Here is a 72,089-nt window from a genome sequence, read left to right on the forward strand (position 1 = left end):
GCAATTTATTACCACTCTGAAATACTGATTTATTCAGATGACAGTAAGTTAATCTGATCTTGTGTATAACTGACAGCATCTTCCACACCAAACACAGTTTTTCAGGTGGCGAAAATGCAACATTATTTTATTCATTTTTGCAAACTTTCACTGGCGACAAAACCACACTGACCAAACACAGCTGCCTCTGTTTTTAAATGACCATGTCCTTTTTCAGCTTTCACATAATAAACTGTTAGACTGTAGTGAGACCTGACAGAGCAGTAAAGCTCAGAAACACATTTAGATCATCCTGAATTACAGTATAAACAAAGAAGCCAGATAAGAACCGAGACAAGCAGCAGGTCAGACCATCACTGACAGTTGTTTGACTGAAAAAATTCACTCATTAACCCGGTATAGTTTCACAGGAAAAAAGAGCAGTGCAGCAGTGATGCTCTAAAGCAGTGGTCACCAACCCTGGTCCTGTCCAGTCTAGTTCTGACCATAATCTGACACACCTGCTCCAGCTAATTAACTTCTTCCGCTTACTGTAATGAATCACTCACAACCGACCTCAGATGAACGGTGTGTCTCACTTAAAGAGCTGCTGCTAGGTAGAGCGTGTCCTGTGTATCGTCCTCAGCAGTTGTGGTCTGTGGAGGATCCTCCTCTGATTCTACAGCGCCAAACGATGCGACCTACTGAAGATTCAGAACTGCAGCAGCGCCAGAACTCCTGACCCCAGATCAGCTGTGAGGCTGAGTTTGAGGGGTTTGAACAGTGAGCGAGAAGAGAGGAAGGCAGCCTTCAAGATGCACATAAGGAGAGCTGAAACTAAACGAGTGAAACAGGACTCATCCCTCTCCACAGCCCGCAGTGCTGTCGGCTGTGTGACTGAACGTTAGTTCAGGTTCAGGTTTAGCTGTGGCTGGTAGCGTCAGCTGCTTTGGCCTGTTGTATTTTAATGAAGAGCTCCGTTTTGGGTCCAGCTGTAACTTCACCTCCCTCGCTGTTCGTCGTCTAAGCTAAAATATTAACTCTTTACCTTCCAGACTTTAATTAATGCGAGCAAAACTGTTTACTGACAACTTCACACATCAGTACTGAAATATAGCTGGTCGTCCACAGAACGACAGGATGCTCGTTAATAACATCCTTTACAGACATTTCTGTGGTAAACTCGTTCTGTTTTTTAACAAATGTGGACAATTTACATTAAAAAAAAAAATCTCCCCGTCCCTCCCAGCGGGCATTTCAACGTTTATTCACGGTTGAATCAACGTCGTAGATCAAGGTTGAAACAATGTTGGATTATGTTTCGATTTTAAAAGATGAATCCCAGATAGCAAAAATCAGTTCGGCCACTTCCGGCCCAAATGCCGCATACCAAGCATGAATCTCATCGGCACAGCCTCGGTTTGAATCTAGGCCCAATTCTGGCCCAAATGCTCATCTTACATCCGGGCCGAGTACCGCGAGCTGGTATTTATTTGATCGGCCCATGTCCGGCCCGAATGACTGGCCCACGTCCAGGCCGTGTACTGCGTGCTGTGACACTCGGCACAGCCTCGGTTTGAATCTAGGTCTGACTCTGGTCCAACTGTTCAGCTCACATCCGGGCTAAATACCATATGCTGTGATATTCAACAATCCCCTGGAGAACCACTGCTCTGCACATTTGAATGATGTCCTGCTCTAACTCACCCACTTCAACAGAGGAAAGGTTTGTTAACGAGATGACTACAGGAGTGTAGAGAGCAGGGAAAACACGAAGGGAGCAGGGGAGGCTCCAGGACCAGGGGAGGCTCCAGGACCAGGGGAGGCTCCAGGACCAGGGGAGGGAATCCCTGAAAACCTCATCATATACGACAGTGAAACCGCGCTGCTGCTGATCGCTGACAGACGCCGCTTTGCTTCCTGCTTTTCTGGCGCTAAACCACACTGTTTAAATCACCATGGTAACAGCGATGTCTCTCATTGGTGGGGCTCTCTCTAGGGCGTATGGGTAATGTATTTGTTTACGAGAAATAAGGGACTAAAACGCGATTTTTCGGAAACGAAGCTGAAACCGGACTGATTGGTGGCTTTAATTGGAGCACATAACCAGCATCTCACAATCTCGTAGCTCAAAGTCTACATTGATAAAATCTAATTCCCTGTGGTGATGAATGGGATTTTTGTTTCCAGAACCAGACTGTTCTCAGCTCTATAGCTTAATGTTTCAACAGTAACAGTGAGTAAAACATTATGTGTACATATTATTTAATATTACTCATTACCTTTTCTGAACCTGTTTCCCAGGCGAAAACGAGGATAAGAGGATCTTTCTCTCCTGGGCTGGTGCTAGCTGCTTTAGGGTAATGCCCAGTCACTCTAGCCTGCTCTTTTACCGCATCGAGTCACACTGAAGCAAGTATAAGTTCTAAAGCACGTCGGCATTTATTTTCGGTTCATGCACTCAAGCTAAACTTAAGGTACAGTAAAGTAAACAGAGGGAAGAAGAGCTGTGTGGTATGTAAAGCTAGCATCACAGAACGTAGCAGAGAGAATTAACAGTCAGCTAGTCCCCTCTAGTTCTGTCGGTTATTTTTCCAACATGGCGACGATTATCTTTTACGCATAGTCCTATTGCCCTATAGATAAACACACACACACACACACACACAATACATGGCTCACCTTACCCCACTGCGTTTTCAGGCTAGTTCATCATCTGTGGACACAGAAAGTATTCAAATGTCTAGCAGTTCTTTTTCAACATTTTACAATCCAATAGATTAAGTACTTTTTTTATAACCCAAGACAAGTCAAGTGACCTGCCCTGTGATGCGTGGAGTTATTAGTCTTTTCATTTTCTAGCCGACTTAGCTAGGAACAGCTAACAGCTAATTAGCTCTAAAATTTGTGTTACAGGAATTAATCTGTCAGTAAGAAAATATTTATGAACATTAGCAAATATTTAATAGAAGGAAGGCTGAAGTAGCTAGCTAATGAACTGTATCGTATCGTAAGGTATAACTTCATGTTGCTCTTAGCTAGCTTAAGTAGCTAGGTACCTAGCTAGCTAACATTAACTTCACTGTAAAAGGCCTGGAAATACAAAATGGATTTCTGCATTTTTGCGCCATTATGGTAACGTTAGCTAGCGAATCTCGATGTGATAACCCTTATAAATAAATTAGAAACCTTTAAAACTAAGTATTTACAGAAATCATGCTGCAATGTGTGTGGATAATGCCAACTAGCGTTAGCTAACGCAACTAAGTTATATGCTATTCAAAGGATTTAGTAAGTTAACCTTTTAATACAAAGCTTTTAATTAGTTTTTGCTAATATTATATCCCTTATTAGAAACTGTTTACAGTAATCTAAAGTCATTTTAACTTATGACATAACCATAATTAAACTTACTGAAAATTATGAAGCAGCCTCTCTTGAAAGGGGGAATTCCAATGAAGGTGGGGTCTTATCTGCGTTTTCGCGCCAATGAGGCATCATCAGTGCTATTTTTTGTATAAGCAGTGATTAAATAACCTTTTCAAACAGAAATCCTTATTATTTTACCAAATTTTATTAGAATAAAATACAACATTGCAGTATTTGTTTCTTAATAATTCGGTGAGGACTTATAATATTACTGCGATTGCAGACAGGCTGAATCTCAAATGGCTCCTTACTCCCTGTATAGTGCACTATATCGGTTAAGAAATTTTGACTTCTTCAACTAAATAATGCAACTATATGTCCAGTAGGGAACGGTGCACACCTGCCTGAATCCCAACTGGCTCTTTGCAAGACATATTATGCACTGTTTGGTTTCAGGAGCCGTTATTTCAAGACCTACATAGTGCACTATGCAGGCACCAGGAAGCCATTTGAGATTTATCCATAATCGGCACGAACCTATAGTGCATGTTTGGGCCGGATGAGCACGTATGGTAATCGGCCCGAGCTCCTTTTGCCAACTGCCGAATGTAACCCACAACTGGCCCGAGCCTATGAATGCACTACTGGGCCGCGTCAATACATACGGGAATCGGCCCGAGCCCCTTTTGCAAGCTCTTCGGTTGCTGAGCGTCACCCACACTCGGCCCAATTCAAGCTGGCCGATGACGAGTCTCAGCCGATGCTGCCACAGATCAGCCGAGCTCGGGCCGAGTCTTCATGCTATCTGGGATCAGCGTCTTACCTTTCAACGCTGAGTCTCCCAGATAGCAAAAATCAGTTGGGCCACATCCCGGCCGAACACCGCACACTGAGCTTGAACCTCATTGGCCGAGACTTTGGCTTGAATCTCGGCCCAATTCTGGCCTAAATGCTCGGCTCACATCCGGATACGTCGTGATATTAACACTCCCAGCTAGCAGAATATACTCACTTAATTTACTTCCATATAGTTTCTGCGTAAATCTCTGTTTATTAACTACATGTACCTCAATCAAAAGCACAGCATTTGCTCAGATGTAGATTAACATTCACTTTTATTCTGAAATAGCGTAACAGAATCCAGACAACAATAAAAAGAAAACCAACTGACCCAAATCCCCAATGAACACAGTACAGCACAGGTGATCACAGCTGAACAATCAATAGTCTGAATCATCATCTATTAAGCTAGTATGTACTGTATCATGCCATGTAAAGTAACACATTCTTAAAGCTCACCTGTTTTCACCTGTATGCATGCGTGAATTTCAATGACAACACTAGAAATCATTTGGAAACAATTTCTTTAATTGTCTTACATAAATATACAGTACTTGCCTACAACACAGACGAAATGGAAGTCAGTACATAGGTAAATAAACCGTTACCATAAACAGGTGTGAAAGAAAAACACACACGAAACTGAAATGTGCAGAACACCACTGTGCTTCGTTTTATATACATAAACACACACAGCCACCATCATTTACAGCTACCTTGTATTTACTCATTTTCCATTTAATCAGGTCCACCTATATGGGAGTACTTTGTAGATCTACAATTACAGACTGTAGTCCATCCGTTTCTCTGCATATTTTGTTAGCCCACTTTCACCCTGTTCTTCAATGGTCAGGGCCCCCCAGGACCACCACAGAGCAGGTACTATTTGAGTGATGGGTCATTCTCAGTACTGCAGTAACACTGATGTGGTGGTGGTGTGTTAGTGTGTGTTGCGCTGGTCTGAGCGGATCAGACACAGCAGTGCTACTGGAGTTTTTAAACACCTCAGTGTCACTGCTGGACTGAGAATAGTCCACAAACCAAAAACATCCAGCCAACAGCGTCCTGTGGGCAGCGTCCTGTGACCACTGTTTAGTTTGTAGTTTAGACTATATTACAAGAAAAAAATTACAACATATGTTGATCCTTATGTTTTCAAGAGAAGCGTTTTTTCCCAACTGAATTGAAAGACTTCCCTGCTATTGAGGCAGCAGATATAAGCAACTTGTTTGTTCACCCATCTTTTGTTTAACTGTTAACCCTGATTTTAGTGTAGCTGGTGTTGCTTGTACCTTTTAAATCTATCACCTGTGTACACCCACAGATGAATTGTGCAAAATATATTTTTGCTGGTGTTTTTGGTCAATTTCTTGCATTTTTCCGCCCAATAAACAACAAGCTTTGGTACCTGATAAAAGCTCCTTGTAGTTTCTCAGTTAGAACTAATTTAGCAACAATACACAACATAAACCACTGGCATTTTGAGAACTTGTGACAGTGCCTGCTATGAAAATCCCTTCCTGCCCTCCAGTATGTGCCACAGCAACGCAGTGATGTGATGTAATTTGCAAACAGGATTAAGTAAGGTGTACATAAAGTGGTCAGTGAATGTATATACAGGTGCATCTCAATAAATTAGAATATCATTGAGAAGTTAATTTATTTCAGTAATTCAATTCAAAAAGTGAGACTTACTATATAGATTCATTACACAGAGTGATCTATTTCAAGCGTTTATTTCTTTTAATGTTGATGATTATGGCCCACAGCCAATGAAAACCCAAAAGTCAGTATCTCAGAAAATTTGAATATTGTGAAAAAGTTCTATATTGTAGACTCATGGTGTCACACTCTAATCAGCTAATCAACACAAAACACCTGCAAAGGTTTCCTAAGCCTTTAAATGGTCCCTCAGTCTGGTTCAGTAGGCTACACAATCATCCAAGCATATAAATGGAAAGTTGAGTGGAAGGAAAAAGTGTGGTAGAAAAAAGTGCACAAGCAACAGGGACAACCGCAGCCTTGAAAGGATTGTCAAGAAAGGGCGATTCAAGAATCTGGGGGAGATTTACAAGGAGCGGACTGCTGCTGGAGTTAGTGCTTCAAGAGCCACCACACACAGACGTATCCAGGACATGGGCTACAACTGTCACATTCCTTGTGTCAAGCCACTCATGACCCAGAGACAACGTCAGAAGCGTCTTACCTGGGCTAAGGAGAAAAAGGACTGCTCTGTTGCTCAGTGGTCCAAAGTCCTGTTTTCAGATGAAAGTAAATTTTTGCATTTCATTTGGAAATCAAGGTCCCAGAGTCTGGAGGAAGAGTGGAGAGGCACACAATCCAAGGTGCTTGAGGTCTAGTGTGAAGTTTCCACAATCAGTGATGGTTTGGGGAGCCATGCCATCTGCTGGTGTTGGTCCACTGTGTTATATCATGTCCAAAGTAAGTGTAGGCGTCTACCAGGACAATTTAGAGCACTACATGCTTCCCTCTGCTGACAAGCTTTATGGAGATGCGGATTTCATTTTCCAGCAGGACTTGGCACCTGCCTACACTGCCAAAAGTACCAAAACCTAGTTTAATAACCACAGTATCACTGTGCTTGACTGGCCAGCAAACTCACCTGACCTAAGCCCCATAGAGAATCTATGGGGTATTGTCAAGAGGAAGATGAGAGACACCAGACCCAACAATGCAGACGAGCTGAAGGCCGCTATCAAAGCAACCTGGGCTTCCATAACACCTCAACAGTGCCACAGGCTGATCGTCTCCATGCCACGCCGCATTGATGCAGTAATTCATGCAAAAGGAGCCCCGACCAAGTATTAAGTGCATATACTGTACATACTTTTCAGTATGCCAACATTTACGTATTAAAAATCATTTTTTAAATCGGGCTTATATAATATTCTCATTTTCTGAGATACTGACTTTTGGGTTTTCATTGGCTGTGGGCCATAATCATCAACATTAAAAGAAAGAAACACTTGAAATAGATCACTCTGTGTGTAATGAATCTATATATGAGTCTCACTTTTTGAATTGAATTATTGAAATAAATTAACTTTTCAATGATATTCTTATTTATTGAGATGCACCTGCACAGAGCATGTGTGGAAGAGAGAGAGAGGCAGACAAAGAATGAACATCTGAACCCTACCCAATAATGTTAAATGTACTCGGCAGATGTGGAGGTTTCAAGTCGATTTCTTTGTCACCTGCAGTGTGATGGTTACTGTGGATTCTTCATGGCCGCATCTAAAATAAAGAAAAAACTAAGCAAAATGAGTAAAACCCTCACCAGATATCAGACAGCAGGCATTGTGAGAAATAAAATCTACAAAGAAACAAGAAAAAAGGCATTGTGGATGCAATAGCATACAAGAAGGAGAGTGTTACTGTGAATAACAAATTTGTCAATGTTTTTATACAATAGCAATACGTAACGAAACATGTACTAACATTACAAAGAGCTACACTATAACATTACTATAAATAAAAGTACCCGGGACAAGCTGTAAGTCCTTAACAGTCGAGAACTAGAAGCAGCAGATGGATGGCTGTAGGAGGGACACATTTAATCAAAGTTTAAAATACTATCAGAAGTGAAGGAACTGTAAGTTGTTTTAGAAGTTCTATAATTCTGATCAGTACTTTCCAATAAAAACTCCTGCGTGGCTACAGACATGAACAGTTAACTCTAATGCCTGCAGCCACACACAGGCTTCCTTACCAGAAAGTATTCATTAAAACAGAACTGCAGTAATTCAGTACTTTTACGATAATTTGATGAAATACATTTGAAGTCACTTTGAAATCAAAATGGAACTTCACCCTTTGTTAGTTCATGTTTACTTTATTAGTCACCATGGTCAGATTAATTCATCACATAACAAAATTCTTACTTTACCATCATCTTCCATAGAAGTGTACTTACTTTAGCAAAAATGAAATGAATATATAGTGCATTATGATTTCCAATTCACAACTTAAAAACAACTACTTCTGTACTTTAACTCAAGTACAAATAGAAAACTTGTACTTTAAGAATTTCTACTTTTACTCAAGTTCAGAAGTTCTGTACTTTGTTCACTCCTGGCGAGAACAGCTTCCATAGCTTAAAATATGGAGGGTTAAATAGGGAGCGTAGAAATAAAAGAGGAAAAAAAGACACTGAAACAGGACTTAAAAAAAAATTAAAACTGGGATTGTATAAAATTCTCACAAAACTGTTTTTTCCCAATTGTTATTACAGTCAGTCAATAGTCAACCATGAGAAAGGGAAAGATATACTTGTGTTGACGCATGATTAAGATATAAAATAGTCAAACGCAGACAGACATACTTATTCTGGGTGATTACAGGACAGAAAATGAGTGAAATCAAACCAGTAACCCAGCAGAAAAAGAAAGGTAAATAAAGGTTGCTTCCATACCTGAAAGATGCTGTTGGTATATGAAGGACATGCAGGTGACTGCAACAAGAAAACAAGGAGATTTCAGAAACCTTATTCTGACTAACCTCTAGTGAGTGACACAGCGATTTCTTGTACTTGGTTTTATTCCACTTACCATGCATAAATTAATATTCTCATAAAGTGGATGCTCAAACTTCAGTTTATACAACAGATACTGAATTTCCAAAAGCTGAACACTGACCTAACGTTAATTGTTTTAGATATTCAAATTCAAGCAAGTAAAACCATCAGACAGAAAGTAACCAAGTTACAGCTCAGCTCAGTTAGGATAACAAACAAAGTACCAATTCCTGAATAACTCAGTCCAGTGAGATGTAAACATGTGGCTGCAGAGTCATTCAGAGTGGTCTGATATAAAAGGGTTCACTGTAAATAAATGTACCAACTCAGGTTTCGTTACAGTGGTGGGGGTACAGGAATCAGGGGCCACCATGACTACAACACAAATATAGCCATTTTATTTACTATCTGAAACCACCAGTGAACCTACATGTGTTTTTTGTGTAATGATGATGGTGGAAAAATAATCATAAATCTGGAAAAAAAACTGTTTTCTTTGGAGACTATATTGCCCTGCATGAACCCCTCCGCCATAAATGAATTAAAATAAATGGATTAAAAAACATTCAGTTAAAATTTTAACACAAAACTACCATAAAACAAAGGTTCAGTCATCACACAGTAACTTATATATCTAACCATTTCATATAATCACTTTCTGAGCTTTCAGAGGCACTGAATCCTTCAGACGGCTGGTTCCACTTTGAACATCTCCTCAATCGTAGGTTTCACTACAGCAGGGCATTTCACGCCAAACCACTGTGAATGACTGTAAACAACCATTTAATTATGCAGAATTTTTGAAAATCGGTGGAGTTCCCCTTTAAGTTTTAACTCCGGCTCCAGTCACTCGACGCGTCTCTCCCTCTAAAGATTTCTGCTTCATCTCGTCTGAGTGGAGAATCAGACCCGGTCCGGGCTGTGAAGAATCAGACCAGGTCCGGACTGTGAAGCCGTTACCTGCTAGCTAGCAAACTAACAGCCCCACACACCACAAACCCTGATTAGATTCTGCTTATCGGACACTCCAGCACCGTTCACTCGACTAAACGCTCAAATCTGAGTCATTCTTCTTGAAAATCGTCACAGTTTAGCCCAAGTTATCCGGAACCGAACCGAACCGGTCCTCCAGCAGAGCTGTTAGCCAGCCTGCTAACGTCAGCTAAACCTGAGCTAACTTAGACAGCAACTCAGTTTATTAGCTGGATTTAGAGCATGAATCCGAAACGTGGTTCCCATTTAAAATAGTAATAAAAACCTTTTAACTTAATAATTTCTTACATTGTGAGAGAAATCAGAGTCGAGGTGACGAACCCAGCTAGCCCACCATAGCAGACCACCGGCTAACTTAGCAAGTGACGCTAATTTTCGATTTATTGTGTAAAAGTTAAACATTATCGGATTATATGATCAGTAAATGTCCGATTAAAACTGTTGGTCCGTCAAATAAACCAAGTCTTACTCACCAAACGCGCTTTGAGGCCTCCGAAGTTTCCAGAAGCCGCTCCAAGATGAACAAAAGGAGAGCTGGTTAAAAACAAGCTGAAGCTAAATGAGTGAAACAGGACTCATCCGTCTCCACAGCCCGCAGGGTTTCTGCACCTGTGAGCGGATTTAACACCAAGTCTTACAAGTTTCTCCGTGTTTTCTCTGATCCTGACTTCAAAATCACAACTGAAGCTGAACTATCAGATTAGTACGGAGCCCTGCTGGTGACTTCCCATATAAACAAAAATAATGCTGGCCTCGCCTTATTAACGCGTGGAAACGAGATCCTAATGCGTGGCAATGACTTAGGCATTAGAATGAGATAATCAAGCCATAGCCATGATTTAGTAAGGTGTGGGATCATGCATGACACAGAAAAACTAATGCGGTGTTATGATTAATACAACTCTTACTGCAGAAATAAGGTATTTTACATTACATGTCAGCTATTATTCTTCTAAAAACTCTAAATTGTGGTGGATATTCTGCAAATAATGAAATCTCACAAATGTTCAGTGTGATCTCTGGGCCAAATGAGTTTATTAAAGCTTTAAAGTCCAGGAAAGACTCACTCCCAAAACAGATTAGAGGAAGAGGGGATTTTACACATCAGAACAGCTCAGTATCGTCTATATATGGCTTTATCTTTATTAAAGTTCATATTTGATTATACATCAGAGTCTATTCATCTTTGCCTTTGGAATGACTGTAGTGAAGCTGATGGAGCAGCTGAGTTCCAGCTAAAATAACTTTTTCACAAATGCTAAAATCATCAGAATCTCTGAAAACATACAGTCAGAAGAAATGGCTTCATCTTAGAATTGATAATCTAGATTATATTTTAAATCGATTGGAGCTGCACCACTTAACTTTAAACATAGATGAAGCTACAGACACAAAAACATATATCAGACCATTCAGCAGACCCGGCCCAAACAAGCTACTGTGACGTCATCGAGCTATGATGTCAGCATCAGTGAGTAATTTGGCTCAGAAAAATCATCCAAAATCCTGATATTATTGCTCTGCTCTGCTTCATATTCCAACAAAGGGTTAAAACAGCGACATGATTCACAGATCAGATCAGTCTCAGACTCTGCTTCACCATCCAGAGTGGTTTCATCCACCTGTGACCATCCAGCCAAACATCCAGCTCCAAAATCACCCACAACCCACTCGCTACTGTTATATTACATCTCTGCTTTTAGCCTTCATACTGTAAACAAAGGGTTAAAATAGCGATGATTCACACACCAGATCACTCAGAGGAACCAGCCATCACTAACCAGAGTGAGAGAAACCAGCTCTAACATCACACAACCCAGAAATACAGCTCAAACACAGCCAGACCACTGTAAAACCTGCTGTTAGCTCTCTGCTTTAGCCTTCATTTGGCAACTAAAGGGTTAAAACAGCGACACAATTCTCACATCACGCTGACCATCAGGACTGACCCTGTGTCCAGATTACTCTGTGGAGATTTCAGCTAGTAATCCAGTCATTAATCCAGTTCAGAAAACCACCGTCCAGATCCTGCGTTTATGTCCTGCATGTGTACCAACCTAGAACTTCCCCTCGTGTCTCAAACAGAGTCTGATTAAAGACTCTGAGTTTAGTGCTGATAATCAGAAATTCACAGCTATGTACACATAAAAAATGCTAAATGCAGTCACACTTATAAAACTGAGGCTAAACGCTAGATGTGCAGAGCTGAGAGAGTGGGGGAGGGGTGGAAAAACACAAACAGGCCCTAAAACACATAAATTTCCACCTTTTCGCCATGCAAAGAACCCTTTAATCATGTAAAGGGTTCTTTGAGTGTCCATGGTTCTATACAGTACCATTTTCTTTACTAAAGAACCCTTGAAGAACCCTCTTTTTGAAGAGTGTACCCCAAAATTTACTTCTGCCTCCGTCACTGGGGTGACTGCTTTGTGCATCACTAAAAAGTAACACATGTAGTTGTGAAGAGCAAAAGGATAGCCAATGAAACGCAGGTGAACAAGCCTCAGATGTGCATTTGAATGTTGGAAACTTCATATTGAATCTTCATATTGAATGACTGGCCTCCCGCTATGCCCCCCTCTCCCTCCAGCTGTAGGTGTAGCACCCCCTCAAAATGTTTCAGCACCCCTGTAAACAAAGCTCTGGTGCCGCCCCTGCCTTTATCTCTAAGACAAGCAGAGATGTACACAGGGATCATTTGATATGACTGATCTGGGCAAAGCTACTGTAATAAACACACTGTCTGTAAATTAAACTGGGCCACACTGTGGAGTTTATCCTGAGCAACATAAGTGGTTTCAGACACGTCAGATATGTTAATCACCAACATGAAGTGAAAGCAATGTGTAGATACACAACACCAACCTTCTCTCTCATCTGTTCCCACAGCTTTACCCACAGCTACACTGACTGTAGAGCCCAAAAGGAGTCCTGTGTTCACTGGAGAGTCAGTCACTCTGAAGTGTGAGATAGAGTCTCACAGTAACTGGAGTTATCAATGGTATAAAGGCAACAGTAGCACTGCAGTAAATCAGTCTCAGACAAACACCTTCACCATCAGATCAGCAGCAGATCAGGATCCGTACTGGTGTAGAGGAGAGAGAGATAACAGACCCTCATCATCACAACTCAGCAATCCTGTTACTCTCACAGTGAAAGGTAAGATTTATAGTAATATGTCATCACTGCAAAGTGTGTTTATTAAAATTATTTCATGTGTGTAAAATTAAATTACTGGTAACACCCCAGCAAATGTAGAATACGTTACATTAATGCTATCTTTGGGAACATAAATACAGAGGCCCTGAAGGGTAACATGAGTAAAAAAAAATGAGTTTAAGTTCCACATTTTTTTTTTTACTGCCTGAATAACAAACTAAAAACAGCCAAATGTTTTTCTAAGATCACTTTCAGCCATCAAAGCCTAAAAAAATCAGAACTGTATTAAAAAATAAAGACTAACACATAGCATGTTATATCAGCTTTGGCCAGCAGGGGGTGGGGGGTGGATTTGACTTTAGATGGTCTGAGGTGGTGGTCGACAGGGCAATTCCCAACATTTTTTGAAATTCTATATTATTCCATACTTATTTTCCAAACTCACATGCATCTTTTGACAGAATGTCAATGTTACACACGTAGTTTATTCAGAAGACAGTAAATTAATTCAAGCTTGTGTATAACTGACAGCATCTTCCACACCAAACCCGGTTTTGCGGGCGGCAGAAGTATTTTATTCACCCTCTATTCACTTTTGTGAACTTTCACTGTTGACAAAACCTCACTGACCAAACGCGGTCATCTCTGCTTTTGGAATGACTGTAGTGAAGCTGATGGAGCAGCTGAGTTCCAGCTAAAATAGCTTTTTCACAAACGCTAAAATCATCAGAATCTCTGAAAACATACAGTCAGAAGAAATGGCTTCACCTTAGAATTGATAATCTAGATTATATTTTAAATCGATTGGAGCTGCACCACTTAACTTTAAACATAGATGAAGCTGCAGACATGAAACATATCAGACCATTCAGCAGACCCGGCCCAAACTAGCTAGCGTGACGTCATCGAGCTATGATGTCAGCATCAGTGAGTAATTTGGCTCAGAAAATCACCCAAAATCCTGATATTATTGCTCTGCTCTGCTTCATATTCCAACAAAGGGTTAAAACAGCAACGCAATTCTCACATCACGCTGACCATCAGGACTGACCCTGTGTGTCCAGAGAGACTCTGTGGAGATTTCAGATAGTAATCCAGTTCAGAAACCCACCGTCCAGATCCTGCGTTTATGTCCTGCATGTGTACCAATCTAGAACTTTCCCTCATGTCTCAAACAGAGTCTGATTAAAGACTCTCAGTTTAGTGCTGATAATCAGAAATTCACAGCTATGTACACATAAAAAATGCTAAATGCAGTCACACTTATAAAACTGAGGCTAAGCGCTAGATGTGCAGAGAGCTGAGAGAGTGGGGGAGGGGTGGAAAAACACAAACAGGCCCTAAAACACATTTCAGATAAATAATAAAAAGATAATAAATGTGAAAAATATTATTTAGAAATTAATAATATTCAGCTCTGTCTTTCAGTTTCCATTGATTTTGAGTATTAAAAATATCTGATATTAAATGTGCAACTTAATTTGTCGTTAAAAATAAAGCCTGTCTTGCTGTGTATCAGAGTTTTAGCACTCAGCATGAATCCCAGAGGATCAATAAAAAACATGGCCGCCTTTTTTACTCATAATAACCAACAGAATGAATCACCATCTAAATTCAGTTTTAAATCAAATAAACCTGGAGTATTTCATATAGTTTTATATAGTTTATATAAAACTATATAAAATTCCTTCTTTGTCACTGTTTGGTTAATGATGAAATAATTGGTGAATACTAGGGGTGGGAACTATTTATATATTTTGATATAGTTTTACTCTGAGAGCAAGAGAGAGTTTAAATTTAATCTCTAAACAAAATTTAAATCAGTGTTTAAAGTAATGAAGCAACAGGATTAAATGTAAACTAGGTTTACTTTAAAAATAATCCAGAATAAAAATGAAGGTTTAAATGTAACTTATAATTTTTTAACTAGGTTTAAAGTTTATGTAAATGAATTTACAGATAAACCAGTAACACTTTACAATAAGGGTCCATGAAATAGCATTGTTTAATGTGTGAGTAATCATTCATTCATACATGTAATACATCATGAGTCATCATGAATATTTATTTGTGAATCAAAATCAAACGAATAAATAAAAGTTGGAAATATATTTTTGCAGCTTATTTATTGTCTTAGCTTAACAAACACAGCACCAGATAGTTGAACTGTTTTCTTCTAGTTTCTAGTGACAGAGACGAGCAATCTGTTCTGAATAAACAGAAAAACATGATTTCAATCTAATCAAACATGGTTCTTTGGTAGTTAAAACTTGAGAGGACTGTATACGTGTATCATAAGAGATCATCATAAAGGCGTTTAACTCTACACAGTTAAATAACATTTAACATTTTCAGTCTTCATTAGGAAAACAAGAACCATAATTAGTGTATCTTTATTAGTTTATTAGTGTTTTATTTAACACTAAACAATTTAAAACTAACTTTAATTGGAAAACTATCCAAATTAATCTAAATTACTCACCTAAACTGCTAGCCATGAGCTTATGTTAGCCACAAGCTAACCCGCCAACAATGAGCTAACGCACTAGCTGCAAGGTAATATGTCAGCTACAAGCAAACACACTAGAGTACACATAAGCTACACTTACAAGGAGTGTGCTTTAGCACTTATATTCAATTCTGAGGTAAAGAAAGGGTTTTTTTTTTGAGGTAAAGAAAAGTAAAGATTTTTAGGGAAGGCTCTGTCTGACCTCACTCTGCCTTTTTAACACCTCATGCATTATATTCTAAGAATGTATATTCATTCATGCATTATATGCATAAAACATCGATTATCTACATATATAATTTATAACGTAATGTTGACGGAACGCAATAGGCGGAACGTGGACGTGCGGAAATGCAGCGCCCGGACACTCTGTGGCGGCACATAACAAAAACACACATGGATGAGCGAGAAATCCGACCGGCACCCTCTGCATTAAAGCCAGGTTAGGTCAGGAGTCACAACCCAAATGATTAGAAGAGACATTTTGTCCATTCAAAAAAAATCAAACCACCTTAGAAGCCACAACATTAAATGTCCAGGATGTCTCAGTATGTGTTAATGTCCTAGTATAGGCTAAACAATATAAATGAAAGCACACACTTACTTGCTGTGTCTTAAGCTTTAGCTATAGCTGCTTTCCTCCCGTCGCCGCCAGAAAACTTTTCCTCAAAAGTAGAGCAGCTTGTTGTAAAATGTCTCTCAACATTCAACTGTTTTCCAAGGCTGAAGTCGCTTCTTATTCTCCAGCTTCTTGTTCGAATTTTCCCGTTCTACCTTAAATTCTGCCTGAAGTAAATGCGGCATCATTTAAGGTGGACCGGAAAATTTGAAAGAAGCGCTTTATCTTCGCATCTTTTTAGTGTTTGACAGTCTCTCATTGCAGATTTAACGTTCCAGGAAACCAACTGCAGTGCTTATAAATGCAAATAAGCCCATTCGTCTCCAAATGTTTGTCTTAAATCTTTTTGCCCTTTTGTTCGCTACTAGCGAGGTGAGACTTCGCTGCTATGTGACCTACAGTCTGCACACCAGTTCTCAGTCTTTGAGAACCAGGGCTTTCGCGCTATGTCGCACACTTTGGAGCCGAGATACAGCGCCCCGTCTCGAAAATATTTTACTGACACAGCGATCCCCCCCACACTCTACGTCAAGACCAAAACCGAAGTTACAAAATAAAAAAATATATATAAATGAAAACAGGTAGGACGGCTGTAACATGCTGCGTGGACACCCTTTGCCACTGGATCTTACATCACCGTAACAGCGCATTTTATCGCAGATGAGTGGCTTCACCGTCTCATGTGCTCTAAACAAGAGCAGTGAATGAGAGCCTTCCAGGTCACTTTCCACATCACTTCCATTTGATTTATTAATAAACGATATTGGAAGTAAATTCATTATGGATCATTACAAATAATTTGCTTTAAAAGTACTAAGTCCTCACACAGTGAGAAAATAGAAATCCTGTATAGAAAAAAAGTTTTAATCGTTTTATAATCGCATCGCAGCCCCCAGAATCGTAATCTAACCGAATCGTGAGGTGTCTAGAGATTCCCACCCCTAGTATTCACCAATTATTTCATCATTAACCAAACAGTGATAAAGAAGGAATAATTCACCACTTTGAGGTCTACAAAAATAATGAAGTACTTTTTAATGCTCTGCTTCAAATTGTTCACACTGTGCATATATATAGGAAGCAGTGAAGGTCTTTAAAATCCTTTTAAAAAAAAGTGACTTACAAGCCTTAATCATATCAATATGTTATTACATAAACACTGAGCACATGAGCTAAAAACAGTGATGACAGTGTAAAGATTTTAACACAAATCCCAAAATGAATCATCACTCTTAACCAGGACCACAGATTATCTACAACACGTTCACCTGTAGATTGTTTTCCACATCAGAAAAGAACAAATACATTGTTATGATGAAAAGCATGGGGGATGATGAGGTGTAAGATTAGTACCTTATGAGATCTCTATATGATTTATAACCATGATAAAAAGTATTTGCATAGTGAGTTACTGTAATGTATGAACTTATAGCCTATAAGTCTTTGTAAAAAGTGAAGAGGAGAACAGATTTTGTAAGGGATCAGTCAATGCTGCTACACCTGGGCCTCTGGGGGGTGGGGGGTGCAGTAGTAACGCTTCGGGCTGCTAAAAAGTACAAAAGGGGTTCAGTCCTTGTTTGGGCCGATGCTACACCAGCATTATATGCAGCCTCATCAGCAGCCATCAAATAATAATATCATTTATATTCAAATAATCTATATATAATAATGTACCTTTCATATATTCTTAGTTCATTTAACCCAATTTTCCAGTCTGCTGCCTCACCGTCCCTTGAAAGTTTAAAATTTCATGTCATTTAGAAACAGAAAATGAGTCATTTGACTCTACTTACATTGTTAAGAGGAAGCAGCTCAAAAGTAAATCCCAAACCAGCAGTGATGGTGGAGCGTCAGAGACACATCTACAGTGGAGAGAGAGAGAGAGAGAGAGAGAGAGTTACTCTGAGCTGTGAGTTCTATGGCGTGGGGCTAATTTTCAGTGTCACACACAGGAGCAGACGGTTAACCAGCCTAGAGCAATCCTGCAAATGAATCAATATCCAAACTATAATGATAAATCACTTAATAATGAGCATATAACAATAATATCTAACAGCAAAATACTGATAATGAATAAACCCGTTATAAATAGAAGTTCTAATCTAGTTCTCAGAAGCGAACAACCATGTGAATAAAACATAAATTGCCTTCTTGTGTGCTACAGAAACAGCGAAGCCTTTAGTCCAGGGGTGTCCAATCACATCCACAAAGGGCTGGTGTGGCTGCAGGTTTTCACTCCAAACAAGGTGAAGCACACTTGATTCTACTTGTTTAATCAGCTGGTCTTAGTCTTCAAACAGTTCATCAGGTGACCTCCTGCTTTGTTGGAGTGAAAACCTGCAGCCACACCGGCCCTCTGTGAATAAGACTGGACACCCCTGCTTTAGACAGTTAGGGCCTGTTTACACTCTGCATTAACATGCGTTTGTGGTGATCGGATCATGCTCAGATTTCACTTCAACACATGAAAAGCCAGGTATAAACATGTCCAGGCTTACAGGACCACATTCAGAGTTGGTCAGAGACGGATCTTGACAACATTTACGTGACAACATTCACAGGACTAAATATTTAAGCTGCTAATCAAATAAATAAATAAATAAATAAATAAATAAGCACTAAAAGATGGTTCTGCAAGAGCTCTTTAGCAAAGACAATAGTTCTATATAGAACCATAAACCAAGGTGAAATCGTTTATTGTTCTGTACAGAACTATGAACCATGATGAAATAGTTCTTCAGACTGATTTAGAATGTGTTGTATGATTCTATAAAAGAACCCTTTTGAAAATGGTTCTGTACAGTACAAAAACGGTTCTTCAACTGTCATGAGGTCAAGCTTGTAACAAAAAAAAAACTATTTTTGGTGCTACATAGAACCATTTCAAAAAGGTTTATTAACAGAACCATATACAACACATTTTCCAAACTGAAGAACCATTTCACCATGCAAAGAAACGTTTAAGCATTAAATTCAGTTTGTGTTCATGGTTCTATGCAGAACCTCTGTTAACCATCTTTTTTTAGAGTAGCATCAAGTAAACTGAACAATGAAATAAAACATTTTCTGTTTGAACTTAATTCATGAAAATAAATAAAACCAAGGCTGCAAACTGTGCAAACGACATTTGTTCTGTATTACATTTTCCGTTTAAGCTCAGTGATTCTGTTCATTACAAAGAACTTTACAAACAACCAATCCTGGTCTTTCAGTGCAGCAGGTTCAGCTTTTATACAGGCCTCACAAATGTTTTTCCTGGCACTGTGCAAGTTTTGATAAACCTGTTTAGATGTTTTTCAACTGCTTTCACTTCACCAGTCTCCCATTTCTTTCTCTTAACCATCTTTACACCTGAATAAATGCTGAACATTATTAGTCAAAACATACAATGTCTTTCATAGTCATAAAAGCTTACCATCATGTTTATTTATCAGATAATATCTTTGGGAACTGATGTGTTACTGGTTGGTTCTATGGCTTGCTCAGCTGAGGATTCCTGGGCTTGCGTTGTAGATGGTTCTAAGTCTGGTTCTGCTCCAAAATCCACATAAACACAAACCAAACACACTCTTTTTGAAAACATTTTAAGTGACTAAGGACATCCCAAATTAATAATAATAATAATAATAATAATAATAATAATGACTACAAAAGCATGACTGCAGAGACAAGTCTTAGGTGGTAGATTGTTGCTATGTGGTTGCTATGGAGCTGATGTGTTGCTAGGTGGTTGCAAACTATCACCTATATTGGGCAGCAGCAATGTAGGACTTGTCAAAGGTCGATGATCACACAGGTAACAATGGCAATGACATCAATTCAACTGTGTGGAAGAAGGCAATGGTAAACCACTTCAGTACTCTACCAAGAGAATCACATGGATAGGAACAACAGAATGTTTGTTGGTATAGCGCCACAAGATGGGATCCTCAGGTCGAAAGGCACTCAACCTGTCACTGAGGAAGAGCTGAGGATTCAGAGCTAAGTCAAAGCTTTTTAAACAAATAGTTGCTTTAGATGATGAGCGAGAAAAGATAATTCAAAGCTGCAAAACAATCAGAACTTGGAATATTTGAAGTATGAATCATGGCAAGCTGGGAAAGACACACTGTCTACTACTCAGGTCATGAACAACAAAGAAGAAATGGAGTGGCTTTTATGGTCAACAAGGATGTCAATGAGACCGTTATTGGATGCAATTCTGTGAATGATTGACTGATGTCAATCCGATTTCATGCACAATTATTCAACATTATATTGATCCCGGTTTACTACCCAACAACAGACACCAATGAAGAAGAAATCGAAAAAAGTTTTATGATGGAGCTCAGGCTAAAATTGACAAGACCTTTAAATAAGATATCCTGCTGGTGATCGGAGACTGGAATGCCAAAGTCAGAAATCAGGATGAGGGAAATACAGTGGGATAACAAAATGTTGGAAACAGGAACAAAGCCAAAGAACAACTAATCAGCTTTTGCAAGTACAATGACTTTTTCATTAATAGCACATTCTTCAACCAACCAAAACAACATCTTTACACCTGGACACCACCAGACGGCATCCAAGAGATGAAAAGTGACCATTTTAGGTGTAAAGACACAGCCTGGAGCTGATTGTGGAACAGGCAGCGAACTTCTAATGTGCAAGCTCCAAATGAAGCTGAGAAAAAAAATCAGTCAAATCATCAGACTTCCAAAATATGACCAGGAGAACATTCTACCTGTCAGAAACCGATTTCAGATAATATACATTACTGACAGAGAAGCAGAGGAGCTATAGATGGAACTCCAAGAGGTCATCAAAGACAAATTAGAGAAAAACTTCGGAAGAATGAAAAGGAGAAAGGAATCAAAGTGGATGACAACTAATTCAGCTGAGTTTGCAAAGAAGGAGAAAAGAGGCCAAAATCACGAAGGATAAAGATCTTTTAAGGGATTAAACCGTGAATCCCAGGAAGGACAAGGACTAATACTACAACAACATCTGTAAAACTATTGAAGATGAAAACAAACATGGAGAAACAAGGACTGTTTTCTAGAATATACGTGAGCTCAGAATTAAACTTCAACCTTGACTTGGTATGGTAAAGGAAGTTCAATGGACAGGTCATAACTGATGAAGCAAAGATCAAACATCATCTTTGCTCATGTACGCTAGATTATGGAAAAAGCCAAGGATATCAACTTGTACTTTTTTGACTGCAGCAAAGCCTTCAACTGTGTTGACCACACAAAAGTATGGAATGTCCTTAGGAAGATGTGAATACAAGAACATCTCATCATTCTATTGAGGAACCTTTACACTGATCAACAAAGGAGTTAGACAAGGCTACATTCTGTCACCATACCTGTTCAACCTGTATGTTGAACATATAATGAGAGAAGCAGAACTAGAGGAAAATGATCAAGGATTCAAGACTGGTGGAAGACACATCAATAACCTTCGATATGCGGATGACACGACACTCATAGCAGAAAATCAGGAATAAGGAAGGTTAAAGAACAGAGTGAAAAGATGGGACTTCAGCTCAGTATAAAGAATGCGGTTGAAACAATAAGAAAAATCACTAACTTTACCACTGATGAAGAGGATTTCGAAGTAATGGACAGCTTTTGCCCAATGTAATCGACTTTTTGATTGACTTCCATCTTGCTTTACACTTCTTGTCACTGAAAACAACCCTAAGTCAAAATGAAGCCCAAAAGTGTAAGTGTTGTAGCAACTAAAGCCGGGCCGAAAAGCATAAACGTGTAGAAAGTAAAAAATGATCCTAAACAAAAATAAACATAAAGATGCTGTTTATTTACAGCATTTTGTGTAAGGCTTTTTAAATCGTGGGGGAGGGGCACCACTTCATGTATCGATTAAAATGAATCTTTTGCCAAAACTGGTAGACTATACTGTACATTGTGGGGACTTAACAATTACCATGTTAAAAATATATGAAAATGAGCAGTTTCATACCTGACTGGAGAAAGTAGACTCGTGCTGTGAATGCTGGGTGCAGTGGTGATCATCTCTAGAGGCACCTTCTGACTCCAGATGATGGCCGTTTCCTTCCATTCCACTTTTTTTTCACCTGAAATGGACAAAACAACAACCAATAAGCCCAAAGGTTAAAGCATGTTGACATAATGCAACTAAGCTAATAATTGCCAAGTTGTAGAAAGTATTTTTAGGCTAAACACACCAAGCAAACAAGATATTTCTAGATTAAAATGATAATATTTTAAAGTAGGTGAGTTGTGAGGACTTGGTGTAAAGCATTTATTTTAAAAGATGTGTGGGGATTCAGTGGGGGAGGGGCACCACTGACTGATATTAATCTTTTGCCAATACTGGTAGACTACACTGTACACTGTGGGGACTTGACATTTACCATGTAAAAATGTGAGAAAATAAGCAGTTTCATACCTGACTGCAGAAAGTAGATTTGTGCTGTGAATGCTGAGTGCAAAGGTGATCATCACTAGAGGCACCTTCTGACTCCAGACGATTACCGTCTCCTTCCACTCCACTGTTTGTCACCTGAAATGGACACAACAGTCACTAATAACCCCACTAAACTAATCATTACCAAGTTGTAGAAAGTATTTTAGGCTAAACACACCAAGCAAACAATTTCTAGATTAAAATGATAATATTTTAAAGTATACTGTAATACAAGAAAAGGTTGCAGAAGATAAAAAAGGCACAAAACTCTGATAACTTTAGCTTGATGGCTTCTGCTTTACTCCAAATAAACAACCCCCCCCCATTGACTTAAATGTTGAGCTTTCCAGGATCCTGGATCCAGCTAAAGAGGAGGTTGTTATAAGTTACAAGCCTGTTTGTTAAAGGTGGAATTACAGTGCTGCTAATGAGGGTTGTGAGACTGAAAACACAAAGATGGCTTAGGGTGGACAGTGAATGCACTTTTACAAAACACTGCATGGCAGCTTTACAGAATTTAGGTCTAAAGCCAATAACTCAGCAGGCCAAGAGCAGTAAACTGACAGCAGTGAAAGAGCTTGCTGCTGTAGACGCTGGTCCTAAAAAGGAGGAATTTACAGAAAGGATTTCTAATATTGGCATGATACTAAATGAAATGGAGCTGTGGAAAAGCAACAGTGACACAGAAAAAGCAAGAGGAAAGAACCTCAGTGCAGCAGTGTTAAGGAAAGAGTTGGAGGAAATGAGATTAGTGTTAGTAGACTCAGAGCACAGTGAAGGTGCAGCGTTACAGCTGAGGAGTGATATGAGTGATATGAGATGGCATGCAGGAGCATCACAGACACCTTAGAATGGAAGGAACTGGAGTAAAAAAACAGTAATAGTAAAACATGGAGTGTAGCTGATGCACATGATTGCTTGGTACTGTCCTCTAAGGGGCAAGATGAGACGTTCCTCAGAACCATTAATGAGACACTACAAAAGAAGTAGATAGAGTAAATTCAGTCATGATAAGTAACCGTACAATGTATCTGAGGCGCAGCATCACATTGGTATCATTGCTGAGTTGTTAGACAAGAGGGCATTTTATAGCACTGCTGAGGGGGATCTGAAAAATACAAAAAAGTTACAGTGCAGAAAACCAGGAATATGACATGAACAGCACAAACAAGGCACCGTATTGCAGTAATGCAGTGGAGAGAAGGCATCTTGTAACAGTACTGAGATAACCCTGGTAAAGGAATAAATGAAGTTAGGTTTAGAAAATGAACAGCAAACGGTGCAGCATCATGAGACGGATGGGTCTGCATGAGAAAAGCTCAACAGGTTAGCAAAGGCACAGTCTGACCAAGGAACAGCATCTCAGAGTGTCATAGTTGAAGGAGATGAGGCAGATGTGCAGAGTCCACCTGAAAAAAAGCAGAAGGAAAGAATACATGCAAAGCAGGTTTAAGGAGCAGCACTGCATAAAAGTCATAACTGTGGTAAATGAACAGACATCACTCCTTTGCCTACACTGGCTGACTACACTGTATATTGTGTAGACTCAGCATTAACCGTGTGAAACATGCATGAATTAAAGCAGTTTGCTTACCTGGATGCCAAAAGCAGATTTGTGCTGTGAATGCTGGGTGCAATGCTGATCATCGCCAGAGGCACCACCTGACTCCAGATGATTGTTGTCTGCTTCCATTCCACTTTTTGTCACCGAAAACAGCAAAACAGTCACTATTAAACATAAAAGTAGAAGGGTAATCCTGTGAGCAGTGAGCAGTACCATACATACCATACCATACATACCGCACTGTTCTGATCATCCCTAGATAGTCTACATAAACTGAGAATAACAGTCTTCTTTAATCTCAAGCTTTCTTTTACACGGATATGATGTCATAAAAATACACTCACTATTTGGAATCTAATTAACCACCACTGGTACAAGAAGTGACATTCTTACCTCACTCCTCCAGGGACAATCACCATCTCCACAATCATACGTAATCTCCTCTCCAGGTGTTACGTCTCTTAAAGCAAAAAGACACAAATGTGGCCTTCCCTCCACGACGAGTCTCTTCATTTTACAGTTGGGGTTAATGTGGTCGTCATTAACCAGTGGTCCAAGAGTGCCGTCATCCATTGCAGCATCAATACTGAATTTCACCAAACAGAAGACAGTTATTTAGTGACGAAAGGTAACAGTTTAGTTTTATAGTTGTAGAATTAAAAAGTCTAATAAAAGCAAACATTACATTATTTGCAGTTATTTTATTCCATAACAGTGTCACTGTCATTTTGCTTATATTATCATTATTAGACTAAGATTATTCACAGTTTCCTTCTACCTCTTAAGTACTGACAGGAAGAATGACTACAAAGCACAATATGTATCATTTTAGGGTCATTCTACAGAAACGTTCACTTTTCTATCTATCCATAGGTGTCACTGGTGTCCAGTCCTCGTTGGTGTTACACATAAGAAAGGTAACACCAGAGACATTTTTAATGAAAAATGCATTTTACAAAATGGCTGCTACAGAGCATCAAAACACATGTTGTCAATCATGGAATATCCACTAAAATATGTTATGTAATCCATTTGTATTCTTTTTTTTTTACACTTACCTAAGAATAAAGTAGGTCACACCAGTGACGTAAACTGAAAGCTTCATATGAAATCATGAGCTAAATGAGAAAATCTCTGATAACTGAAAAGACACAGTGGACTTGTGAACATGTGATTTTTTCATAGATCCTCAGAAAATAAGATTTTTGTTATGTGGTAACCCCAGTGACACGACTCCTGGGGACAATAACTTTCATTATATATTTTATAATATTTATGTAGCATTTGTTTTCTTTGTCATTTAATTTATATATGCCATAGTCATGTATAGATTATTGTAATTAAAATTGCAGAAAAATGTTTTTCTTCAAAATATTTCCTCACCCTTTACACATGACTGTGGGGACAAGCACTTCTGTGGTGCTTGGAATTCTAGATAATTGATTTAAAAACCAATATTGCTAAATTGATGGATCAAGAAGGTATATTGTTATAATAACTTATTGTTTTATTTGAAAATGTAAAAAAAAATGTAACTCTAACATGTTTTATAAGTGTAATATATCTGTAACCGCTAGGGACACGAAAATGGACGTTTCTGTAGAATGACCCATAAATGTCAAACATAAAACAGACAGAAAATGTGGAATATAGAGCTGGATAATGGAAATGCTACTAATTTAAAGATGATGCGAACTAAATCCACCTGTGGTTCAGGATCAGGAGAGTCAGGAGGTCATAATTTGAATAACTTCAGAAGTAGACTGGCACCTTGGGCGGTTCTGATGCGGTAGCCCTTCAAAATCACGTCAGACAAAAGCTGAAAAAGACTCAACACGACTGAATAAGGCGCGTTATAAAAGCCAGCCAAGTCGTTTTTCTGATAAAAACATCGTTATCATTAGACCCGATTAAGAAAGAGGATCTCAGAGTAAACGGCGAGCGATGATATGGGATGAAGAGAGGGATGAAGGGATGAAGAGAGAGATGAAGGAAGAGAGAGATGAAGGGATGAAGAGAGATGAGGGGATAAAGAGAGAGAGGAAGGGATGAAGAGAGAGATGAAGGGATGAAGAAAGGGATGAAGGGGTGAAGAGAGGGATGAAGGGGTGAAGAGAGAGATGAAGGGGTGAAGAGAGGGATGAAGGGATGAAGAGAGAGATGAAGGGAAGTCTGTACTCAGATCCGGGGTTTTCCTGCCAGATGAAGTCGATCATGAATCCTTTCATGGCGCTGTGATAAACTCGTCTTCTTCGACTTTCCTCCGCACTGATCGGGTCTCCTCTGTACTTCAGCACGAGCTCTCCTCTCGCGGAGTCCGACACGGCAAACACCCCCCGCCTTATTTAGGAACGACAAACCGCGCTACCCCGACTTTCTCTGTGAGGTTCAGTCCAGGCTGGTTTATCTGCTCTGCTCACCTTTAAATGAATCAGTGTAGCTACTTTACATCGAGCCCCGCTTTGTCACGTGGTAATGTGAAGAACAGCGTCGTTTGTTGGGCTCTTCTTCCTCATTTTAGAGACCAAACCTTCACCTTTATTAAACACTTCACCGCTTCAACGAGTCTGAAGACGTCTCTGTGGAAGACGCGTTAAACGTTCATAGGCAGCGCAGCGTCAGCTATCAAAACAAACGGACTGACACAGGGAGGCAGTCTAACCGCCTCAGGGCTGAGAGATAACGAGGTCCAATAACCAGTTAACCAGCTGATGAAGGAGAACCGGCACTGCTGAGACTGTCTGACATTTACAGGACGGGTTTATATTAGAACAGGTCATTAATTAAACACTTAGTGGTTGAAAACTACGGAGCCCCAGTGGTGACATCCTGTATAAACAAAAATAATGTGTGCCGTCTAATCGGTGGCCCCGTCATCAGGAGAGCGCGAGTTAGATCCCTGGTGACTCCGTGGCCGGGAGTCCAGGAGAGCACAACTGGCCTCGCTCTCTCTGGGTGGGTAGGATGGCCCCCCCTTCTCCCCCATCACTCAACGCGGTGCTAGTCAGCGCAGGCGTCGTTAGCTGACGTAACAGATCTGGCGGTTGGCGCTTCATTTCCTCCGCGCGCGTTCAGCTGACCAGTGACGTTGCGGCAGTTCGAAAAGATGCGGCGCTTCTCAGGTCTCGGAGGAAGCCTGTGTCACCTTCACCCTCCTAGCGCTGATAGCATCGTGTGATTGGGGGAGTCCTAACTAGCGGGTGGAGTTGGAGAGACTGAATTGGGGAGAAAATTGGGTAAAAATTAAAATGAATAAATAAAATAATGCGTGGCCACGACTTAGTAAGGCATGGGAATGAGATGATTAAGTCTTAATAGTAAAGCGTGGGAACGAGATCCTGATGCGGGGCCACGACTTAGTAAGTCATGATCTCGTTCCCACGCCTTACTAAGTAATGGCCACAACTTAATCATGTCATTCCCACACCTTACTAAGTCGTGGCCACGCATTAGGATCTCGTTCCCACACATAAGGCGTGGCCATGCATTAATTGTATTTATACAGGATGTCATCATCAGGGCTCTGTAGAAAACATTTCGTCTCATGGTGAAAGTTAAACTCACAGAGATCAAAGACTTTGACGCTGTCCCAGTTCGTCAAACTCCACTTCTGACTGGTAAACTGGAGCACTGGTTAAGGCGACACCTCATTGGCTCACAGTTCCAGCCATTGCTTCCCGTTTCAACCAGTCGGAGTTCAGCATTGTTGTACCACGTGATCAAACGTGCGTCCGCAATTGTTTTTACAGTCTTTGGCCACAGGGGGCGCGCACACACTGTGAGCAGTTCCCCCTGTACACTCGCACACTGTTTTCCGAGATTGTGTCTATGAAGAGAGTCTGATTGATGATCTGATGTGGATCTAATATTTTTCAAATGTAGATCTTAGTGTGAGCTGCACCATCAAGGATTAAACAGAGTTTGAAGCTGATCTAGAATTTATTGATCTAGATTTTATTTTAAATCGAGTTCTGTTGCCCCACTTAATTTTATTCATAGATTAATCTGTGATTAAAGTCTTAATCTGTGATTAAACCTTGACCTGCCATTCATTCTGATTGCCCACCATGATGGATTCAGCAGTATAAATAAACAGCAACTACATTTCTCTCCACACTGATCACTATCTCTACTTTTTTCTTCCCTTCTGAGTGAAAACCAGCATAGAGCTACATCAAAACCAGCTCTCACAATCAGAGAGGGAATACAGACATTTAATAAACAGTCCATTATTAGACCCACAGCCTCAGAGTCCGGAGGAGCTGTTTAGTCAGCCCTGCTGAGAAGACTAACTTGTAATGTTACACAAAACCTGTTGGTATTCAAATCAAATATTTTCCATATAAACTCTCTGTTTGTTACTCTCTAAGCTGCAGTTGTACAGTTAATGTTCCATAAATATCAAATCTAAAACATAACACTGAATATTGATAGAGCAGCTTGTTAGCCTGTTAGCTAATTTAAATTAAACTTAAATCAGTGTTTAAAGTAATGAAGAAACAGGATTAAATGTAAACTAGGTTTACTGTAAAACTAATCCAGGATTAAAATGACGGTTTAAGTTTAACTTATTATTTTTAACTATAACAGAGAGTCCTGTGTTCAGTGGAGAATCAGTCACTCTGAAGTGTGAGATTAACACTTATGATGGATGGACATAGCAGTGGTATAAACAGTATACATGGCATAGATGGACTGCAGTGTCTCAGTCTGTGTATTACACTGTAAACAGAGACACTCTCACCATCAGAGAAGTTGCTGTGATTAATGAAGATCAGTATCAGTGTAGAGGAGAGAGATCGTTACAGACCAACATCATCACAGTACAGTACCTCTGTTACACTCACTGTAAAGGGTGAGTCCATTAACATTTATATATTATGTCTTTTCATGTTGGCCACATTTAAATACTTCAGCTAATCAGTATGTTGGAGACTTTAATTATTCTTCTTTTACGGTGATACTTTCAGTGGTTTAGAACAGTGGTCACCAAAACCTGGTTGTGGAGACCCTTTTGCTCTGAACACTTTAGCAGGGACATGTTAAAAAATTATTTTTAAATTGTAAATGAGCTTATCGGTGACCAATCAGATTGTTGATTTGTGTTGCAGTAACTGATTGTGTCTCCCAGTCACAGTGAGATTTAACACTGAAACACTCACATAGTGGGAGATATAATGCTTAATAAAACTTCATTATTACATTAGATGATTATTTATAGGTTTAAAAACAATATTCAGCTGCTTTGGGACTCAGAACTGATCTATAACTCTGCACAGAGATTTTCTGTTTGTACCACCGTACGCTGCTCTATTCATCCAAAGACAGAAAACTATGTTTTGGTGGCTTTATAGTGAAGGTGCTGTTGGTCAGTGAAGTGCTGGCTGTGTTTGTGTGAATCCTGTATTCTGTTTGATTACTATTGTTTTGTATCACTGTAGGGTGGAAGTGTTGGATTAGGTAGATGATGACTGCACTGCTGTTAGCAATAGGCTGTAGACTGTTGTTATGACAGCACGTTTGGAAATTGTATCTACAACGTGGGCCTACACTCATAGCAACAAGGGTTTTATATTGTAGCAAAAAAGGGTTCTTTGGATTGTAACAATAATGGAAACCTTTTTGGTGCTATATAGAACCCTTTTCAAAACAGTTCTGTGTAGAACCATCTACAGCACATTCACTATCAATCTGAAGAAACTTTTCACCATGTGAAGAACCCTTTAATCATGCAAAGGGTTCTTTGAGTATTCATGGTTCTATACAGTACAATTTTCTTTACTAAAGAACCCTTGAAGAACCCTCTTTTTAAAGAGTGTACCCAAACATGTATTTCTGCCTCCATCACTGGTGTAACCACTTTGTGCGTCACTAAAAAGTAACACATGCAGTTGTGAAGGACATGCAGAGTTGAAGACTAGTCGATAAAATGTCAGTGAACAAACCTCAGATATGCATTTGAATATTGGAAACTTCGGTAACACTTTACATCAAGGGTACATGACCCGCCAGCAATTAAGGCATTTACTTATTATTAATTAATCAGAAAGTAATGAGTCATTAATCAGGAACAAATCAATAAATCATATATTAACAATCACAAGATTAAATTACTAACACATGTACTAATGAATGAAGATTAAGGTAATGAAGGCTTTATTCAGCATCTGAATTTATCAGGAATTCATGTGTTAATGAGGCATACAAAAAGAATGTTAGTACACATTGGCGAACTGCTAGAAGCTCTGTTAGTTTCATCCTATTCATGCAATTTATGATTACCTATGTCATACTGCAATGTCATACTGTTACAACAGAAACATAAACTGTTTTTTTTAATAAACTGTAAACTAGTTTATTTACTGAAAATAGGCATTTGATTTAATTAAAACTGTGAATTATCGTAATATATGCCACAGTTATTCTGAGAAATACCACCTTTAGATAAGTTTCCCATTATACCTCTGTTATTGTTTTAAAAAAATTGCTATATCTGAATGCTTTAGTAATGGAAACACAGCATTTTGGAATGAAACACTTCAACTGTTTCCGCAGCTGGAAATTACAGCTATTTTTCTTCGCCAGTAGGTGGCATTATTTGCAATAATTGCTGTCATAAATGTCAAGCGGCCATAGAGTCTTGAGTGAATATCTCTATGAAACCGTTTAAGAGAAACGAATGAAAATAATTGAAATAATTTTTTAAAAATTGTCCAATATGAAAGCATTTTTCTTACTTTTACAGGTGAGTTATGCATCCAGTAATGCATACTGGATTATAAACACAATTTACATCGCAGATATAATATTCACACATGGTATTGCCTAGTTGTCTTAGTGTTGTGAGTGCTAGTATGTATTTTCGTGCCTCACCTTTTTTAGACTAACATGTAAAATATGCAGCTGTTATCTGTGGTGAAACAGATTTGCAGATGCTGTTATTTCTAAATTCTTTGTAAAGTAGCTTAAGTATTTGGTTTGGTGTTTACTTATTTGCAGTAAACCTTTTTGGTTTTTAGAGAAGTGAGGAGTTTGTGTTTCTCACGAGGGTCGTGTGATTCTAGTAGTAATATGTGGCTTCAGGCACGTCTGTTCTGTCTGGTTTAAAAAAATCGCATGTTGATTCTATGCTGCTTGGTTTATTTGTTATTCCTCCTTCGACAGGGACTCTTATTCTGAAGGGCTGTGAGTGCGCAGTGGCAGTACTTCACAGGGCCTAGCAGTAAACATACTGAGCCGAGACCATAGATAAACATACCTAGATGCCGCGTTGGGTCCCGTCAGGCACGTCAACGGCGCCGCCATTTTAGGACGGTCAACATCGCCGCTGGACTGCATTCAGTACCATTAGTTTAAGTAAGATACTGTAAAAAATTATACTGTTTCAAGAATATCGCACTCAGAAAGAGGGATAGGATTATATAACGGAGGGAACGCAGCGATCCACGCTCATGTTTGTGTGATGTTTGTGTATAGATATGGCTGTGTGGTTGGTGAGGGTAGAGAACCTGTTGATGTGATTGTTTTTCCTCTGGTTTTATATGAAGCTTATTTAATTTAATAGTCTATTCAGGGGGATCTTAACTTTATGTAGTAATTATCTATTTATAATGATGGTGAATGCTTTGTAGCTGGTAAGTTATAGTATTCCTTAATCTGTGTAGATATTCACAATAGATTAACATTAGCACCTTACACAAAGCTGAAGTCAGCTTATTTGCCAGCTTCTTGTTTGAATTTCCACCTTAAACGATGCATCACCAGCATCTTGTTTGAATTTTCCTCTTCCACCTTAAACTGTGCATCAGCCAGCATCTTGTTCAAATTTTCCTCTTCCACCTTAAACTGTGCATCAGCCAGCATCTTGTTCAAATTTTTCTATTGCACCTTAAATTCTGCATCAGCCAGCATCTTTGTTTGAATTTTTTCATTCCACCTTAAATGGTGCAGCTTCAGGCACCAGAAAGTGACTGCTGCACCATTTAAGGTGGAACGAGAAAACTCTGGCGAATAGGGAGCAAATTTTAGCTTCATCCTTCTTAGCTGTATTTTTTATTTATTTATTTAATTTTTTTTTGGTGTGTGTTAAAATTAGAAGTGATTAACACATTGATGGATTTGCTGATGTGTGTGTGATAATGTTTCAACCGGAGCTCGCGCTCAACTCTGTTTGTAAGCTCAGGTGCAGACTGAATACTTTCCTGCTGGTCTGGACGGCTGTTGTGGCCGATTTAATCCTGAGACTCATCATTTCTCAGTACAAGTGAATTTGTTCACCAGCGGATCTTGAGCGCTTCAACATGGCGGACGCGCAGACGTATCGCCTCAGATAAAAAACAACAGACAACGCGGCATCTAGGCATGTATATCTATGGCCGAGACCGCGAGGGGGCGCTAACTGCGCTTAGCCGAGCGCTAAACTAGCGCGATATTCTCCTCTTTTCTTTTATTCGCCGTTCTGAGGTTTTCAGTATCTAAAACTGAGTCTGGACTCGATCTTCAGCTTGTGTGAGGTCTTTGGAAACACAGCACGCTGCAGTATAAATATCTTCGTGATTTTAATACCATTTTAATTGGTTCCTCTCCATTTGCACAGTGCAAATACAACATTTTAAAGTTTTATTAAGGCTGTGTGGGAACTTCAGATCAAGCCTGCTGTGTGAACAGGACAGAATAAAGTAGCACAAGGCTAGTTTTGGTTTGTCTGACTAGCTGCCTAAAAGGAGAGGTCTACTGTTTTTTCAAAATTCACATTCTTGTTCAATTCAGGCATTCAGATGTGAACATAGTCAGAGTGTTTTGATGTGGGATGGTGCGTTTTAGAGAAACTTTCTCACGTATTATTTCTTTACAGTGGTGATGATGGGAACCAGCGGTCACAATGTCAACAATTTAATTTACTATCCAAAACCACAGTGAAGTTACACATGGTTTTATGTAATGTTGACAGTGATAAAGTAGTGGTAAATATGAAAAATAGTTTTTGTATTATGTTGCATTATAACATCCTGCATGTAAAGTTGCAATCAAAATTATTCAACCCCAATTGCAAACTAGGCTTATTAGCAAAATTTACAAACTTTCAGCTGTTTGTAATAAACCAGTTAAACAAACCATTTAATTTAATGAGTGGTTTCTTCAAATTTAACACAAAGTGCCACTGTTTATGATTACTGCAGTCTCAGAATTATTCAACACCTTCATGACAAGCATCTTTTGTACTTAGTAGAGCACCCTTTTGCTGTTATGACCTACTGCACACATGGTGTATAGCCAGTCACCAGCTTCTGGCAGAAATCTTAGCCCATTTCTCATGGTCAATGGCTTCCAGTTCACTAATATTCTTGGGTTTCCGTGCTGCAGCTGCCCTCTTTAAATCCCACCAAAGATTTTCTATGGGGTTCAAATAAGGCAACTGTGACGACCACTCCAGAATCTTCCAGGATGTCTTCTGAAACCAAGCCTTGGTAGATTTAAGGTATGCTTTGGATCACTGTCCTGCTGGAAGATCCAATTATACCCAAGCTTTAGCTTCCTGACAGAAGGCATGATGTTTTCTAATGTCCTGATACTTTATTAAATCCATCTTGTGCTCCACGTGCTGCAGGTTTCAAGTGCCAGAGGAAGCAAAGCAGTCCCAGAGCATCACTGAACCACTGCTGTGCTTCACTGTAGGCAGGGTGTTCTTTTCAGCGTGTGCTTCATTCTTCCTCCTCCAGATATACCGCTGATCCATAGGCCAGAAAAATTCCAGTTTTGTTTCATCACTCCACAGAACACAATCCCAAAACCTCTGTAGCTTATTTATGGCGTTTTCAGCATATTGGAGCCTACTTTTCTTGTGCTTTTGGAGCAGTAGTGGTGTGCGACTTGGAGTTTGGGCATTGAGACTTTCAGTATGTAGTATACACCTTACTGTGCAAACTGAAATCTCAGTGTCTGCTGCCAACAATTCTTGCTGCAGGTCTTTTGCAGTCACTCGAGGGTTTCTGACCACCTGCCTCCTCAGAAATCTGGTGGCAGCAGGTGATAACTTCTTCTATTTGACCACGTCCAGGTAGTGTAGTCAGCGTTCCTTTAACTTTGAACTTGCAAACTGTGCTTCCAACTGGATCTCTTGGAAACATTCAGTGCCTTTGCTGTCTTTTTGTATTTTTTTCCTTGTTTGTGCAAGACAGTGATCTCTTCTCTTAACTTTTTGGACAACTCTCAATTCTCCATATTTCTAACATGCAGTCAAACTTCACAGTCAACAAAGCTCTAGCCAGTCCAGGTATTTGACATGTTTATCTTAAGCACACCTGATGAAACTAATGAAGCCTTTGATTAGTGCAGAAGATGTGCTTGAGAGAACATCTGATTTGGAAATGTGTGCTCTTATTAGGGATTCTATTCAGGGGGTTGAATAATTCTGAGACTGCAGTAACCATTAAAAGAGGCATTTTGTGTTGAATTTGGTGAAACCACTCATTATTTTAGTTGTGTTGTGCTAGTTAATTTGTTCTTGTTTGACTGGTTTATTGCCAACAGCTGAAAGTTTGAGAATTTTGCTAATAAATCTAATTTGCAGTGGGGGGTGAATAATTTTGATTGAATCTGTACATTGGACTTCAAAAAATGCATTTTCAGCCAAAATCTTATCTCAAAACCACAGTTAAATAATGTCTCAGGCATCAGGGAATGTCTTCATAACCATTTCAAGAAATAAGTTTCTGTGGGAGCTTTTAAAGGCATTAAACACTTTTCTATCCACATCTGGTTCCCATCACCACCACTGTGAACAATTGTGAATCGGCAAATTTCTCCAGAACAGCTCCGTTCACATCAAACCACTCTGTTTAAATCATAACAATTAAATTAAACATACATTCAGAAAAATGCAACAAGCTGTTTAAAAGCTGAAAGAGGCTTTCTAGGATTAGAACTTCAGAAACTAACAGGATTTTCTAATATCAATATGATCAAAACAGGACCTGCATGAGGAGCTGATTTCAAATAGCAAAATTTGAAAGGGTTATAGTGAGTAAAGGGTCCATATCCTGTATTATATCTTATTTTTATTTCCTGAGGTCCACTTACAATGTTTGTGTGGTGTGATGTTTTAAAAACAGCAGTAATGAAATTTTACATGACTATTTTCCAACATCTCTGTATCCTTTAGAATCAAACTGGCTGTTTTATTACTGTTTGTTAAAGACTAATTGTCTGCCTGGTTTTGTATCTCATTCTAAAAGTGGCCCAGACAGAAACACTTCTTATAACTTCAGTGCGAATGGGCGGGGCTAAACTGCTGTTGGCTGAGTAAATGTAAAAATGCTGGTTTTCATGACATCACAAAAAAAAATCTAAAATTGTCTGTTTTTGCAGATTAGTTTTCACTCATTGACTGTATAGACTGGGGAGTGAACCATACATTTTACTGTGTTTACAGTGTTTACATACTACATTAGATTCTTTTATTTCCCAAAAGTAAGATACATTCAGTTTTTCAAGATATGGGTCATTTAAATGTATGTGTCTATTAAAGCCTAAGAACTGACGTCAGGTGTCAAAAGGCAATTAGGTGCAGACAGACTGTTTGTCAGAAATTAGTATTCAAAATTAAGCATGTTAGCTGAAATTGGAAAAAAAAAAGCCCAGAAACAGAAATCATATCTTTTTTATTTGGCACATCTTTGTAACTCTGTTACCATCGTGTTGTAAGGTTTATATAGTACTGTCACTGTTTTAGGCACCTGAGCAAGCTGGATAAAATAATTAATTTGGGTAATATCTGTGTTTTTGCTTGTAAATCTGCATGTAACATAAGAATAAACACAAATAAAACATTAATGCATTAAAACTAACAAGAATTTCTTTTTTTAAATAGTACTTGGTACATTATGAGCTAGTAAGAAGAACAGTTTTTGCTTTAGATGCCTCCAGCCATCACATAGATTTGTTTGGAAAAGTTTGGAAATGGTTAATTGAACACGTTGACAGACATTTAATCACCACTTATTGTATAAATATTATTTGTATTTATTATAATGTGAGTGCTTTTCTGAGTAAATAAATGCTTACTGCCCAATTAAACAGCATTTAAATATAATTTATAATTCAGGTGCCTAATGTATACACAAATCAGTAAAAAGTGAGTTGTACAGTTGAATGCAAACATAAGTTAAAACAGTAAGTTAACTTCCTCTACAGAGAACAAACTTCTGCACATTTTAAAGCATAAAAATTTGGCAAATTTTATATTTGTTGTTTGTTTTTTAATTTTATTTACCACTTCTATTTAAACTCAGCAAATAAATAGAAGCGGTACGCTAAAATTTGTGGACAAAGCATTTAAATACAAACTAAAGGTCCCTTTCTGTCTTAGGTTCTGGAAGTGGTGTAATAGTTGGACTGTCTGTGGGGCTCATCATCATTGTTGTACTGGGCCTGTTTTGGTGCTACAAGAAGAAAAAAGGTTTGAAAACTATTTTGGATGTTTATGCAAGCTCTCAAGAAACAAATCATTTCTGTGCATTACAGTAGCTGTTGATGGCATTAAGAAGAAAGTAATGTAACTTGGGTCTCTTTGATGATGTTTATGTTTCAAAAACTGCCCTAAAGTGAAAAGCATGCACATTTTTAACTTTTATCACTGAACCACTAAAGCTGAAGATGTAGAATCTCTGTCTTCTACAGGAAATCAGCAGAACACCAATCAGACACCAGACCAGAGTCAGAATCCAGGATCCACACTGATGCAGACCGGTCAGTTTTACAGTTTTTATTACATAAACCTACCATCCATCCATCCTCCATCATCTAAACCGCTTATCCTTCTGGGTCGCAGTTAAACCTACCAGTATTTAGGTTTGTTTGTTTTTTTTTGCATGTAGCAAATTAAACAGTGTAGTTTTAAAATATTTAGTATTTTATTGCTCCAGCATAAAAACAGCTTTGACTCAGTCCCTCATCCCCCCAAGCATTCATCTAAAAAACCTCACTTGAGCTAATACAGTGATGGAACACCCTTACAGGAATTCCCCCAAGCAGACATGGCGAAAACCAGGACAAGAGCATGTTTAACACAGTATAGAAACAGGAGGCCAGATTAAAGACTATATTTTGAGGAGTTAGTTTAAGGACTGTGAAAGCAGAGTGAGACTGGAGAAAGAAAGCAGATTTTGTTTTCTCTTAGATTCTGGACCTGAACCTGGTGATATGACTTACGTTCAAATTGATCTGAAAGAGAAGAAGAAGCCGAAGAAAATTCGGGACAAGCTGCTTGAAGGTAAGATTAAAAGAAAATATCTAAATTAGTGCTGGATAAAATAATTGTAATTGGTCATAATTGTCTTGATTGCTCAAATTTTCCCCATTTTGTTATAGTTATAAATAAGTTTGATCAGAAAGTCTTTTTTTTTGTGCTTACATCTTTTCACTAAAAGGATTGGCTTCTTGAGTTTTGCACCGGAGCTTTTAGGCCTATGTAGCTAAAAACTAATGGAAGTCTATGTTACCCACAATCTTTTGGGTGGTAATTCTTCTAAACTAGCTCTGTAGCTCAACTTTAAAAATAAAGAAGCAAACTTGTTCTTGACATCAAACTTGATCAACTATGAATGGGACAAGGGGAAAATTTGATTTTGATTTTATTCTAGTGAACTATACCTTTAATAGGCAGTGGTCATATTTATAACAGTGCTGATATGATGAACATGGATACAATTAATTTTATTTTCTATGCTTAAAAGTGAACTTTGACCATGTAAAACACAGCAGCGTCTCTAAAGAGTGACTCTGACTGTTCTAGATGATTCTGCTGCTGACTCCAGTGATGTAACTTATGCACAAGTTATAATAAAGAAAAAGAAATTCAGAGGAAAAGGTAAGAACTGCATTTCTGTGTTAACAAAATCTGTTTTCCACTTAAATTGGCTTCAGTGTCTAAACTGGTTTCTGTATTAAATGATGCAGCGACAACATCAGATGAGGTGACATATTCCCAGATTGCGATGAAAAGCCTGAAACAGGACAGCAAAGGTAAGAAGTACCTACCACACATTACATCAAACAAGCCCTGGCTGATAAACTACATTTGTGGTCATTGCATACATTTTATTTGCCACAGTATCACTTTAAGGACTGTAGTTAGTGACTCGCTGGTGACTAGTCTATGAATGAATGGTTAAGTAGAGCTGAGAATATGTCAACATTTACTGTTTGTGTTATAAATTAGGTAAAAATCACAATATACTTTCCTGAACATATCATGGATATCGTCAGTACTTCTAGAACACTGACCATCTTCATGTTTCATTACAAAGAGAGCATAATCAGTCCTGTTTAATAGGATTGGTGCTACAAAGTATGTGAAATATTAAAGTATACAATTGATTATTTAACAACATTTTTATATGTGGCACTACTGGCTCTTTTTTTGCCTTTTAAAGTGTCAGGAAAAATGAAAAATGTTACATATCGTGTATCATGAAAATTTCTTCAAGTATTGTGATGTTATATTTTCTCTATATCGCCCACCTCTGTCCTTACACTAGACTGGTTAGTTAAGTACTGCAGGATGTTATTGTTTAAGTACTACAGTCTGTCCTTTGGTTTCAATACTTACTTCAACATGCTCTCACCAACTTCACTTCACAACTAGTGTTTAGCACCATTATTACACAAGTGGCCACTTACAGGAAAAGTGGAGGAGATGGGGAACTAGGATTTTTCAGAAGGAAGGAGCTTGACCCTTAGCTAGACAGGCTAGTGTCAGCTGATAAGCTAAACAAACTTTGTAATGCGAACTGTTTTTTGAGAAGATTAAGCGTAATGTACACAAACTTTCTGAACAACTGCTCTGTTTGGCTTAAGTTTCAGATTAAAAAAAAACAAACAAAAAAATAACTTTTGTTTGGTTATTGCAGCAAGAGGCAGAATACAGTACAGTTATATCAGAAGTCATGTGAAACAAATAGAACAGTTTGCTAAATTAAAGTCAGTTTGCATGTAGCAAATTAAAGAGCGTAGTTTTAAAATATTTAGTATTTTATTTCTCCAGTGTCAAAACAGCTTTGACTCAATCCCTCACCTCTTCATCTAAAAAACCTCACTTGAGCTAATAGAGTGACGGAACGCCCCTACAGAAATTTCCCCAAGTAGACGTGGCAAATACCAGAACGAGAGCATGTTTAACACAGTATAGAAACAGAAGGCCAGATTAAAGACTATATATTTTGAGAAGTTTAAGGATTGTGAAAGCTGAATGGGACTGGAGAGAAAAAAAGTTTATTTTGTTTTCTCTTAGGTTCTGGACCTGAACCTGGTGATTTGACTTATGCTCAAATTGATCTGAAAGAGAAGAAGAAGCCAAAGAAGCCGAAGAAAACTCAGAACAAGCTGCTTGAGGGTAAGATCAAAAGAAAATATCTAAATTAGTGCTGACAGCGATTAAAGTAATTGTGATTAATCATATTTGATTCAGCTCAAATGTTACATATATTTTATTGTAGCTATAAATACACTTGATCAGAAAGTATTAATTTCTTTCACATTATTTTCATTATTTTCTCCCTGCATTCACATCAACCTGAACATGAAAATCACATGAATTCCACAGAGTGACCACAGTTTTCAATGCTTATCATGATTAGCCTACATGCTAACTTTGACAGCACTAATCTAAACACAGTAAAATCTGAATTGTGCTATAAATCTTAACAGATTAAATGCTTTCAGCTTGTTCTTGGTTGATGTTAATTCAGTGTCATTGCTCTCTGTAGGGAAGAGCAGTGATGGAGCTGATACTGTCTACTCAGAACTGAAGCACTGAATAACAAAGGTAAGATGAGCTCAAACATCATCACAGTTCAGTGTCATAAGTGACAAGTGATGGTGCGGGTATGAGAAAATAAAAACGTGCGGTCTCGGTCAAAAGTTATGTACACTGAATTTACATTTGAGATATTTTCTCTGTCACTGGCTATGTTTACATGCAACGATTTTTGCCAATCCGATTGAATACAATCCGATTACAGATTCAGACTGAGGTGTTTATATGCACTCTATTCAACAATCTGATGGAAAATCTTCGTTTACATGCTCACTACAAGTAATCCGATGCAAAATGACGCGCATGCGTGGAGTAGCGCTTAGAGTAAACGTTACCATAACAGCGAACATCACTTGAGGTCCAGACCAGTTTCTGCTCCGCCATGTTGAGCGGTGTAAACTTTCGCTGTGACGCGACGCACATGCGCAGAACATACTTACACGTTCCGATTGGAATGTAATCGGATTCAGGCGTTTACATGGCTATTATTCTTCTATTTAACGGATTATTTAGAAGTTTACCCACCTCGTTTAATCGGATAGAAATTGTATTCCGAATGGCCTCAATCGGACTAGACTATTCCGATTGAGGTGTTTACATGGACGTATTCTATTCCGATTGAGCTATTAGTCGGATTATTAACGGATTATCAGGCTGCATGTAAACGTGGCTACTGTTCAGTTCTATAACAAAAAAATGTTTTAACAGCTGTTAACTAACACTTTGGGTATATTTTTCGCTCAGCTTCAAGATCATCAACATTAGTGCTAAATAATGATTGAATAATTTCTTTTTTTTTAAACTAACACATATTGTTATTAATCTCTTGCTCCAAATATGGTTTAAGGATAGTTTGACAGGTGGGTAGAAACATTATTGATCCTGAAGGAAAACACAGGACTAGAGCAGCAACAAAACAAGGACTGTCCACAATGTACAGTCATATATAGAAGTTTGATCACATCGATAAAATTAGGTTTTGTTGATTTTCTAAGTGAAAATAATAACAGACATTCTCTACAGTAAACAACTTAAATATGACACTTCTAGAGTACAATTTCTGTTTATTTGCTAAGTTCATCATATTGGAAAACAATGAAACATAGAAATGCTACCATAACTTTTGCAAATGCCACATTTCATGTTTTATTTTTCCAGTATGATAATCTCAGCAAATAAACAGTAATAGTGTATTAAAGTGTGCAAAGGTGTGTTCTCTGTGGAGGATGTGTAACTTACTTTCACTTAGACAATCAACAAAACATGTAATTTAACCAAGGTGTCCAAACGTTTGCATACAACTATATATTAGGGGCCTATAAAACAGATTTATACGTGATTTGAACAGCACTGTGGGTTAGGAGATGTGTGCTATTTGTGATAAGACATGTTTTCTTTGTGAATAATTGCTTTGTCTTGTTTGTGCTTCAGGTTTAGAATGAGAAACATGATTCACTGTCCATTTTTTTTGTTGTTGCTGACTGTACAGCCCTTAAACACTGATAACTTGCTGGCTAACAGAACTCAGTAACAGTTTCAGCATTCATGTATAACAGATGGAGCAATACTGACTCAACACTATAAATTAGCAGATGTGTGCTTTAATGTGGGTGAATATTATGTGATATAACTTTAATATTATGATATTATTTTTATTATCAGTAACAAAACAGACTGTAATTGTAGAACTACAAAGTGCACCTGTATGGTATGTAGAGTTGATAAAATGGGCAATGAATGTGTGGATACAAGGTAATTGTACCTAATGAAGTGCTTGGTGAGTGTATATTGTCGTATCTTTTTTCCTGATAGTGGAAAATGTTGTACTATGATTTTTTCACTCTTCCATACTAAACACTAATGTCACTAATGAAGTGAAAATAGCTGTGAATCAGTGATGTTTCTGAAATGGATTCAATTCTGCTCAATGATTCAAGCTGTTCACTTTCTCATTTGTGTTTACCTTATTTTAAATCTTCACTTTATATAATGTGAAAACCCAAAAATCAATAAAAGATTCTTCTCTTATAGGTCCATGATGAAAGCCTGTGTGCCTTAAATCCTCAAAAAGAAGTTCCTGAAAAGTATCTTGTCTGCCCAGATGTGTCCTCTGAGTTCTCTCGTAGTGAGAATGGTAAATGTGTGTATTAGAGAGTGTAATACTGGTGTTACTGCACTATTCAAAACTAGCCATTTACAGTGACGCCTGATTGGAGATTTAAAGGTGCAGACAGAAGATGCAGGATGTGAACTTCAAACCTTCATTTTAACATTTTAAAGTTCTACTTTCTTTCAGACGTTTCTGTAAATTTTGTGTTAAAAGGAAAACAGTCTTAGTTACTCGTTTGTTGACTGTAACTCAGTTAATTTGACTTCAGACTTAAAGAATATTCAAATATCCTGAATCCACTGCTTAACAGTCAATAAAACTAACATGCCTTAGTGTGTTAGATGGTCTTTGGCTGTTTGAGTGAGTGATGAGTTTCTTTTATGTTTTTTTTTTTATTTCTACAACAATATGAGGTCTAATTTCTTAACCCTGATAAACATTATTATAGTGAAAACCTTCTATGATTTATATTTCATGAACTGCCACCTAACATGGTTGTATACATTCTGTGTGAAAGCTTTTAACATTGCCAAACTTTTTTTCTTTAATATTTCTATTTTTCTATAGTCTGGATTTTTAAAAATCTGTCATATTTTGGTTTATTTGATTAATTTGATGTTTTTAATTATTACTGTTATTATTATTATTATTATTATCCTTATGCCTAACCATTACCATCTTATCCTTGTGCTTAACAAATGCTTAAAATATTCATTAACTAAAAAAATTACAAAATGCAGTGGTACTAAGTTTTAATATTGCTATTCTTACTGTATTGTAACCCATTTGTTTACTTTTCTATTTTATTTTTTTACTTTTTATCCAATTTTAGTTTCATAATAATTCTTGACTCTTACAAGTTATTCGTTTAGTTTGGTTTTATAACTAACTTGATCGATATTTTATAATGTAAAAAAGATTTCTTTTCATTAATTTTTGAGTGATGCTTGAAATTTACATAAATAAACATTTTTTGTAATCACAACAGCTCTGATATTCTGTTCTTCTCTTCATTCAGAGAAAGAATTCAGCTTTGATCAGGGTCTGTTTGTAAAAGTTGTGGTTTAGTATGGAGTTTAAAAAAGATGAATGTTAAAATGGGGGTCATTAGCTGGCTATTCTGTATGTTTAAGTTTCATACCAGCTTGCTGTCCAGCCAAACGCTCCTGTCTGTTCTTGAGGGTGTAAACATTCTGAGACACTGTTCTTCTATTCTTGTAGATATATGGGAAACAAAGAAACAAGACCACATGCTCTATCACTGATAAAACTGATAACATCTGCTCTTCTTTCACAAGTACGTCATGTTCTATGTTTTGCTCATGATCTGAACAGACTAAACCTCTAATCTGCATAAGCTACATTTGCAGTCTTGAAATATAGATGCCTTTTTTAGTTCTAACACCATTACAAAAGAGAACATTTCAAACATCTTTTACGGCTTTAACACCATCAAAAAAGATATTACATAAAAATTTGGTACTGGTTTGTTCTTTGCACAGGATGCAGTTAATCATTTTACCTCCATTTTATAACGCACAATGCGTTTAGAAAGGTAAAAAACACAAGACCAGTAAAGAAGTAATGAAGAAGTAAACTGGTTAACTTGGGCTGAGAAGGTGAAATGATGTGATTATCATTCGTAGTTCGGTGTGAAATGCACTGATAAAGAAATGTACCCAGTCAGGCCACCTAAAGACTGAAATTAATATTTTGAGGCTACAAATCAAGAATCAGTGTTGTTAGGATTCCATCCTCGGGTGGGCTTTTGCATAAGCCCATGTAGGATGTGCAGCTACAATCAACATAAAAAGATGATTAGCAGGAGCTCTGAAATCTGGCTGTGTGTCTCTATAATGATAATAAAGAATCTTTTCTTTTATGGCTCCTAAACTGTGGAAAAACATCATCAAATATTAGGAATGCAAGATCCATAAGTGTTTTAATATTCAGATTAAACAGATATTTTAGATTAACATATCTTTGAATTTCCTTTTCATTCTGCAGACCATTGAATTTTATCTTGTATAAAGCAGCAAAGTAGCTAAAACTAAATAGCATCAAAATAGCCTTTAAAAGAAACCGCTGTAAACCGTCTGATGTCCAGACCTCAGTAAACATTGATGCTTACATCTACTGTCACTTTAATGACAAACTAAACAAATTCTCCACCAGCTCTTGAGGGTATAAACATTCTGAGACAGTGTTATTCTATTCTTGTAGATACATGGGAACCAAAGAAACAAGGTCACATTCTCTATCACTGATAGAACTGATAATATCTGCTCTTCTTTCACAAGTATGTCATGATCTATGTTTTGCTTATGAGCTGAACAGACTAAACCTCTAATCTGCATAACACACATTTGCACTCTTAAAATACAGATGCCTTTTTTAGGTCTAACACCACTGCAAAAGAGAACATCTCAAACATCCAACAGCAGAACGAGAAGCAAACTGTAGCACTTTATTGTATAGTACAGTAGGTACCTAATACTGAATGGGTAAATATGTTCTAATTGTATGTAATTTCTCGTACATACTTTGCGATTACGTTGTAGCACTAAGTAGGTATTTACAGCAGTACTACAATGCAATGATTACTAGGTGATTATGAGGTGCTTAATTATTTGTATATACATAGTAAAAGGACCTTTTGCATAGATCAGTGAGAACTGATTACAGTGAATGATCTGTATGCTTTTGTCTTTTGTCCACATTTAGGCCAAGTAGGATTAAATGCCTTTAACACCTTGAACAAAGATACTACATGAAACATGTTACTGGTTTGTTCTTTGCACAAGACACAGTTAATATTCTTCATTTTTATTTTACTCATATATTAAACACACAATGCATTTATATGAATTAAGTAAAAGATTAAGTAAAAGATTGTTAGTCACTTTTAAAAGAGCAGACTGAGTACTGTGAAATACCCTAAAACCTGATTGAAAAGTCTCATAAATTTTGTTGTCTAAAAAAGATTTAAGTTGAGTAAAATCAACTTTTTCAAGAACTTTAGCCAAAAAGTTTTGATATAGGCTGGTAGTTACTCAGAACCCCTACATTCAGATTATGCTTTTTAGGAGGGAGCTGAAGAACTGCATGCTTAAAACATGCAGGAACTGCACCAGATGCTAAACTCGAATTTATAATTGATAAAACATCAGGTCCAACTGTGTCAAAAACGTCCTTAAAAAACCAAGATGGAAGAATATCCATAGCAGATGTAGAGCACTTCATGTGAGAAACAATGTCAGATAACTGTGCAAAGGAAACCAGTTCAAATTTCTCAAATGTCTTAATACCTGACTGAAAGGCAGAGGGCTTAATCACAGAAATTGAGATATTAGACCTAGCCTTTTCAACCTTGGCCACAAAGAAATCCAGAAAAGCTTTACAGTTATTTAGAGACGCTTCTGGGCCGTAGCATGGAAGAGGATTTAGTACTGAATTTATTGTATTAAACAGATATTTTGGCTTATGCTGGTTTTTTTTGACATCATTTCTGACAAGTATTCTGCTTTTGCAGATCTGACCATTTCTTGAAATCTAATCAAACATGATTTGAGAATCTCAAATGATACTTGCAGCCTATCCTTCTTCCATTTGCACTCAGCCATTCTATACTCTTTCCTAGCTGTCCTAATAGAATCATTCAGCTAAGGTTGAGATTTAAACCTAGGATGTCTAACTCTCAGAGGGGCAACTGAATCCAGCACAGTTCTACAGTGGGATTGAAAAGAAGCAGTTAGGTCTTCAATACTCAAGTGAAGATCACTAGATGAAAAATAATTTGTATAAGCAAGTGCAAACTGAGTAGCTGTAGTGGGCCTAACTTTCTAGAAGGTCGTTCTGAAGTTCTAATAGCCATAGGATGTGAAGCTGTCAGAGAACTGAACATAACAGGCACGTGGTCAGAAAATGCAGCTTCAGAAATTGTCACATTGTCTAAATTAAAATCATGAGATAAAATAAGATCAAGAGTATGTCCATGCTCACCTTGAACAAATATACTACATGAAACATGTTACTGGTTTGTTCTTTGCACAAGACACAGTTAATATTCTTCATTTTTATTTTACTCATATATTGAACACACAATGCATTTATAAAGGTAAAAACGCAAGACCAGTGAAGAAGTGAAATAGAAGTAAACTGGGTGAACTTGAGCTGAGACGGTTAAATGATGTGATGGTTGCTCCACCTAGTGGTGGGATATAGTTTGAACGATTCTTTATCTGTGCAGATTACTTACTAGGCAATAATGACTTATAATAGTTTAATTCCTTTTCTTGATTTAATAAAGCTTTTAAGTCACTGAAACAATCTCTTATAGTAACCTGCAGGGGGTTATAGTGGTGGACAGGGGCTTTATTTGTAGAGTCCTTTAGGATGTTGGGACAAGATGACGCCAGTGTGTTTGTCGGCGTGCCGTCTGTTCCTACCTGCCCCACTGCTACCCATTTCATGTGTGTTCGTGCCTGTGTGCCTCGTCCAGCAGCTCCCTACAGTATCATCAGTTCAACTTCAATATGATCATGAAGCTTTGCTCAAAATACGATCTGCGACGGACATTCCCGCCCATAAGATCGGTGGAGATCTTTTTTCATTCGCGGTTTTCCCCGGTAACTTTAGCGTGTATTCGCCGTTTGTCCCGTTGCATCACGCAGAAAAGGAAGCGCCAGAGAAAGCGGGGAAACGAGCCGGACTGAGAATGAAGTTGCGCTTCTACTCCCGTGCACAACACCACGCTCTCCTGGTGCCCGTTCACCCCGGACCATCATCAGTACAGTTAAACTGCACTGTGATCCAGAGAACGCCAGCTCGCAGGAGAAGAGGCGTTGAATACCAAAACCTGCGGCTTCCAGAGCACGCACCGTGGGCGTCTTGTAAATCTGTCTCAACAGTTCTTCTAGTTTTGAATCACTTATTTTTAAAGTGGAATCCATGGACCCCCTGCTCTGCGTTCCTATCTACAGGCCACCTAAAGCAAATAAGGACTTTATCAAGGAATTTTCTGACCTTTTATCTGTAGTAACTGTGATGTCAGACCAGATATTGGTTCTGGGGGCTTTAACATTCATATATGTTGCCCCTATTAGCCTACGGTCAGTGAGTTGAACCACTTGCTGGATTCATTTGATTTTACTCAGCATGTAAATGGCCCTACTCATGAGCATGGACATACTCTTGATCTTATTTTATCTCATGATTTTAATTTAGACAATGTGACAATTTCTGAAGCTGCATTTTCTGACCACATGCCTGTTATGTTCAGTTCTCTGACAGCTTCGCATCCTATGGCTATTAGAACTTCAGAACAACCTTCTAGAAAGTTCCCCACTGTAGAACTGTGCTGGATTCAGTTGCCCCTCTGAGAGTTAGACATCCTAGGTTTAAATCTCAACCTTAGCTGAATGATTCTATTAGGACGGCTAGGAAAGAGTACACAGTAAAATGCATAGTGTTAAAATCACAGTGTAAACATTTTTTTACCTTAACAATCATCAGTGTTAAAATGTCCATAGAGTTGGAATTATTTTCCAGAGTTAACAAACCAAGAGCAGTTTCAGCTCCTCGCAGTGTATTCTGTCTCACAAGCTCCGCCTCCAACTTTTGCCTTCCTTAGAGCTTGTTAGGCGTTAGCTATATTTGGAGATTGTCCTCGCTGCGGAACCAAAAGTCCAGGGGGTTCTGCTGGATCTGATCCAACTCCTCCCACGTCGTGTTTAATTGGTCTGAACTCGAGTGGAGCTGATCAAATGGACAACGAGGGTAGAAACAAGGTAATGAGCTAATAAAGTGGCTCATCAAGGGTTTATAACATTTAATACGATTTTTTAGGCATATTGAGTCATTTTTATTAGACTTATGGAAATGTGTGGCAGTTATACCAAATCCTTTTAAATGTAAAAAAAAAAGTCTTTTTTTTTTAATTATGAAATTCCCGGACTTAGTTGATATACACAGTTATGTGGGTTATTTTGACCAGTCATATGTTTTTCGAGTTGTGACGAATGAGTGTGAACGTCGTGAATCGTGAGCGATTATAAAGGCTGTGTTGTGGCGTTTCAGGACGGAGCAACATCGAGAAAAACACAAAGACACCAGTATCACCTTTTGGTTTCCCACAGAGAAACACGCGGCAGGGCAGACCAATGAAATAAGTCGTAGGAGGACAAAGTAAGCGACACATACTCGTTTAAAGACTAATAGAAATGTGATGATTTTAGATCAGTGAAAAGAAAACGTGGGCGGAGTTGGATCAGGTCCGGCTCCACCCCTTTGGACTTCTGGTTCTGCAGCGGGTGATATTTGTGTACATTTTTCGCAATTCATCGATTTCAACAGGTGTGCCTGTTTTGCTCCTGCTCTTGAATGTGAAAGGTACTAACATAAAATGTGTATTAAAACGTGTTTCTTTTGTTTATTTCTAAACATTTTCAACTACATTGTAATTTATCCTGTGGTAGCTAAGCTAGCTAACCTATCTTTCATGGCCCCAATTTTTCCACAGCCCGTTCTCCCTGCACCCGCCGTTTTCATTTTATGCCGTTCTCAAACGAAGGTAAGCTAACTTTAATGTCAAGTTCGGGACCGTTACGAGTAAATGTTAAATGGTTTTGGTGTAATTTTATTTAACATATTGGTTAATTAAAGGTAGCAGCAGCTAGCTAGCTAAATGTCGTTTCTTAAGGGTGGTGGTAAATGGCTAGCTAGCCAACCTGCTAGCTGAGGAGCCATTTGTCGTGGTACGAATTCGCAGATGTCAGTTTGGTTTGGGCTTAGCACACGGTGAGTTCGCTTATTTATTTTTTTCACATATTTTGTCGCGTTTAAAAAAAAGTGCCTAAAAATTTTATTAATCTTTTCCCAAACATAGTGAAGCTGTTTGGCCGCTAAGTACGTGCAGCTGAGGGACGAGGCAGAAGTTGGCTTATTCACCAGGTTCTTGTCCGAAATTTCCCATTCCACCTTAAATGGTGCAGCAGTTGCACTCTGATGCCTCAGACGCCAGAATGTAATTGCTGCACCGTTTAAGGTGGAACGGAAAATTTCGACTAAGAAGCTAACTTCAGCTTCGTAGTTAGATAGCTGAGGGAGAGGGGAGTATGAAAGAGTGAAGAAGACGGCGGGAGAATGAGCAAAACGAGCGAGTCACACCCATTTGAATAATGATGGCTACCTGGCTACAGATGTCTAGCAGAGTTCTAACGTTAGTTCTTTTTCTTGTTACTATGTGGAACGGAAAATTTTGGACAAGAAATGGCTGTAATGTCGGTTTTAGTTGCCCGGTTTAGCCCGAATGTGTTTTCTTACTGCTCTGAATTGCTGGTTAGTTTGCTCTCCAGTACGTGCATTTTCGAGAATACGTGAGAGCTGGTCGAGAAGATGCTCAGTGTGATGCTCGCTCTTCTGTTCAAGATACATCGTTGTGCTAGGTTGCTTTTGTGTAACCCATCTCTGGTTAGCTAGCTGGTCGTCAGGAGCAGAGTTTAGCACATGTTAGGGTTATAAAGCGAGTTAAGCAGCTTAAAAAAACAAGGTCAGCTCCCTTGCTCACTGACAAGAGTTTACCAAAAAGCTGTTAAAACTGGTTTAGTGTGTGTGAAATGTGTAAAAGTGTGTGTGTGTGTGCGTGTGTATATGCACAAACTGAATGTCAAATGAAGCCGTAGTGTGGTGCTTTTTCTCTTGATATGTTAATTTTATGTTTTATGTCATGGTGAATGTTCTTTACTTGAGTTGATCTGTCTCTAGGATGTTGGTGAAGGTCGAGTACAAAACCGAACAGAAATACATGAAGATCACTGATTTGACGTTGCAAACCTTTCTGAAGTTAGGTATGATTTTTGTATTTTTTATGTGGGAGAATGTTCATCTAATTTGATTTAAAAGCTGCTTGTCACTGAAATTTTGCTGAATCAGTATCGTTAGATTAGTAGTTCTCAGTTTGGTTCTCAGTCTGGTAGTGAGGGTTGGATGGTCAAACCCAACATGCAGTGCTTAGGGAGAGGGCAGAAATGTGAACTGTGTGGGTATGTTTAAGGACCAGTATGAGAACCACTACCGTAGATGATTTTTATGATGGATTATTATTATGATAGGTTGCACCAAATTTAACATTAAGGAAGACCTGCAGAAGGACCTCCGAGTTTATGACGAGTCTGGTACTGAAACTGAAGAAGATGTATTTGAAGATTTGCTAAAGGATCCAAATTGTGGCATATTAAAGTTGGTGTCAAAAGATTAAATACGCAAGTCTTTCATTTTTTTCCCCCCTTTTCTTTCTTTCTCTCTTCCCCTTTGAAAGATTTTTTACATGTTGAATCGGTTGTCCTACACCAAGGCCCAATCCCATTTCACCCCTTGCCCCTACCATTTAGCACTTGGCCCGCTGTTTTGCGTGTTCACGTCTGGGTTAGGGTGTTCCAATTCTTGTTGAGATAGAGGGGTAGGGCGAAGTGTTAGGGCTATATGGCCCTTCAAATGGAGGTTTTTCAGAGGCACACTCCAAACGGAGTGTTATAGAAAAAACGGCAAGATGGCTGCGCGAGCGACCAAAGAAACCCACAAATCTAAGTATTTTCTCCGTTATAAAATTACGATAACCATTGTATTATCTTAGTTTAAAGTCGTTTCAATGTATTATGGTCGTTTTCTTTGTAACAAGCATAAAAAATCGCTAAAAGTATGCTAACGTCTCGGTAGCTAGCCAGCTAATTTTCCCGGAAGAATCCAAGAATAGCTGACTCCAGCTTCGTATCACCAAAGAATCAGCGGTGGGCGATGATAAATAATTGTCTTATAGCCCCTCTTTGAAAGGATATGATGTCCTAAATGTAACTAAAGCCCAGCAGTGAGGAGCTGAACTTTTCCCTTCTCTCTCATCACTGAAGTCGGGCCAGGTCGCCTACAGAGAACTGCTAATAGCCTGTTAATGAAGCGTTTTCTTTTTTTTTGTTTGTTTGTGTTTTCAGGGTTGTCCCATTTCGTAGGGCAACATTTCAACCACTACCCTTTGTAAGTCCGTTGTAAGGGGTAAGAGTGACACTCGAAAACAAGGGGTAGGGGTAAAAAGAAGAAATGGGATTGGGCCTAAGAGTTTACATCTCAAGACCCACTAACCTGAACAGTTTCAAGTATTCCCTGGTCTAGCACACTTAGATTTGTGAAAGCTGTGAAAATTAACAGAAGTGTTGAATCAGGTGTGCTAGAGGGGCAACCTGAGATCTTTTTGGCAAGAGTCATTTAAAAAGTCTGCTTTTCATGTTTACACATTTTTAAAGACATTCTTTGTGTCAGCAGAGATCTCTCCAGATGCATCACTGAGCTCCTCGGCTGACCTGTCGTCATGTGACTCAGATGACACAGTCATCCTGCCACCTAATAAACAGAGAGTAGATTGTGAAGCTGAACATGTCAGTAGCTTTATCTGGATTAAAAATCTGTTTTAGTTGCACTGATTGTTAATGACTTTAATATGCAGTGTTTCTTCATAGAGTTATTTTTAGGATAGTTTCAGAACTTTTATTCATGTACGCAGAAATTATGACCAATTTTTGATGTAAATACATGCGTGCATTAGGGAGATCTTCATGTTTTATCCTCTTTCAAGCTGAGTCAAAGTATGCATCATTAGTAAGTCTTTGGCTATGTACAAGTGTTTGTCTTACAGTATGTCAAAGATGACGTCTACATCAATTTGATTGAGAATGTTTCATGGGAGAATCATGGCCACACATAGTTTTCCACCCGTACTTTCTACCCATTGACCATTTTATCAGGTATACCTTTTCTACATGTACTTTACAGTTAAACCATCACAGACTGTTGCCCCTCTGTTGCTGCACAGTATATTAGCTCTTCTCTACCCTGTTTGTGAACAGAAAGGGACAACCATAGGACCACTGCTGACCAGATATTGGGTTGTTTGGGTGATTTGCATGGTGGGCTTTTCTCAGCACAGCCCAGTAACATACAGAAGTCCCATTATTATGCCATTGTCACTTCTCTGCTGAGAATGGAACTGGTGCTGGTGTAAATTGTACAAAAACAGGTGGACTACAGTAAATAATTGTAAACCTATAAACACTTATCGTAGTTGTATCTGATAATGGTCAGTGAATGCAGGTAGAGGGAAGGTAAAGTGGATACAGTGGCAAATCAGTGTATTTTGCAATACAATACCATGTCTGGCTTCTGTATGATTGAGATTTATTGACTATGCTAATTAACTGCATTTCTAAGTATGATTAATGTTGACATTTTGACTGGGCAAAATTTTCTTCCTTTGTAGCTGATTGAAAACATACTGTTGAAGAAACCTGGAGGGGATAGGGTAATTAAAGAATACACACGGACCAAGACTTTGACTGACACAACCAGAAGACAAATGGTCAATATATTGACTGCAGAAATGACAGAGACTCATGGGTAGGTTGTTCTTTGAATTTTTATTTGGTAATATAATTGATAATTGGATTAAACTGGAAACTTTTAATCAGAAACAAATTTTACGTTTCTAGCTTGGAACCTTTTATAAATAGTTATAAGACGTTTAGTTGGTTTACCTAGTTTTTGTTGGACTGTTGCAAGGACATCACCACCAAGACATGTGAGAGAGCTGTATGCCAAAGGAATTGTTTCTCTCTTTCCATACTTGAAGGACCCTTGTTCCAAAAATGGGATATGTAAGTATGAATGGAGTTGAATTTTTTAACTGTGTAATTCCAGTAGCACAAATACAAGTTGAATATTCATTTACTTCAATAAACTTTTGGGCTCTAGAGTTTCCTTTTTCTGTATTCCACTGTAAAAGGAGCATTACTATGACTCGGAGAGCGGATCTGGTTACCTGGCTTGGCGTCTCAAGACAATCCAAAGAAAAGCATCTACTGAGAGCCCAAAACCAGCAAGCAGTTCATGTGTGGGAGGTCCAGCTTCACAACGATCACCTTCATCCAGCTGTGAGCCTGCATTGAGTGAAGATCAGATCAGAGAGGCAATGTCTCTGATGAAGCTGTAGTCAAACAGAAGATGAAACTCACGTTCAACTACTGCCAGAAGTTGGTCCATGACACATGGAAATCCTCTGATGTGCTCTTTTTTTACAGATGTAAAGGGCCTGGTAGGAATTCTTCGCATATTTGGTTGGTAGCATAGCTTTCATAAGACTACGATGTCTGGCCTTTTAAGTAATGGTTCTTTTTGCAGATTGAGCAAGACTTTGTGTTGCTGTTTGGAGAGAGTACTTCTGCAAAGTTTCTGGAAAGATGGCCAACTTCATTCAAAGATAAAGTCATCCAGCGGTGCAAGGGTCTCTCAGTCGAGTGAAGTGCAAGAGTTGATTGAAGCTGCAGAGATGACACTGGGAGAAAACCAGGATGAAATGGATCTGTTCGGTATGCTTCACATTTATATATCTTCATAAAACTAGTGTTTAGTCAGAGGTGAGAAGCGTGTGTTATTTACTGGTATCTTCCTCAGTTCTGCCATAATCTCTCATTGCTTAATTGTGTATGTTGCTTAAGGGTGGGACAGTGACCTTGCTTCGCTCATACTGCTGCTTCATTTACTTCCACCTTCTGCGTAAGGCCGAAAAAAGCCAGGCAAGATGTCAAGCTACCCTAAGCCACATGGTATCTCGTTGTGTTCAGAAAGGTTTGTATTACTTTTTTGGTTTGTTTGTTTTTTTCTTTCAGTAATTTTATCTTGTGGGGCACTTGCAGCATTGCTGAAGTTTATTTATTTACATATTTATCTATTGCTTTAACCAATTTGTTTCAAGGAGAGGTACCTTGCACAGTTACTGAGGTCCTGGGTGTTGGTATTTATGTATTTATTTATTTGTTTTTAGACAGGAACCAGCACCCAAGAACATCTTGACTCCATCAGTGAAAGCTGCCAGCCCTACCTTCTTGCAGTTGGTACAACAAAAAGTCACATTCATGCGTTCTACATCATAGTGGACAAGATTGCAATTCCATGTAAGGCAGCTGGTTCTCTTTGTGCTTTTGATGAATTGTTTAAAGCACATTTTGTTTTTGGTACTGCCTACTGTGAGAGCCAGCGTAACATATAAACTGTCGTCTGAATAAATGTGTACAACATAGACATTGGGAAAGTCAAGCTGAGTTGAGTGCTAGATTTGAGGGCTGAGTTGAGGGCTAGATTTGTACAGTAAATGCAGATTTTGTAAGGGCATGCTGACATGATTTGTTTTTATATGTCAGTCAAATCACTCGAATGCCAATTTGCTTGTTAGACACTTCAAGGTAATTCATGGGCTATGCCCTGGTAAAACACTTGGATTGAAATGTGGGGAAGTAGGGTGTTTCCATGTGTCAGGCACATTTTCATGTAAAAAGAGCACATGAAGATGAAAATGCAAGTGCGTTTAATGAGGAAATGGCTACTGAAGGGGGACAAGGTGGTACTGATATTGTGCAGGACACCCTTTCTGTTCCAGAAGTGTCTAACATGAATATTCTGGATATGTGTGCCTCAGCTGTTGCGCAGTTTCAGGCTGCAGGAGTTGGACAGGGCATAGTGAACAGTTTGGTTTGTTCTCTGGAAGAAGTTGTGCATGAAATACAAAATCAAGTTAAAGAGACAGCTCTCAAACACTTGCCTTCAGAAGATACAGAATGTATCAGTCAAATCAAGAAGTCTTTAAGTGAAATTGAAAATCCTTTCACACAATTAAATTCTGAGGCAAAGCGAAGCAATTATTTTTCTCAGAAATGGAGCATTGTTAGTCCTGTGGAGAAAGTACTTGGTGTCAGATTTGATAAAAGGAGAAACAAAACCACAGGAACGTATGACCAGGTTATTGTAAGTGACAAGTTTGCCTATATACCTATTTTGGAAACAGTACGGTCTATATTTAAACATCCAAACCTTAGTGATATGTTAAGGCCAACATATTTACCTAGTGTTCCTGTATATAGTGATTTAAAGGATGCATCATACTGGAAGAGCCATCCTTTTTTTTGTAAAGAAAGAAATGCTTTGCAGATTCAGTTGTTTTATGATGATTTTGAAACTGCAAATCCGTTAGGATCTAAAAAAGGCATTCATAAATTGGGGGCTATTTATTTTACTTTAAGAAACTTTTCACCAAAGTACAATTCTTGTTTGGTCAACATACACTTGTGTGCGCTTTTCCATTCTCAGGATGTTAAGACGTATGGGTTTAGCTCAATTTTGGAACCTCTTGTGAGAGATCTTAAATTCCTTTAAAGTGAAGATATTGATGTCCCAGTTTTGGGTGGGCACGTACATGGAACTGTTGTTCAAGTAACAGGTGATAACCTAGGTCTCCACAGCTTATTTGGCTTCGTTCAGTCATTTAGTGCAAAACACTGTTGTCGCTTTTGCCTCACAGACAGTGATGATTTTCAGACTGTATTTTCTGAAGACGAAAGAGTATCTTTGAGAACTAAAGAGCTGCATGCAGAACACTGTCGGTCCATAAAGTTATTTTCACACTGTAGCGAGACCATATGTTATCTGAGACAGTGTTAAATTCAACTCTATAAAAGTTAATTTAACACTTTCAATTTTACTGTGTATAGAATGGCTGAGTGCAAATGGAAGAAGGATAGGCTGCAAGTATCATTTGAGATTCTCAAATCATGTTTGATTAGATTTCAAGAAATGGTCAGATCTGGAAAAGCAGAATACTTGTCAGAAATGATCTCAAAAAACCAGCATAAGCCAAAATATCTGTTTAATACCATAAATTCAGTACTAAATCCTCTTCCATGCTACGGCCCAGAAACGTCTCTAAGTAACTGTAAAGCTTTTCTGGATTTCTTTGTGGCCAAGGTTGAAAAGGCTAGGTCTAATATCTCAATTTCTGTGGTTAAGCCCTCTGCCTTTGTCAGGTATTAAGACATTTGAGAAATTTGAACTGGTTTCCTTTGCACAGTTATCTGACATTGTTTCTCACATGAAGTGCTCTACATCTGCTATGGATATTCTTCCATCTTGGTTTTTTAAGGACGTTTTTGACACAGTTGGACCTGATGTTTTATCAATTATAAATTCGAGTTTAGCATCTGATGCAGTTCCTGCATGTTTTAAGCATGCAGTTGTTCAGCCCCTCCTAAAAAAGCATAATCTGGATGTAGGGGTTCTGAGTAACTACCAGCCTATATCAAAACTTTTTGGCTAAAGTTCTTGAAAAAGTTGTTTTTACTCAATCTTTTGACTTTTCAATCAGGTTTTAGGGCATTTCACAGTACTGAGTCTGCTCTTTTAAAAGTGACTAACGATCTTTTACTTAATGCTGATTCTGGTGATTGTTCTGTCCTGGTCTTGCTGGACTTGAGTGCTGCATTTGGCTTATCTTATATATTAAACATAGAACCTTTTCTGTTAACATTGGAAAAAGCTTCTCTTCATCTGTGGCCATGACATCTGGGGTTCCACAAGGGTCCATTTTAGGCCCTGTGCTTTTTTCGTTATATGTGCTCCCCCTAGGCCAAATTATTCGTAAACGTTACATCTCATTTCACTGTTACGCAGATCATCTACAACTATATTTACCTTTAAACCTTGGAAATCATTACTCCTTAGGAAGACTGAATGTATCATGGATATTAAGAATTGGATGACCCAGAGCTTTCTTCAGCTGAATGATGATAAAACAGAGGTTATTTTGTTTGGTCCCCCCACAGTAACCAAGAGCTTGAAAGAAAATCTGGATTCTTTAACCCCTTTTATAAAAACACAAGTTAAAAACCTTGGGGTCGTTTTTGATACTGAATTAAAATTTGATAAGCAAATAAATGCAGCGGTCAAGGCTAGTTTCTTCCAGCGTAGGACAGTCTCCAGGATAAAATAATTTCTTCATGCTTCAGATTTGGAAAAAGTCATTCATGCCTTTGTGACTGTTATGCACTATATTTTGGAATTAACGAAGCGTCTCTGGCTTGTTTACGACTAGTTCAAAATGCTGCAGCCGGAATGTTAACTGGTACGAAGAAAAGAGAGCACATTACTCCAGTTTTAGCGTCCTTACACTGGCTCCCAGTGCAATACAGAATCCAATATAACATGGCATTGATGGCTTTTAAAGCTTTGAATGGTCAGGCACCTGCATATGTTGAGGACATGCTTTGTATATGTGCGCCCTGAAGATCTTTAAGGTCTGCGTCTCAATCACTTTTAACTGTTCCTCGGTCTCGTCTTAAACATAAAGGGGATCGTGCTTTTACCGTCGCTGCACCAAGACTTTGGAATGGTCTTCCAAGTGACATCAGGCATGCTTCATCTGTGACTGTTTTTAAAACAAAGATTAAAACACATTTTTATTGATTAGCATTCAGCAGTCATTGAACTGTGGACTGAGGTCTGTACACTGTTGTGTGAATGTATGGTAGTGGTGTTCGGAAGGTGGGAATCCTTTTTGTTTTATTGTAAAGCACTTTGGTTTTAAATGTGCTATATAAATAAAATGTACTTACTTGCTTTACTTACTTACCATTTATCATTAGCCACTAGTGGACAGTATTAGCCCTTTTTGAAGAATGCCTCTCAGGTCCGTCTTGCTTTTAAAAAGAAACTCCACCAAATTTGCAAAATAACTTAATCAGTCATTCAATGTTTAAATGTAAACAAAATCATTCAGAGTAGTTCGGTGTGAAATGAGCCTATAGAGAAATTTACCGAGTCAGAATCGCTCACCATTATAGTACTAGGAACCAGATGTACGAATCATTTAATGACTCTAAAAGCTACATCCCATTAAGTTATTACACAAAATGCTTATGAATGCCTGGTTTGATACCTGAGACGTTGTTTTTTGATAGTTTTGTTGTAAAGTTTTGGCTTAAAATGTATTTTTAATGTAAATTATTACTCTAGGATTACTTCTGTGATTCCTCTCAAAACCACATTCTTAACTGAGATCAATGCACACAGGCTAACGTGCTTTTGTAGTTCCTAGCCTGTAGCTACAGCCATTCAAAACGGCTAATGCCGGTGTTGTATCTGATTCAGTTCCCTCTCAAACTTACGTTCCCTTTGACAGATCAGGGCATTGTGAGGAAAAAACAGCACCCAAAAAATGATTTTTTTTTTCCGATTAAGCACTTACCATTATCGGCGTGACAGATAAAACCCTAATAACACAAATGTAAGTTCACTGGTCATTTTGCATGTCATCATTAGAAATGCTCAACGTGTTTTCCAGAACTGCAGCATCAATACAGTACCAAAGTTTGGACCACATCCACCCCTGACTGAACTGTAAATATCTAATACAGTTTACAACACAAAGCACTGCATTATTATATGAGGCTGCATGTGTGCATGTTTGTACATGAACAGACCAAATCTGGGAACGTTTTGAAGTGACCCCCTAAAAGCTAAAGTCTAATTCAAGCACTAATACACAGGGCCCAGCTTGGCTAGAGGAGAGAAAGGTTGTAATCACTAATATATATGGATTTCCGCCAACTACAGCTGAGAGAGAGAGATTGAGAGCAAGAGATAACAAAAAGAGAAGCATACAGCAGCAAAGTAGCATTTTAATGAGTGTCTTTAAGTAGTTCTGTTTTATAAACAGTGTTATTACTGATGCGAGCTGATTTTGAAACCTTCTTAATGACATGGCTGATGTCTTGAACAGTTTACAGAATCATTGTAATTCAGACCAAACCTGTCTAGACCTTTAAATAATCCATAATGAATGAATGTCTCAGCCTTCCTGCCCTCTTTCTCTGTTTTGGTAGCTGTATTGTCCTCATTGTTACAGAGCGTCTTGCCATAAACATACACAAAACAAGAATGTCCTTCAATACAAAGGTTGGACTAAATGAAGCAGCTCTGACTGAAGAAGTGCAGATTCAGAAAAAATCAGACCTGGCAGAATTCTAAATGTCTCTTATGCCACGCAAACTTCACTCATCAGGGGTGGAAAATATCTGAGTGACTGTACTTCGTTTCTGTACTTAAGTATTATTTTGGATAATTTGAAGGTCTACTTTACTCAAGTTTAAATTTAAGACTTTGCTCACATTGCGGAGTGTTTATTTAGACTCAAGTGTTTAAATTTTAAGTGACCAAATCAAATTTGTGTGGTCAGCTTGTCTATTTAATCTGGTTATCATAGTAACAGGCATGTGTGAGTATGCTGAGTATGTAGGGGCTGGCAAAGCTTAGCTTACTGGTGGCATTTAGAAGCTTAGATATTGATTTTCACAATTACTTTATGACTATAACTAGCTAATATCACGATCAATCCATATTTCACAACAGCACTGCACTTCTAGGCAACTAGAACATAAACTGAACATGACATGAGGGCAGGACAACCTGGTCAACTGTTACCTAACAGGCTCACAGGCTCTACCAGTAACATCAAATCTTTTCTGTCATTGCAAAACTACAACAAACAAATAAAAATGTTTGTTAAAAGCTTAGACTCTTCATGTTTAGGCTATAATATACGAACGTGAGCCACCGACTTTCTTGTGTATTCTGTCGTCAAGAACTGGTTAAATTGCGTTTCATGTGTGAATTGGATTTGAAGCTACATGCAAATATGACTTGAATCCAAATGGAAAAAGTTGTATTTCATGTGGCTTTTTTGCTGTTCAGACTGCAGAAAATGTCTGGCATAAATCAGATATGCTGACAAAATCAGATTTGAGCTGCCTTAATCAATTACAAAAACACTGAGTAAGATTGTTTTACTGTAGCTGTAACAGGATTCACCCAGAGGTGGAATTGAACCCAGGCCTCCAGGCATGATGGGCCAAAGTGTTACTGGTTGAGCCACTGGCTGCAGACAAGAGGTCCTTAATGGCAGAGCACAAGGGCAAATGGCAGTAAAAAAACATAATGAATAGGGTATAACTAAAAGACTAGAAATGCTGGCCAGGTGCCAGGGAGAAACCGTAAGTAAAACTACTTCAAAAAGAAACCAAAAAACTCCCCATGCTGGGACTGAACTGTGGCCTAGAGGGTAACTGACCCATGTGCAGCCAACTCAGCTACACAACCACTCAAAACTAAACTGAACATTTTCACTGTTTGGACTAGACAAAGACTCAAGAAAGGGAGGGGAAAATTCCCTTCTTTATTCCCTTTGCCTTCTTTAATTCATGGGCTGGAGGTTAGGGAACCAGCCATGTGACTGGATGGTCGCCAGTTCAATGCCCTGAGCCAACATGACTGAAGTACCCTTGAGCAAGGCACCTAACCCCCAACTGCTCCCCGGGCGCCGTGGATAGGGCTGCCCACCGCTCCGGGCAAGTGTGCTCACTGCCCCTAGGGTGTGTGTTCACTAGTGTGTATGTGGGTGTGTCACTGCACGGATGGGTAAAATACGGAGGTCTAATTCCTCTGTGTGCAACCCAGTCAGTCAATGGTTCTAAATTAAATTTAAAAAAATAAAATGATTCATTCATTTCTTTTTCTTTTTTTCTCGATACGTATGCTGTTGTCACAAGTGACTAGAAAGCAAGGCTTAGAGGGATCAAGAGCAAACTCTGAGACTTGAGAGCAATTATCCAAATACTAGCTTGATTAAGACGTGCCTTCAAACTCGTGACCGAACACAGGTCTGACTGGTTGTTTCTCATTACCTAGGGGTGGCTCTCTGCTCCCATCTAGTGGTGGCATTGGGTCTGACCACATGGGTGACAGGGCCCCTGCCAATGGCAGACAAAGACTGACCTGTCACAATACTACAGTATAGTTTCTTCATACTTTTCCTACCCCTGACACTCGTAAGGCTGCAGCCCTGCACTTGAAAAGGGTCTCAGGATGAGGCCCCCAGCTTTTGCCTTTTGCTGCTTGAGGGAATCTCTCCATTCACTCCTATTCATTTCAGGCTCTTCAGTCCAAAAGTAATGGCACATCTGAGCCGTTTTAGATCACCTTATAGCTCTGTCCTCCTCTTGAAAGACGGGACTGTCTGTCGTTTGATCCACAGGCCTGGGACTATCACTGTATAGCTTCAAAATAAACACTTGTCTGTGACAGTCCATAAAAATGGTGAGATGTCTACAAGTGTCTACAAACAGGTCAGTAATTTGAACTGCACGTGGGCGATTTATGTCATTAAGGCACCTGCGCAGTCTCACGCATTCCTACTGTCCACCACATGAGGCCTGATCAGGACGTGACACGACTGACCTCACCTGGCTCCCACTGAGAACAGCTGGGTCCAGTTTACAGTCAATGCTCAGAATAGAAGTGGAGCTCAAATGCACTTCACTGTCTCACCAGCAGAGGGCGATATTACACTGAACTGCACTGAAGCCGCTTCTGGGTTTAGATGATGTATGTATGTATGTATGTATGTATGTATGCGCTGAAGCCCATGATGCAAACAAGCAGCAGCCCACCAAGCAAGCAGCAGAGAACAGCACACAAGTCTAATTTGCTGAGTATGTACTTGGTGTGGATTAGTTTCTTCATATACAAAAATGATGCCCTATTCACATCAGACAACTTATGGAAATAAATACTCTTGTTTCTTATCCCTTCACAGCACAGTGCAAATGAAAAGACGATAAGTCATGCAAACATGGGTTACTGCAGTGTTGTTTATCAACTTTATTAAGCTGTATGTCTGAGCTGAACCGCAGTGGGCAGCATAGATCGTGTGGAAAATGGGAACTGAAAAACCACAAAACCACACACACTTTCAGACAAAGCCAAACAAGCAGGACATTGCAAGTTTGTATACATCACTAGTTAATGCTGTACAGTGCATTCTGTGGACACTTAGATATTCCTTTTCAAACACTTACACTACATATTTTTAAGAGAGAACAGACCTTAGCCCCATTTCCCTAATGTTGTGTCAGCAGTCTTAGACAGGCTGCAGCAAGAGGAAACAGCCTTCAACTCTAATCATAGACATTGCAGGGCGGTGCTGGAGGGCTTCTAGGCCTAATGAGTTCTGTGAAATAAACAAAATACATTTTTCTAATAGTTTTAAGTTAATTCCATATAATCATCACACTTGTTTTATTTATGCTTTGCAGATATTGTAGTACTACTCATATTTAATTTTTCAAGCTTTGATTGGAAACAAAACAGTTAAATGCTTTAAACACTGCAAAAAAAAGCTGTACAATCAAGATTTTTTTTTATTGTGGTATCAAGGTAGATGCAGCTGAGCGAGCTCTTCCATTGGTTAGGACTTCAGGAGCAGGACTGAAGGCCTAAATGCATCAGATTACCAACAGCATAACATATACAATTAGCAACTGGCAGTGGAATCAAACACTTACGTTTTGATCTCTAGCGGGTGGGACCAATTTCTGAAGAAAAATCATCACTCTAGGTCTAGAAGTCCTAGAAGCATCACTGACTGTGAATACGAGCTGTAGTCTAACCAGGTTTCAGTCATTGGTTAGAAATGAAATAGCAGCTCTATGCCAGAGCTCTTTACTTAAGGATTCACTGAATAACCGCAGTACACAAAGTAGAAATGTTTTTAAATGAATATGTTTATATGTTTGTTACAAGCTTCAAATAAAACATGGAATATCTTTTACAAGTTCACATGTCCGTGTTTAATCTACAACGGCCAGGTAATGTTTATGTGAACTGCCAATAGCTTAGCAACTAATGCAAATACTGTAGTGTTCACCGCAATGAAAGACTACACAGCTTTTGTCGCAGTTCCATACATAAGCTCTACTTTTTAACAACAGTCTATTCTAACCCAAACTTCTATCTCCTCTCTCAGTGCTCAGCTCTCTGCAACCACCCCCCCAGGTCCTTCCTGTCTCACCACATAACCACATAGCCAGTGGGCTAGCCCCGCCTTACAGCAGGAGTCTGTGTTTCATACATTACTGCTTGACATTCTTCACACATATGAATATACATGCAGTTTCTCAAAAGGGAGACTCTGATAAGAAGTGGACTTCCATATTCTTGTTACAAATGATTCTTTACTGGTAAAGTTGGAGTAAGTATGAGTAAGACAGTTCAAAATGATTGTGGACTACAACTACAACTGAAGGCATTTGTAACTTGATTAGTAGTCATTTTGTGCAACATGACTCTCAACGGTTTCTATCTGGAAGAAGTACATGGTCAGACTCAGGAAACCTCAGACTTTATCTCTGGAAAACGTGGTTCACATTGCAGAGTTATTTATGTTGAAGAGACGGAACAGCTGTAAGCAGCTATTAGTAAGCTGTGTATAAGCTATATTTCATCATACCAAACATGACTTTTAGGTCCTGTTATTATAAGTTTGTGTATTTCAGGTGATGGGAACCGACTTACAGTTACAGGAGAATAACTCATGTTTAGGCAAAGGTTATTATAATATCCTAATATTCACAAGATGTTGCAGAGTGGAAATCCATGGACAATGGACAATGGTAATAGTATAACTGTTGAAGGCTTTTAACACCAAAACTCTGGAAGGGTCACCTTTTGATAGTCACAGTAGGTAGATAAGGTCAATACAACTGATGGAGTGTAGCTTCCAACACAATCAGTCATTCTTGATGTGAAGTGATATAAGTTCACCTGAAAATCTTCAACTTCAGCCTTTTCAGACACAGAGTCATGTAATACATTCCAACTTACATGTTCCTAATTACCTGTTATAATTTTGAGAAACAGAGCAAACAGTGGCCCATATTGATCAAATTTCTCCAAATCGCTGCTGTCAGAACAAAATCTTGTATCTCCAAATGGCAACTTTACAGGAGAAGCAAAAAACTTACTTTACTTTTATTGTAAGTCAATGGAACCAGAATTTTTTTCAAGTACTTTTGGGCCATTTTTTTGTCCATTCATCATGAAATTCACACATAGTATAAAGGTCAACAGGGATCATGTCAGACCATGTCAAAAACTGAAAAATGACCAAAATGGAAATATGAGGTTTTGTTCCAACAGCAGCGAAATACATATGCTGTTCTGCGATCAGTTTATGCCTCATATATACCACTAAATAGGACTACATGAACTAAAGAGAACTGATCTTAGATCAGTGTTCTCACTTGCTTGATAATTATGGCTTGATAAACATGGCACTCAGAACATTAAAAATGATTGTTATTGACTGTTCAGTTGATGCATTTTAGTACCTCATGACCTCATCAGTGTGATTTTCTAGGTTTTAGGAGAGAAGTTCAAAAAAAAGTCATCCAAATGCAATAGAGAAACACAAAAACAACAGCAAGCAAGTGTTCAAATGTCGTATTACGAAGCCTTCAGGAGGTCTACACTGGAAACGGCAAATGCGCATCAGCAAAATGTAAACAAACCGCAGACCTATCAGAAAAGAGCTCAAGACTTCAGCTAAAATGGGTGTTTCCTTGCTATGCTACTATGTTGGGCAGCTTAACTTGTATCTGCTAAGTCTATTCAATTGATATATATCCTTATCAATCAGTAACACAAAACAAATGGTACTCACCTCCAACATTCAGCACTCAAAAAACTTTTCTCCAAATTGTTTCCTTTCTGTTACAATTTTTATAATATTGTGGTATTGGCAAAGAGTAAGACACAAGAGAGGCCATGATTCTGCTACGAAAAGTGCTCTTTTATTAACAGCAACAGAAAAGGCTCATGAAAAAACAGCTAAACAGGGCAGGAGGTCACATTTAGCCATACGAGCCCTCTTTGTGGTAGACACATATCCACTTCTAACTAGACCCACTCCCCAGCACAAAAGAACGTAAACAACACGTACACACATCTCACTGCAACACATCGCACTGCAACCAGTGGTGGGATGCCACAATATGTAAATTTTACATTTACATTTACAGCATTCAGCAGACGCTCTTATCCACAGCGACTTACAAACAGTGCTTTGTCTACCTAGAGAAAGTATCTTTGCTAGTTACAAATAGGTTAGAGAGAAAGCCATTCCAGAGCTCAGATACTGCTAGAAACAAAAGCCCATGTTGATACCTAGAGAGAAAGGAACAGAGTTAAATACAGCGCAGTGCAATACATTTCAATAAGTGCAGCACAATACATTACAATAAATACTTAACTCAGTGCTAATTTAAGTGCTGTAAACAGAGACGTGTCTTCAGTCTGCGTTTGAAGACCACGAGAGACTCTGCTGTTCGGACAGCCAGCGGGAGTTCGTTCCACCACCTGGGTGCCAGGACAGAGAAAAGTCTTGATGCTTGTCTTCCACACATGTTGAAGGATGGCAGGTCAAGCTGAGCTGTACTTGAAGCTCGAAGGGTTCGAGGTACAGTTCGAGTTTTGACCATTGCCATTAGGTAGGGAGGGGCTGGTCCATTTTTGGCTTTTTAGGCAAGCATCAGGGTTTTAAATCTGATGCGTGCAGCTACAGGAAGCCAGTAAGGGGGCGCAGCAGTGGAGTGACATGACTGAACTTGGGAAGCTGCTGCATTCTGGATGAGTTGCAGAGGCTTGATGGCCGCATAGGAAGACCAGCCAAGAGTGAGTTGCAGTAGCCAAGTCTTGAGATGACAAGAGACTGAACGAGCACCTGGGTGGCCTCTTAAGTGAGGAAGGGTCGAATCCTCCGGATGTTGTACAGGAGAAACCTGCATGACAGAGTTTGGTTCATGATAACTGGCCATCCAGAATCACACCAAGACTTCTTGCATCTTCAGATGGAACAATCAGAGAGTTCTCGAATGAGATGGCAAGATCATGATGAGGACCTGTAATTGCAGGGATTAATAGCAACTCAGTCTTTCTAGGATTGAGTTTCAGGTGTTCAGCTGTCATCCACGAAGAGATGTCAGTTAGAGGTGCCGAGATGCGACTGGAAACCTGGGTGTCAGAGGGTTGGAAAGAACGCATTAGTTGAGTGTCATCAGCATCAGCATATGTGCTGAAAACAATGTAGAGATCCTCCCTTTTCTCCACTTCATCAAAGAGTTTCTCCTCATCAGTGTTGAGGAGGAATGGCAAGGGGATGCAAGCCATCAAGAATAGAAACTGTTTTTGCTCGCAGCTGGTACATAAAGCTACATTACTAGCATTTTGGTTTTGTTGATGAAGCTCGCTCCAATTGCTGTTAGAACATGGTTGAAAAGGGAGGAAAGCTAGTATAGCTATCTAGAAAGTAAGTTAGTATAAATAGCTCCAATGTTAAAACAAGTAAAATGACCTCCTAATAAAGTGAGATAATTACAATAGCAATCTCAAAATGATAAATACCAGATATTATCAACAAGATTTTTTTTGCAGTGTAAACAGATATGCCACTTGGGTACCCCAATATCTTTAAAAAATGTAATTTAATTTAATTTAAATTTTATATTCATTATAAATGTGCATCCAGAGAGCCCCATTTCTGTCCTTTGTCCCAGAAATCACTAAATCTGCCCCTCACCACACTGTAGCCCGTGGCATCAACAAGCTGCAGGTCACCTAGACTATAGTAAACAAACATAGATAACGTAAGGTTGTTTTGCATAGTTGAACATTGTGGATGACCACAAACTGGTTTTACGTAGGTGAAAATTATCACAAATATCTCCAACATGCAAAAAGTATGACTAATTAAGATCTGTAATAAAGACAATTAATAAGTGTACTATCAAAACAGGTGTTTAACAAACACACAGTGTGTCCTCATCTAGACACATTATTTGCTGCATAACATCCTTCCATCCTTCTTCCAATCCTCTTATCCTTCTGGGTCGCAGATGCATACCAGTATATCGGTAATAAAAAAAAATAAAATAAAATAAAAAAAAGAATTAGGATTGCTAACCTTAGTACAGTAAACAAATGGATAAGAACTGTTGTTACCAACTCTATGTGTCTGACTTTGCCTGTGAATTTTGCTACTTTCAGGTACAGTAATTACTGTAATGCTGATCTCCCGCATCTCACAGCAGCTCCAGGTTTGATATGGCTTCAAAACATGAGACTTTCATTGTAGAAAAAACAGCAAGTCTGGTGTATGGAGAAAAGACCTAAATGCAGTAAATGCTGTGTTTAAACCAACTTGAAACAGCTGGCATGAAGTTTGGATAGCAATTGGCTATTTAGCATAATAGCTCATTTTGCTAAAGTTAGCAGCTCATCTAGCTGAAGTTTTATTAAGTTACATTTCACATTTCTTTAAAACTTCAGCTGAATTGATTAGTTAGCTAGCATATTTGTTGTACAATCTACAGCCTAAACAGCTGTTTCAAGTTGTTTTGCCTCTTTCCTTTAAACACTGCATTTACTGTCCTTCAGATTGAAGGCTCTTCTATGATGACAGGCTCATTAACGAAATGCATGTCGGACCTAAAAGGTTTTTAAAAGGGGTTTACATTTGCATAATGCAATGCTTGCAGCTGAGACCAAACTAAAACTCGAGATTCGACCTGCACTCGCATCTCAGAGACCCGAGACTACACTCAGGTTCACACTTTGTAAGACTTGTGAACGACTCTGCTAAGCAGTCACTTGCTGTCACATGCAAGGCCTCAAATGGTCATGAGTCAGTTTCACCCAGTTTCACATCCACAAGATCTGCTGCCTCAATCGCATTACAATCACTGTGGTGTTCAGAAACCAAGAAGAGAGAAATGTGACAAAAACATACCACAGACCTTATAGACATGCAAAAAACTAAAGATTTGTTTTGTCTTAGTTCTAAAGTAAAGAGGAGATGCATGTGCAATATTATAAGGACTAATATAATAATGATAGTCCATGAATATGAGTTTGGGAAATATAATGATGAATACAATAACAGACAATTTACAGTTTAGCAAGTTCAAATCACACTTTTAGCATATGGTCATAGTTTTAGAAGAGATTGTATGACTGTAGGATGGGAGAGACGTCTGAGAACTTTAGGCGCCCTTGATGAACAGAGAAAGACTAAGAGACTGGACAGAGGAACATGGAGGAGATTGCGTGGTGGTGAGCAGAAACTTTGTTACAGGAAACGAAAGGCAGATATGGACGTTTATAAGACGTTAGATATGAAGGAGGAGGAGCTTCACTTCACTATAAAGTATCAGCAGAGAGTACAGCACAAATTAAAGTTTAATAGGTTTAAATTTATACCTGGATTTTGCATGATTTTGTCATTACTAACCATGACGGCTGTCATGCTCTGTTCTATAACAAATCCAGGATATTGAAATCAACTTAATAAATGTTTGTTTTTTGGTAAAGCTTTTAGGCCTTAGGGGAAAAAGCTAAAAAATTGCGATTCATTTTATAAAATAATCAGAATCTCTAAGACTGTTTTAAGCACATCCATTGCTAAAAATGTGCATAAAATCAAGAACATAGCCACATAATCTCCCTAGACAAACACTGGCAGTAGAATGAGTCATAGTGAAGAGCTCAGTGACTTTAAATGTGCACTGTCATATGATGCCACCATTTTCGCAAGTCAGTTTGTGAAATTTCTGCCTTGTCAGATTGGCCGCAGTTAACTTTAAGTGGTATTATTGTGAAATGAAAGCATTTAGGAGCAACAACAGCTCAGCCACAAAGCAATAGACCATGCAAAGTCAGAGTGGGGGCAGTGCTGAAGTGCATAGCACATTAAAAGTTCCAAACCACCTCAGGAATCAACATCAGCTCAGGAATTGTGTTTTGGGAGCTTCAGAAATAGATTTCCATGGCTGAGCAGCTGCATGAATGTCTAAGATCACTATGCGGAATGCAAAGCCCTGGACTCAGTTTCCACTGGAGCAGTGGAAACATGTTCTCTAGAGAGATGAATCACACTTCACTATCTAGCAGTACTTTTAGGTGATGAATGGATGAATGTAGGTTTGGCGGATGTCAGGAGAACACTGTCTACCAGAATGCATAGTGCCAACTGTATAGTTTGGTGGAGGAGAGATAATGGTCTGGGGCTGTTTTTCAGGGTTTGGGACCCTTAGTTCCAGTTAAGGGTAATGTTAATGCTACAGCATACAAGGACATTTTAGCCAATTATGTGCTTCCAACTACTGGCAACAGATTGGGAAAGGCCCTTTCCTATTCCAGTACGACTGTAGACCTGTGCACAAAGCAAGATCCAAAAAGACATGGTTTGACAAGCTTGTGGAGGAACTCCTGCACAGAGCTCCTGCACAGAGCCCTGACCTCAACCCCGTTGAACACCTTTGGGATGAGCTGGAATATCGATTGCAAGCCTTCTTGTCTCGTGCCTGACCTCACATATGCTCTTTTGGCTGAATTACCATACATGCGACACACCCCAAAATCTTGTGAGAAGCCTTACCCAGAAGAGTGGAGGCAGGTATAACTGCAAAGGGGGGCAACTCTATATATACATCTGAAGTGGGGGGGTAACAATAAAACTTCTGGAATTATGCTGAAATACTCAATAGAAATACTAAAATAATAAAAAAGACGAAACAAAATGCATTACAATGATCATGATTATAATGTATATGTCTGTGTCTGCCCTGCGATGGACTGGCAACCTGTCCAGGGTGTTTTTCCTGCCTTCCGCTCAATGACTGCTGGGGTAGGCTCCAGTAATGCTTAAAACTAATGGTTGATTCCAACCAGTAGATGGTGCAGTAATGTTATTGAAACCTTCCCATTTCAGCAGTAAGTCCAAGTGCTGATGTACTCGTAATATATATATACACATATATACACACACGTGTATATAATATATATATATATATATATATATATATATATATATATATATATATGTTAATGTATATGTGTGTGTGTATATACAAACAACAAACCAGCAAACCTAGATATAACAGATTAATTAGTGAGAGAGAGAGCCAGAAGATAGCACTGGTATTAGAGCTCCCTGAAATATCAACCTTCCTTATCTCCATTTTCAACAAACCTGTGTGAGCATGTGAGCTACAGGACAACAGCATCAACATCTCAGTTAGTTTACCTTTATTCTCTATGTTGATGAGCCCCTAGATCTGCACTTCTCAGCTAAAGGGAGAAACTAATTACTGAAGGTTTGACTAAAACAAGGACATTTTTAGCTTTGAGTCTCGGGCACTTGCAGGAAGGTTATTCCACAACTGAGATCACTGACGACATGAACCAATGCTCTCAGTATTACATGGTTAGAATGAAAACCTGATTGAAACTTTCCATATAACTTGTTTGTTATTAGATACACATTTAATTGTTTAACCCCTTAACACTCCTGATTCATTTAATACAAATGCTTATTATTATTCAGTAACTACAGGGACTTCAATGCAAACCAATGGAGCTATTCTTTGGTCATAAAAGTGTATAATACACTTTCAGGCCGGCCTGACAGACCCATGGCTTGTTAAGGAGTTAAAAATAACTTTTTTCTCAGACTAACCTTAAAAGGAAGGTTGGAAATTGGTCTAAAATGTTTTAGTATGAAAAAATCCATGCTACTCTTTTTTAGTAGAGGTTTGCTAAGCCAGTTTTAAAAGCATCTGGAAAAGCAGACAGATAACAGCTTACAACAGTTAAGGCATCATTTTGAACATCTTAAGGAGTGAAGTAGGAACAGGGTCAAGATCACGTGTGGATGAACTGAATTTCTTTATCATAGTTGTAAGCTCCTGATAATTGATAACAGAGAAATGTCATATCTGGTGTAGGTGGCTTATCAGAAAGGTTATAGGAGCTTATTTCAGTTTGCTGAGCTACGCTCTCTCTTATCAGGTCTATTTTATTTTGATAATGAATTGCAAACCCTTCGCAAATTTTAGATGACAAATCACCATGAGACCTTGCTTAGTTCTCCTCCATAAGCACTCAGATTTGTGACAGTTTCCCTTGAGCTGATGTATTTTTATGAGCATGCAAGTTGTTCTTCCACTGGACTGGTGCCAGAATGTCAAGAGTTTCCTTTAATCTAGCGTTTAGATCAGAGATCAGATTATTACAGGAAGGAGTCAGAGCTGTATTCTACGTACTATTTTAAGCACTTTTAAACTTCTCAACTATTTCTGAGTCACTGTAACATTTTGTAAAATCATTTTCAGGCTTTCTTCCTTACTTCTAAATTGATTTGAAAGAAGAAACAGAAATCTGATATGAAAACATAAGAGATAAGGGACATGGTTGTGTTTAAAGCTTTGGTGATTATCAGATCCAGGATGTGACCTAGCTTGTGGGTAGAGCTACCCACATGCTGCTTCAAATCAAATGTCTCTAGAAGCCTAATGAATTCTGTTGCATTACTGATGGGTTAATCTGATGGGTAATCAAAATATAAGTAAAAATTAACAAAGATAAGAGTTTAATCACAGTTTATGTACAATTAATTCTGCATTTCTGCCAAGAAATCTATTGTTTGGCCTGGGAGGTCTATATATTGCAATGAATACCACAGGAGTGTCACTAAAAAGTTGATCACAACATAATCAAATGGCATAACTTCACCATCAGTGGTATTTTTGCTGTTCCATGTATGCCACTCGTCCTCCTCGCTTGCCCTGTCTTACTGTATCCATAAATTTGTAGTTTTCAGGAGTATCTTCAAGTAATGTTGCTGTGCCATTTTTATTCAGTAACATTTCTGTTAGAAACATAAAGTCAAGCTTTCAAGTTATCTGTTTGGTATAGTGCTGGGGTCGGCAACCCAAAAGTTAAAAAGAGCCATTTTGTCCTTTCAACAAAAATCAAACCACTTTGGGAGCCACATCAATGTCCATTTTACCATCTTGTCTTTAAATATGTCTCAGTGTGTGCTGATGTACTAGTATAGGCTAAAAATAATATAAATAAAAACAAGGACTTACTTTGCTCTGCTTTAAGCTTTTGCTGTGTATAGCCAATCTTCTCACATCTCTGGCAGGAAACCTTTTCACAGAAGTAGAATAGTTTCTTGTAAAATGTCTCTCAACATTCAGCTTTTCACGAGGCTCAAGTCAGCTTCTCATTCACCAGCTTCTCTTTCCAACTTTCCCACTCCACCTGAAATGGTGCCTGAGGTGCCAGAATGTAACTGCTGCACTATTTAATTTGGAACTTCAGCTTCATGACTTTTTAGTGTTGGATAGTTTCTCGTTGCAGATTAAACATATCAGGAAACCAGCTGGAGTGATTATAAATGCAAAAAGTCCATTTGTCTTAAATCTTTCTCTGTCATTTCATTAGCTACTAGCAAGGCTATGTGTTGCTGTGGTGACCAGCAGTCTTTGCGTCAAATTCAGGGCTAAAGGTTGGTAAATTAGCGGTTATAGGCTACATAAATGTTTTAAGACCATTTATTGTTA

At 38.6% G+C, this 72,089-nt stretch overlaps 1 protein-coding gene and 1 long non-coding RNA gene across 2 annotated transcripts; one reads left to right on the top strand and one right to left on the bottom strand.

The window, feature by feature from the left end:
- Positions 1 to 11,454: 11,454 nt before the first annotated feature.
- LOC118800953 lies at positions 11,455 to 42,185 on the top strand. The gene is made up of 10 exons (XM_036561135.1): positions 11,455 to 11,503; positions 12,608 to 12,877; positions 36,372 to 36,461; positions 36,683 to 36,751; positions 37,182 to 37,274; positions 37,797 to 37,871; positions 37,961 to 38,026; positions 39,294 to 39,395; positions 39,769 to 39,827; positions 41,850 to 42,185. The coding sequence occupies exons 1-9, from the start codon at positions 11,455 to 11,457 to the stop codon at positions 39,816 to 39,818; spliced, it is 864 nt and encodes a 287-aa protein (XP_036417028.1). The 3' UTR covers positions 39,819 to 39,827; positions 41,850 to 42,185.
- Positions 21,559 to 24,630, bottom strand: LOC118800954. Its single transcript, XR_005006413.1, has 4 exons — positions 24,398 to 24,630; positions 24,035 to 24,168; positions 22,423 to 22,536; positions 21,559 to 22,087 (listed from the first exon to the last, which is right to left on the bottom strand). It is a non-coding gene; the product is annotated as an uncharacterized LOC118800954 (long non-coding RNA).
- Positions 42,186 to 72,089: the final 29,904 nt, after the last annotated feature.

Source organism: Colossoma macropomum, unplaced genomic scaffold (genome assembly GCF_904425465.1).
Source record: "Colossoma macropomum unplaced genomic scaffold, Colossoma_macropomum, whole genome shotgun sequence".
Taxonomy (NCBI): Eukaryota; Metazoa; Chordata; class Actinopteri; order Characiformes; family Serrasalmidae; genus Colossoma; species Colossoma macropomum.

Coding starts and splice junctions, on each gene's coding strand:
- LOC118800953 (XM_036561135.1), top strand. CDS start 11,455: ATGATTCACACACCAGATCACTCAGAGGAACCAGCCATCACTAACCAG. Junction 11,504..12,607: donor ACCAGCCATCACTAACCAGA/GTGAGAGAAACC, acceptor CTGTTCCCACAG/CTTTACCCACAGCTACACTG. Junction 38,027..39,293: donor CCTGAAACAGGACAGCAAAG/GTAAGAAGTACC, acceptor GTTTTCTCTTAG/GTTCTGGACCTGAACCTGGT.